Genomic DNA, 71,281 nt, shown 5'->3' with positions numbered 1-71,281 from the left:
CTCACTGAGGAGTCAACCTCCGCGGGAGGTCATCAGTTCGCCAAGAACTGCCAAGAACTACCAGAGTCGGTCCACCGAGAGACAGTCCCGAGAAATTCCCGGAGAATCCAGGGAGAGCTCCGGCTGCCCAAGGCTCTCCATGTGCGGTCCACCAAATGCTGGGGGTGGGGGAGGCCACTCATGTGGGATCTCCCAATTGGATGGGAGCCACCAAATGTGGGGTGACCCAACGGGGTGGAAGCCCGCGGGCAGGCGGTGCAAGAATGCACCCAAGGTAGAACAAAGGAGACAGAAATCTATTGATACACTGCAAGGAAGTGGCGGGTGAGACAGCAAAGCAGAGACGGCCATTAAGAGACTGCTCTCATTCCATGAGTCAGGCTTCCCTCCTTGGCTGTGAGGTTAGAGATGCTGGAAGAAGCATCTGAGAAACTCACCCCCAGGCGCTCTGGGAGTGGGAGGTTGAGTGCCAGCCACGGAGGAACAGAACTTCACATTATATTGGAATCTGATGTGCCACGGGCGATATTCTCTCTCTCTTTTTTTTAAGGGGGATGAAATTCACATAAAATTAACCATTGAAACGTGTACAATTCAGTGGCATTTAGTACCTTCACAATGTTATGCGACCACCACCCATTTCGAGTACCACCATTTTCGTCACCCCCCCCAAACCCCCACACATTAAGTAATCGCTCCTGTACTCCCCCATCCCGTCCCTGGAGACCACCTATCTACTTTCTGTCTCTATGCATTTACTTATTCTGGGTAGTTCACATGAATGGAATCACGTAATATGTGACCTCTTACGTCTGGCTTCCATCCACTCATCCACCAATGGACATTTGGGTAGCTGTAGGCAATGTTCTTTTGAACAGGCTTGCCAGATAAATCTAAGACTAGAATCCAGTGCTTTCTGACTAGCAAAAGGACCCTAAGCTAATAGTGGATCGAAAGACACACTGGTGCGGTCGTGGCACGGGCTGCCTAGATCCGGAAGCGGGAGAAATATCACAAGTGTGTTCATTTTACAATGCGCTGGGCAAGTTCAGCCTCCAAGAACAAGCATCCCTTATCGTGTATTTGTCATGAGATAAATTACATTTCTCCACCAAGTCCTGTTTTTCTCCTCCTCTTTCGCCTCCCCCCTCCCTCTCCCCCTCCTACCTCCTTCTTCTCCTTTTCCTTTCCCCCTCCTCCTCCTCCTCCTCCTCCTCCTCCTCCTTCCCCTTCCCCTTCTCCTTTTATGAGTGAACCTAAGCAAAAGATTTGTAACAGAGGCCACATGGACAATGGCCCATGTGACATAAGCTATAAGGAACGTGCCCCACCCATCTAACAATGTTTCATGTAAAATCGGCTCTAAACTTCTTTTTCGTACCTTGCTCTTCAACACAGCAACTGAATGCCACGATGTCTCTTCTTACATAAAACTGCAGGATATTGCATGATTAGGGTTAATGGCAGGCGACTTCTGCTTTGCCTCTTCCAACTCAGGCCGTGCTTTTTGCTTTCCCTCGCCCTTTGTCCCCCAGCCCCCTGCCTTCCAAGCTGCCTTGCTCCTGCTTTCCTTCTCCTCTCTGACCTGCCCAGAGCCTCGACCCTCCAGGTCCCCACCATGTGATTAGGCTTTTCGGGTGGCCCTCTTGACTATCGACTGCTGGCCACTCAGCTGACATGGTTCCCTTTTTCTCTCTCCGTCCTTGCCTGGCATCAGTGTCCCCAGAACTTCCCAGAAACTCCTCAGGGGACCTCCGTCTTTATTCTGGAAATACAACGCAAATGCATCAGGATTAAGGAAGAGATCAGAGCTTTGGCTTCAAAGCCTGTCACTTTACGTGTGTAAAAAGTGTCCTGAAAAGACTGGAAACCAATCCCCACTGTATGCACAAAATATTCGGATGTGCTAATTAAGTGTTACATCTGAAAAGAATGAGACTGCTCCTTGGTGTTTAAAATTAAAGGTTGTAAATTTAATTAAACAAAAATTAAATTAAATTAAATTAAATTAAATTAAATGAGGGGGCACCTTCTTGGCTCCGTTGGTGGAGCACACAACTCTTGATCTTGGGGGTTGTAGGTTTGAGCCCCACACTGGCTGTAGAGATTCCTTAAAAACAAAATCTTTTTAATTTTTTTTAAAAATTACGTTAAATGAAGTTAAATGACGTAGACCACCTTCCGCTGCCTCTACCTGCGGTGCGATGGCCAGATCCAAGCACGACAAGAAAGTTTCCTTCACCAAAACTGCCAAGAAAGGCTTAGAACTGAACTAGAACCTGACAGGAGAGCTTTGGAAGTGTGTGGACATGCACGAGTACCGTTTCAGCGTCTCCGTGGCTGGTCTCCAGGGATCCAGCCAGCGGAAGGACATCCAGAACGCCGGGCAACATAGCCAGACGTTCTTTGGCAAAAACACAAGTGATGATGGCTGCCTTGGTATGAAGGCCATCTGACCAGTACAAAGACACCCTGCGTCAGGTCAGCCAGAGGTTCAGGGGTGACGTCTGTCCCCTTTTCACCTACCGCAGGACGAGGTGAAAGTGGTTCAGGAGACACAGGGAAATGGACTTCGCCAGAGCTGGAAGCAAAGCAACTTTCACCGTGACCCTGGACCCGGGGGGGGGGGGGGGGGGGAAGCAACCCCCCCCCCCCCCATGGAGCCACAGAGGAGGCAACTGGGCCTGTCCAAGGTGTGCAAGGAGGGCAACGTGCTGACCCCAGAGCAGGCCCGCGTGCTGAAGCTTTTTGAGTGTGAGATGGCTGAATTCAAGGTAACCATCAAATACACGTAGGATGTGCAGTCCAGGAGGTTCCAGCGGCCGGGAGATGACTTGGCTGAGAGCGCGTCCCAGCTGGCAGGAGAATCAGAAGAATCAGAGGGGGTAAGACTATGGCTGACAGGGGCTTGAGGCCAGGACGCAGGGAACCACTGCCCCGCTGGGGGAGCAGCTGTCTCACTGTTTATTTTGCTGTGAATGCAGACAAAGGAGGGCAAGGGACAGATTGTTATTCTACAAGAAATAAAAGTGCAGGGTGGCTCCCTTTGGACAGCAAAGAGGACTTTTCTTAGAATAAAGGCCTTGGCTTTGGGCTTTTGTTTGGATTCCCAAGATTCCCCTCTGTGTACTTGGACCCAGCTTCCAGCACTGGGCTCCTGCGTGGTGGCCGGGGACGTGACAGATATCACTTCTCTACCTGGGCCCTCCACGCTGCCACCCTACTGGAAAAGAGGGTTTGCATTTGCCCAGAAATACAGGAACCCTGGCTGCCCCCTCTACCCCTTGCTTTCTCTCCCTCCTCCCCACACTCCTTACCATCCCCCCCTTCTTCCCTCCCAAGCCAGGGCCAAGAGTCTTTTTTTTTTTTTTAATGTTTACTTATGTATTTTGAGAGAGAGAGAAATGTGAGCAGAGGAGGGCCGGAGGGAGAGGGAGACAGAATCCCAAGCAGACACCATGCTCAGGGCAGAGTCTGACACCGGGCTGTATCCCACAGCCATGAGCTCATGACCTGAGCCGAAATCAAGAGTCGGATGCTGGGACACCTGGGTGGCTCAGTCGGTTAAGCATCCGACTTTGGCTCAGGTCAGGATCTCACGGTTCGTGAGTTCAAGCCTGGCGTCGGGCTCTGTGCTGACGGCTCAGAGCCTGGAGCCTGTTTCAGATTCTGTGTCTCCCTCTCTCTCTGCCCCTCCCTTGCTCACACTCTGTCTCTGTCTCTCTCTCTCAAAAATAAATAAATATTTAATAAATTAAAAAAAAAAAAAAAGAGTTGGATGCTTAACCCACCAAACCACCCAGGCATCCCCACGGCTAAGAGTCTTACAGAAGACAGGAAGCTTCCACAAAGACAAGAGTAAGCCACTGCTGCAACTCTGAGTGGATATAAAAACTGTTCCACAACAAAAAATGAACATGAAAACTCAAAACTAAATGAATTAGGTTAATATTTCACTAGGTTCAAAGAGCAGCCAATGTAGAATATGCTAGCCCAAAGATGACTATATAGGTAGAAAACTCTAAATATCCTATCATCACTAATAAATTACCTTGACAATCTACTAGCTTCAATATAATTATATGGAAAACTACATAGATCGTATTAGAAGATCCCTTGAAGAGAACAGACTGTAAAATATAATCGTCTAAGCTAGGGGAAGAAGAACATCAACGCCCTACAGCAATTGTTCCGGAAGCGTGTTCCCTGGACTAGAACAATCCCCCGGAAACTTACGAGAAGCACAGACTCTCTGGTCCCACCCAGATCTGCTGGATCAGGGACTCTTGGGGTGAGGCCCAGTAGTTTAATCTGTGTTTTAATAAGCCCTCAGGTAATCTTTCTGCATACCCAACTTTGAGAATCACTGCCTGAAAATATACCTACTTTGCTAATCGAGTATAAAATGTGCAGGTTTTTGTGTTACTGCGGCTTTCTGGCTTTTCAGGAGTAGAAAAGTACCTTGTTATAGTAGAGATAAACAGATATGAAACCCCATCATCAGCAGAAGAGGTTCTTTGTGACAGCGGGAGCCTACATTTCAACTAGTCTTGAAGATTTATGTTTGTGGTTTAACAGTCTAAGAGACAACTCTGCAGGTTCTGGGTGTCCGAATTCTTCCTGCCACAAGCCAGATCGAACACATTATAAGAAGCACAAGAGTGGGAATTTGTTCCTCTTGATCAATATCTCCTAATGAACTTTTAGAGAGAGGAGAGTAGGGCTTTTGGTGTTAAAGAGGTATGGGAAGGGTGTCAACCTTTGGCCCATATTCCCATTGACCTTAATTGGATGACCACCCCACCCCCTCACAACCAAGAAGATCCTGAGATGACAGCTGAGATCACGTAGTTTTTCTGGGGGGTGCCGGACAGCACCAGAATGGGAGGGGAAGTGATACCCGGAAGGGAAAACTGCCAATAAGGCAGCTCTCAAGGTGGGTGAGTAAATCTTCATCCCGTGGCGAAGCTTAGGGAACTGGCGTAGAGCACATTCCTCAGAAATGGACTGGCCAAGGGGTGAGGGAACTGGGGTATTTATACCCCCACACGTCATTCCTAAGAACTTCTGGCGCCCGTCCAACAGAGGTCCAGGTACTTGCCACCAGAAAATGCTGCCTGACGTACACAGACAAGTAAAGGGGATCCCAGGTGTCACGGATTGATCTCCCATAGCATTAGTACCTGCAAGGTTGAACGATAAAGTCGGGTCCAGGTCTAAAACTGGAAAATGAAGAGCCACTGCTTGAGACGGAGTTTTATTTTGTTTCTTTCCTGAAGCAGCAAATAAGCTTTTCGAATGATCGAAATCAGATAAGAAACAGATGGGTACACATGTCTCACCACTGCTTCCTTTGTGCCTCCAGCTCACAATTTTGTGGTCTCAGCAGTTGTACTGAGAAGAGCCTACTGTTGGGGTTGATGACCTTTTATTGCCTCGGACACACAATTTATCCTGCTAAATAAGACATCAGTTACGGTGCACAAGCATCAGGTTTGTGGGTCTTTTGAAAAGGAAAAAATAGCCTTTGGCTTTTAAAAAATTTTTTTTAATGTTTATTTATTTTTGAGAGAAAGAGACAGAACATGAGTGGGAAAGGGGCAGAGAAAGAGGGAGACACAGTATGTGAAGCAGGCTCCAGGCTCTGAGCTGTCAGTACAGGGCCCGATGCAGGACTCAAACTCCCAAGTGGTGAGATCATGACCTATGCTGAAGTCGGATGCTTAACCGTGGCTCCCCAGCCTTTGGTCTTTTTAAATATAAACAGACACCTAAAAACCACCAGACAATGAGAAAAACTAGCAGCATAAGGGAGAAAGGCAAAAAAAATAAGCAAACAGAACAAATTGACTCTTGAAGAATTAGAAAGTTAGAAAGAAGAGAATGTCACAAAAACACAAATTCTAAAAGACGTGACATGGTAGAGTATCCATAAAACAAAGACAGGATGTTGTTTTTTTAAAAAAAGAACAATAAGGAAATACTTTTGAAAATTAAACACATAATTGCAGAAATAAAATTTTCATTAGAGGTCAAGGAAATCAGAATCAAGGGCAAAAATACAAAGAGCTAAAAACTAGAGAGAACAGATTAAGAGACATAAAGGGCGAATCAGGGAAGTACAACGTTCTACTACGAAGGAAAAAAGCAGAAAAAATGGAAAGGAGAAAGTATCTAAAAAATAGTACCTCCTGGGACACCTGGGTGGCTCAGTCGGTTAAGCATCTGGCTCTGGCCATGATCTCATAGTTCGGGGGTTCGAGCCCCACTCAGGCTCTCTGCTGACAGTGTGAATGAAGCCTGCTTAGGATTCTCTCTCTCTCTGCCCCTCCCCCACTCCCACGCTCCGTCTCTCTCTCTCAAAATAAATAAACTTAAAAAAAAATAGTACAACAATGGGGCTTCTGTTTCTGGCTAGCGTGGAATAACGCAGGCCAGATTCACTCTCCTGACTTAAATTATCAATACGCAAAAAGACAAAATATATTTTAGATAGATAATTGTTAGATAATAATAGGCAGCTCAAGACAGCACTGCTGAGAAAGGAAAAACAAACAAGATAAGCTCTGTAATTGCCCAAGCTGACTTCCTGGAGATAATTTCCAGCCCTCGGCACAGGAGGGAGGAAGCCAGAGTCTTGTGAATTGAGAATACGGAGCCCAAGCAAGCTGAGACAGTCGGATCTGACAGGGCACGGTGCCAGAGAGGACAATGCCGCGCACAGAGAAAGCTCTGGAGGTCTGCAAAGGGTCCCCCGAGGTATCTGGTCACATGAAGTGATCAGAGCATGTATTGTGAGGCAACTGGAAGCGAGGGAAAGATCCACCCCCCAAAAAACAAAGATGACCAACCCAACAGGCTCTTACACGATGGGAATGGTTCACCGGCCAGAGTGGAAAGCCTCATAATTCATGGGGCATTGGGAAGAGTACTCAGGAGAATATGAGTGGGGCAAATTTAGCCCCCCATTAAACACTTCCTTGGGGGGCGCCTGGGTGGTTCAGTCGGTTAAGCCTCCAACTTCGGCTCAGGTCATGATCTCGCGGTCCGTGAGTTCAGGCCCCGCATCGGGCTCTGTGCTGACAGCTCGGAGCCTGGAGCCTGCTTCAAATTCCGTGTCTCCCTCTCTCTGCCTCTCTCTGACTCATGCGTGCACACACGCACACACTCTCTCTCTCTCTCAAAAATAAATAAACATTAAAAAAAATTGTTTTTAAATAACACTTCTCTGGTACCACCTAACAAAACAAGCCTCAAGAGGACAAAACTATTTCCAAGTAACTTAACTACATCCCAGAATGAAACTGAAGCATATTTATAGGATTACAGAAATTTCCAATACCCAATAATGTAATATTTACAGTGTCTGTCATCCAAACAAAAATTGCCAGGCATGCAAAGAGGCAGGAAAATACAACACAGAATGAGAAGGAAAAGAAGTCAATAGAAACAATAAATAGAATTAGCAACTCAGAATATTAAAACAGTTACTGAAATCATATTTCATATGTTCAAGAAGGTAGAGGAAAGCATTAGCATGTTAAAGAGAGACATGAAAATTTATTTTTAAACTTATTTATTAAATAACACGTTTATTTTTAACTTATTTGTTAAATAATAAGTTTATTTTTTAACTTATTTATTAAACATAATTTATTCTGGGGGTACCTGGGTGGCTCAGTTGGTTGAGTGTCCGACTTCAGCTCAGGTCATGATCTCGCAGTTCATGGGTTCGAGCCCCGCATCAGGCTCTGTGCTGACAGCTTGCTCAGAGCCTGGAGCCTGCTTCGGATTCTGTGTCTCCCCCTCTCTCTGCCCCTCCCATGCTTATGCTCACTTGCTCTCTTTCTCTCTCTCAATAATAAATAAATGCTAAAAAAAGAAATTAAAAAACAAAACATAATTTATTTTTAAAAACCCAAATCAAACTTCTAGAGATGAAAAACACGTCAGAGATGGGAAATATGCTGAATTAGGGTTAACAGAGATTAGACACTGCAGAAGAAAAGATCGGTGCACTGGATCACATCGCAACAGAAACTACCCAAAACTAAAGCCAGGGAGGAAGAAAAGAAAAGAAAAGGGGAGGGGAGGGGGAGGGGAGGGGAGGGGAGGGGGAGGGGAGGGGAGGGGAGGATCCCCGCGAGCTACACCAGAATTTCCAGCAACCTCATATATGTGTGTTTGGAAAGAGAAGAAAGAGAGGGAGGGAAAGAAAAAAACATGTTTGAAGAAGTCATGGTAGATAATTTTCTAAACTTGATGAAAACTAAAAACCCACAGATCCAAAAAGCCCGCAAGCTCCGTTTCCTTCAGCTGAGGAGGGACTCCAGGTTTTCAAATGGGAAGGGCCCGCTGAGTGATGTCAAGCAATCAAGTGTCCAGGGAGTCAGCTAGGACAAGAGCCCAAGCGCAATGAAAAGCAAGGCTGTATTCGTGTCCTGCCCCAGGCCAAACAGGAGAGGCGCACCGGCTTGCAGTGCTCCCTTTTCCCCCAGAAGTGCTCAGGGAAGTGGAGTAGGTGAAGCACCCGGGGTGGGAGAGCTCTCTCACCGACAGTGGCTTCCGAGCAAGAGAGAGTGGGGAGAGTGGAAAGGGAGTGAATCCACCTGGAGGTTTCTGGATTACAAATATGTATCTGAGCCTGGCTGTCCCGGGGCGGCCCGAGTTCTTGTCTGCAACGCCCTCTCTCAGACGGCAGTGCCCTGCTGTCATCAGGGAATGCCATCAGAAAGGCATGACCGCCCGCTGACCCGTGAGCCGGACCAGGCCTCTCAGAGGCTCCTTGGAATGTGGGTTTGGCTCGCCTTGCTCCAAGGACACGGTCTTGAGATCGTGACACACCATTGAAAGCCCCCCGCGTGGTGTATGGGACTGAACCCAGTTAGGGCCTCTATCAAGATTTGGTTTCAGGGCGGGAGTGTGGGGATCCATTCATCTTGCTGCCGTCCAAGACAAGCCTCGTTTGTAAATCCACCTTGCTTAAAATGAACTATTGGGACCTCATGGAGATAAAAAGCTTGCACTGCCAAGGAAACAATCAACAAAACTAAAAGGCAACCGACGGATGGGAGAAGATATTTGCAAATGACGTATCGGACAAAGGGCCAGTACCCAAAATCTATAAAGAGCTCACCAAACTCCACACCCGAAAAACAAATATTCCAGTGAAGAAATGGGCAGAAAACACGAATAGACACTTCTCTAAAGAAGACATCCGGATGGCCAACAGGCACATGAAAAGATGCTCAACGTCGCTCCTCATCAGGGATATACAAGTCGAAGCCACACTGAGATACCACCTCACGCCAGTCAGAGTGGCTAAAATGAACAAATCAGGAGACTATGGATGCTGGCGAGGATGTGGAGAAAAGGGAACCCTCTTGCACTGTTGGTGGGAATGCAAACTGGCGCAGCCGCTCTGGAAAACAGTGTGGAGGTTCCTCACAAAATTGAAAACAGATCTACCCTATGACCCAGCAATAGCACTGCTAGGAATGTACCCGAGGGATACAGGAGTGCTGACGCGTAGGGGCACTTGTACCCCGATGTTTATAGCAGCACTCTCAACAATAGCCAAATTCTGGAAAGAGCCTAAATGTCCATCAGCTGATGAATGGATAAAGAAATTGTGGTTTATATACAGCATGGAATTCTACTTGGCAATGAGAAAGAATGAAATCTGGCCCTTTGTAGCAACGTGGATGGAACTGGAGAGTGTGATGCTAAGTGAAATAAGTCATACAGAGAAAGACAGGTACCATATATTTTCACTCTACGTGGATCCTGAGAAACTTAAACAGAAGACCATGCGGGAGGGGAAGGAAAAAAAAAAGTTAGAGAGGGAGGGAGCCAACGCATAAGAGACTCTTAAAAACTGAGAATAAACTGAGGGCTGATGGGGGGTGGGAGGGCGGGGAGGGTGGGTATGGGCATTGAGGAGGGCACCTGTTGGGATGAGCACTGGCTGTTGTATGGAAACCAATTTGACAATAAATTTCATATTAAAAAAATAATAATAAATAAATAAATTCCCCTTGCTTATTAAAACTGCCTCTTTCTTCAGTCTCTCCCTGCCCTCCGGGTATTGGGGGCCAGTTTCAGATGATACCCAGGAAGCTCCAGGTAGGGTTGTGAACCAACAGCTGTGCCCCAAGTCTGGCGTGGGGAGGGCAGTTTCCCCCGTGACGCCCACCAGGCAAAGCTTTGTGACTGCTCGTGGTCAGGACTGAAAGATCACACAAAGGACCTTGGCCTGGAACTGGACTCCTCAGATGGGGAGCAAAATAACTGGGGAGTGAAGTGGGAAACAAAGACGACCTGAGGGCAAGGCAGGAACTAACAACCCGCCCCCCCCCCCCCCCCCCCCCAGTGGGATCTGTGTTACGTTCCTCAGGCCACCCAAGAACAAAGGAAAGGGAAAAAAAAGGTTAACTGATTGAGATCACAGGCACGCAGGACAGGAGTCTCTAGAAGTTTACATCTGACTTAATGGTTTACAAGGAAAAAAAGCAATTTTATCAATAGCCAAACTTCCAGAAACCTACAGACTCAATTTCCTGAAGCCCGAACGTCACCCTCCCCTCCCTAGGAAAGAAAATCTTTTATAATCAGTCACTCCTCACAACCCAAGTGCAGCTCTTTCTGCACACGGGTTCCTGTCCCCCTGCTTTAATAAAACCACCTTCTTTGCATCAAAGGCCTCTCGAGAATTTTTTCTTAGCCATCGGCCCCAAACCCCAACACTTCAAACTGCATCAGGGAGTACTTCCAATATGTTGGTGGATGTAAAATCTGGATATCAGAAGGGAGATCTAAGCCAAAGACAATTTGAGGCGCCATCAGCATAAATGACAGCTAATGAACTCGTACAGGGGAGGACACCTTGAGGGGATATCACTTAAATGGAGAAGAGAGGAGGCTAAGACAAAGCAGCGAGTGACACCAATATTGAAGTGACAGGCAGTGGAGTGGGTTTGCAAGGGAGAATACCATGAAGGGGCAGAGAGAGAGAAGAAAAGGCAAACAACTGTGAAAGTAGGAGACTCCAAGGGGAAGGGAACAGGAAACGAAATATACTAACTGCTATCAAGAAGTCAAGCATGACAGACAGCCAAAGACTTAATGGATTTTAACGCCAGAAATTAGCTGGTGACCTTGCTGAGAACAGGCTGAGCACAACGGCAGGGACAGAGAGCCAGACTCAGTGGGCTGAGGAATACATGGGAAGTGAGAAAATACAGATGGGTATGGATGAGTGTAGCTGTGAATGGTAGACAGCTTCTGGAGAGAGGAAAGGCTGTGCCTTGTTTAAGATGGGAAAGACTTGAGCATGTTTCACTGTTGATGAGAAGGAACCAAAGAGAGGATGAAGTCATGGGGGAAGGGAAAGATCATCAATGGAAGGCCATATGTAGAAAGGAGCTGCTTATAGAACCTATAAGAACCTATAGAACCTGTAAGAGCTATAGCTGCTTACAGATAGATTATTGTTTGACTGAAGGAAGAATGTGTTCCCAGCCACAGAAGGAAAGAAAGGCATGGCTGCAGGTCCAAATGAGTTTGAGGTTTCGGTGGTGGGAAGCTGAAGTCTGATCTGTCGAGAAAGAGAAGTGGTGAGGCAAAGACTTACAGCGAGTACAGAAGGCTTTAAATTTCAACCCAGGTGAGGTTGGGGGATGAAGTTTTGATCACTGGGGCTATGTGATCCTTCTAGTTTTCTCTGGCAGAACTAGAGTTTCCCCCTGAGCCTTTCTGACGTACAAAAAACAATAATCACAATGGTTTGGGGGTGCTGGGGGTGGGGAAGAGTAATATTTATTGAACACCATGTGCCAGATACTGAACGAAAGTCTACATGCATTAATTCACTGAATCCTCACGGCACCACTAGGACATGCAAACTCTTATGGTCCCCATAAGAAAACAAGGTGAAATAACTTGCACAAGGTTCCAGAGTGTTGGAGCCGGCATACCAACCCAGGTCAAGTGAGCTTCAGAACTCATACTCTTAACCAATCGTTCCAGTGTTCCTTGTTTGCTTAAAAAAAATTTTTTTTTATTATTTATTTTTTGAGAGACAGAGCACAAGAGGGGGAGGGGCAGAGAGAGAGGGAGACACGGAATCCGAAGCAGGCTCCAGGCTCTGAGCTGTCAGCACAGAGCCGGGTGCAGGGCTCGAACCCACAAAACCGTGAGATCATGATCTGAGCTGAAGTCTGTGCTCGACCAACTGAGCCACCCAGGCTCCCCAGTTCCAGTATTCTGTTTTAAGGATGCTTAGTTACCAGCTGGGAAAGGCAGGGCTGTCCTCCAGGGTATCACAAATAGGTATCTTTTTCTCCATGTGGGCAGTGAATATGCAGGCAGTACCCTTACCTCAAGCTACACTGAACACAAGGCTTCAAATATGGCGTTCCCTTTGCTTGGAACACTTCCCTCTTCTTTTCCTCACTGTCTGCTACTTATACACCCAGTCTCCACTTAAACACCTCTTACCCCAGGTCTCCTGCTAAAATCCATATCCTTCACCACCAAATCAGTTGGGTGTCCCTACCGTTTGTTTTAATGTTATTTTCTTATGTAACTGTCTGCCTGCTGGGATAAGGAAAGGAGTAGGGTGATAAAGCATTCACGAGAAAGGCAATTCTGAAGATTCCAGAGCAGGGCTGCTGAGATTCCTCCCTGCCCATCCTGGAGCTAGTATTTGGACGCTCTGAAAGTTCGCCCCACTGTTGCTCAGCTAGTCACTGCTCATCTAGGTTCCTGTACCATCCTCTCTGCCTAAACTCATTCTTCTGGAAGATTCTAGAGCAGCAGTTTCTAAGCTGGGGTTTGTGTTGGAATAGAGGGCCTACCGGGGTCCGATGAAATTCGATTTGCCTTGTTAAATAAGAAATAAATTAAGCTTCGCTACTATTTGGTATGTGGTCTAGCACAAGTACCATCACTTAGACCAAACGTCAGAAGATCATATGTCACATTCAGTGATGTGTGACAACCTGAAAGCAGACTGGGAGTATCACAGAGTGGAAATGTGCGGTGATGCTTTCCTCCATTCACTTTTTTTTTTTTTTTAAGTTTATTTATTTTGAGAGAGAGAGAGAGAGAGCAAATGGGGAAGGGGCAGAGATAGGGAGAGACAGAATCCCAAGCAGGCTCCGCACTGTCTGTGCAGAGCCTGACGCAGGGCTGGGACTCATGAACTGTGAGATCATGACCCAAGCTGACATCAAGAGTCAGAGCTTAACCGACTGAGCCACCCAGGTGCCTCGCCCCTGCTCACTTTTGAAGTTTGTGACTATGTCTAGCTGTTTACTTGGCCTCATTAAGGGTGTGGACAGATTACATTTGCTAGCTCTAACTAGTTTTAAGTAACTCAGGAATGGATTCTTGCAAATAAACTGGAATTAAAGATAATACTATTGGGGGCGCCTGGGTGGCTCAGTCGGTTAAGCATCCGACTTCGGCTCAGGTCATGATCTCGCGGTCCGTGAGTTCAAGCCCCGCGTCGGGCTCTGTGCTGACAGCTCAGAGCCCGGAGCCTGTTTCAGATTCTGTGTCTCCCTCTCTCTCTCTGACCCTCCCCCGTTCATGCTCTGTCTCTCTCTGTCTCAAAAATAAATAAACGTTAAAAAAAAAAATTAAAAAAAAAAGATAATACTATTAACACAGTGAATAAGATAACGTCAGAACTTCCTCTTCCATTGGTGGTACGAACTTTTTTTCTTTTTTAGCACCACATTATGTTGCAAAAACAATGACAATCTGATCAGACCCTTAAAGGAGTTAGGAAAAAAAAATCATCACAAAGACTAGTTGAAAAATGTCTTTTATGCCAATTTTATTAACCACTCACCTTGCCCTAAATCATATTAGCCAATTGACAGTGTGAACCATTACCGTAGGAAGGCCATAAAAGCAAACCTCTACAAGTGTTTCAAGAATTTGTTTAAGTCATGTGATACTTGGTCACTCCAGGTCTTTGCAAAGTTTCACAATTGATGACAATGTTTAGAAGCTGCCTTCGATGTTCTCATTTAACAGCCAAAAAACAAAAAGCTGCATGTCATAGGGAAATATTGGCTCTGCTTGCCACTGTATGATGATGCCTATTCCTTTGTCAGCAAATCTACTAGAAGGTGTCTAGAAAATGTGGCTGAAGGTTTGAAGAAGCAAAAATTAAACTTCCTCATGTGAAAGTTTGCCATATAACTCCCTGGTAGGGGTACCTGGGTGGCTCAGTCCGTTGAGCATCCGACTTCTGTTCAATCTAGCTTTAAATGTAAAACTGCTCCAAAAAATAAAATCTATTAGTTAAAAAAAAATTGTAATAAATAAGGATAGTGATGAACTATAACCTCTGAGAACACCGCACAATTTATGCAGTACTCCAGCCAGGACTGTGTAATCTAAATCTAATCTTTACGAGCATCGGACAAGCCCAAATTAGGTAGCGTTCTATAAAATAATTGGCCTGTATTAAAAAGGGGGGGGGGCAGTGTTGTGAAAAACCAAGAGCAGGTAACAGATCAAAGAAAGCATAAAGAAGTTCAGGGAAATATTCCATTTGAATTGGAGAGAGAGAGTACAAATGTGGCAAAATGTTAACAATTTGGTGAATCTGAGCAAAGGGGTAGGGAGGTATTTTCATTACTTTTGTGACTATTCTTGTAAATTTGAAATTATTTCAAAATAAAAAGTTAAAAAAAAATGTTTTATGGAAGAACTCCCAGTGTAACCTCTGACGAATCATTTTGACTTGAATAAAGGGGGTGGAGGGCAAGTTCTGGGCTAAGGTCACAGAACTAGCACCACAGGGGAAATTAATTCATGTTTTAAGTAAAAACTGCTTTTATTGGGAGCAAATGAAAATCAAAAGAAATTATATAGGCATATACTATATATAACTCTTACATTATTTTTTTTTGTGTACTTATTTTGAGAAAGAGACAGTGTGAGTGGCGGAGGGGCAGAGAGAGAGGGAGACAGAGAATCCCAAACCAGGGAGACTGATGGGGGGCGGGGGGGGGGGAGGGCTCGAACCCACAAAACTGAGTAACTCTTGCATTTTAAAATACATTTGGAAAAAATAAAAAATTAAAATAAAATAAAATAAAAGTACATCATGAGTGTTTCCATATGGATGTGATTTATGTTGCCAAAAATGCTGTGTGCATCTGTAAAAAAACTCTAGCTTCCCATTTTTAAAAGTGGAAGAGGGGCATCTGAGTGGTTTAGCCTGTTGAACCTCTGACTCTTGATTTCTGTTCAGGTCTTGGTCCCAGGGTCATGGGAACCTGCTTAAGATTCTCTCCTCTCTCCCTCTGCCCACCCCCTTTGAAACATTAAAAAAAAAAAAAAAGCTAGGGTGGGGGGATCTACCAACATATTTTAAAATATTTCAGATGGACTGTTTCAGTTCATGAAATGTTTTGGGCCCATAGTTTTAAATATAAAACTGCAACCTATTCCAACCAGTTTGCAAGAACAATTTGGACAACAGGAAATGGAAATTTTAATAAAAACCTTAAGTCAAAAAGTCATTGTAAAGTCTTTAAAAATAAGTATGATTTAGTAAGTGCAACCAGGAATTTCCCTTTTCCATTTGGCCCCACATATTCTCGTGGGTTATTTTTCCATCTACCACATCCTTAAAACAAAGAACTGACTGGGACGCCTGGTGGCTCAGTCCCTTAAGGGGCGACTTCAGCTCAGGTCATGATCTCCCAGTCTGTGAGTTCCACCTCTGTTAGGCTCTGTGTTGACAGCTCAGAGCCTGGAGCCTGCTTCAGATTCTGTCTTCCTCTCTCTATCCCCTCCCCCACCCTCAAAAATAATAAACATTTAAAACAAAACAAAACAAAGAACTGACAAACTCAGAATTAAACCTAAAAGTTTCCTGAATCACAAAGTAGTAAGTTTTTGGTGTAAAAACAAAAATGAGGCTTAACAACTGGTTAGACTGAACTAAAAATCATTTCTCACTTAAAATGGCTGAATCTCATGGTATGTAAATTATACTTCAACGTTGTTTACAAGGCAAATACCAAGTGCATTGTTCTCTACAAATATTCATTTTATCACATAATTGATAATATCCTTTAGTTGTAATTAACAGCTAGCTTTGCTTATTTCATCTCTCATCCTTTATATTTTTCGTTTTGCATATTTCAATAATGTACATAATCTGTTATTACAGCTTTTAAATAACCATTTGAATGGTGGACCCATAGTGTTTACAGCTAAGGGAAAGCGATCAAAAATGCTTAGAGACCGCTGTCTTGGAGACCACCCCAAGCCCGGAGGCCGTCAGGACTCTCTCCCAGGGTCTCGGGGGCCCCTCGGCCAGGTCGCCCCGAAAAGGAGTGCTCGAAACATCTTGGTTTACCTACGGACACTCTTGCCCTTCGTTCACAGCGCTCTGCACGGAAACGGCCTGGCCCGCTCAGCAGCTTCCTCATTCCTGCCTCCCTGAACCCCCAAGCCGCCCAACACGGCATTTCCAAGGCCTCCCGCCGCAATTAGAGGACCGAGGTTGGATAACTCCTGGGCCCTAAGGCCAGTGCAAGTGCGCGCCGCATTCTTGCGAGGGTCGAGGCCTCCAGTCGGGCGTGGTCTTTCCGGAATGAGAGGGTGAGCCGCCATGGGCGGTCACTGGCGGGAAAAAGGAGGAGTGAGGAGCACAACACACCGCCCACCGCCACTCGAGGAGCGAGCGTCCGGCCCACCTCCCTCCTCGCCGGAGTCCACCAGCGCCCCAGACTCGTAGGCGGGGGAGCCCGCGCAGGGGGCGGGGCGAGCGCGGGGGGGGCGGGGCGAGTGCGCGTCGGGGGTGGGCGCGGAGAGGCGGGGCGAGCGCGGGGTGAGGGGTGGGAGGCGGTCGCGGACAGGAGGTGACTGTGCAGTGGGCGGGGCGAGGGGCGGAGCGAGAAGCCGCTTTTGCGCCGAGGGTTGCCTTGCGTTGTCGGGTCCTGCCCGAGGTGACCGAGGATGTGACTGGCCCGGCCGGCGGCGGCCAGCGGAGGATGTTCTCCCTTCTGGGCGCGACGACCCTGATGCTGGTTGCTGGAGCGCCGTGGACTTTGCCCGCAGCCGCAGGTGAGAGACGAGGGGTCCGGGGCTGGGGGGGGCGGGCATCAGGCTGGGCGGTAGGGGCGTTGGAAGCCTCCGCCCTTGGAGGCCGGTGGAAGGGGCTGACGTCTGGGAGACCTCTGCTCGTCCGTGGTCACAGCGCTCAAATCGAAAATCAAGAGGAAATAGTGTTCGAGGATCCTTCCACGCCGCTTGCTTGGGAGCCAGCGCACCCGTCCCCCGGCAGGGGACTCCCTCCCCGCCATCCCTCCCCGGGCTCCCACCCCCGCGGTGCTGGGTGTTCAGAGCCTTCCTGTCGCCTTCGTGTCTCTTTGAAAAATCCGGCAGCTTGACTAGAGCTTTAAAAAATAACCAGGGCTTTAGCCGCGAGCTATGCTGCTGCTCCTGAAACCGTGTCTCAATTCAGTAAACAGTTATTGAGATCCTAATGTTGCTCTCTTTCAAAGTCATAAAAATATTCATACTTTTTAAACCTAGTAAATGCAATTCTGGACCCTAGCTTCAGAAAATTATCCAACATGTGGGAGGAAATTTAGTATGGGAGGATGTATGTGTTTGGATTTATGTCAGGCTTAAGAAGATAGTAAATCATTTCTGACCATCAGTAGGCATGTGAAAAGCTGGAAGCAACCAATTGTGTAAATTGTACACGGTACAAAGGTGAAATAGACTTGTTGTCAAAAGGATATTGCTGACAGTAATAGGACAAAATCTGAAATCGAAGATGCTACTTAATGACTATTTCCAAGTTCTTTTCCATTTTTCAGTCAATTATTTGGTGGTCTCCCAAATGCCAAGATGCCCCTAACTTCAGGGTCTCTCTGCTTCAGCAGTAGAAGGACTGCATCCCAGAGGAAATCCCTGGTTCTACCCCATCAATGTCCTCTTCTTGTCTCAAGGCTCAGAATTGTTGGAATTAGGCTGGTCTAAACTGGAGACCATAAATGCTTTCGGATCTTTTATTGATTCCCATAAACCCAATCACTGCCCTTTGGCTGCATAGAATCCAGAAAATTACAACAAACGGGATGGGAATAAAGTTTAGAGGAGTGCAATAAGGAAAAGTAGTTTCAGTGATGAAGTCACAGAGAAAATGAATGTAAAAAAGAAAATTGAGGGAGGGGAGACTCAATAAGGAGCTCCCCAAATTAAAAAAAAAAAACATTTTCAGATGTTTTCTAAGATGCCTCCCCTTTTGACTGCATACCGTAATATCTCCAGCTGGAAAATAGAGGAAGCAGTCCCAATAAAGAAAGTTCTACATGTGGACTCCTATGGTCGAAAGTCTGCAAGGAGATAATTGCTTGCCTTGAGGCAGAAGTAAAGGCTAGAAATACAGTAAGAATACCTTTTAAAGCCAGTCTTTAAAAAACTGTAGTTTGTCATAACGAAAGATCAGTCCTTTGTGATGTTGAAGAAATTCCTGTGAACTCAGCATTACGCTGAGTAGTCTGAGAAATGCAGGTTAAGTATGAAGCTATATAGACCCTGCCCTTAAGGAATTTGTAATCTGATGGCAGATATGTGCGTGACACAAAGAAGCAATTGAGTTTTGTTTTTTAGTTTGTTTGTTTGTAACATCTTCTTTCAATGAGTTTTGAGGTCCTGCTAGATGTCAGGTACTGTATTGAGTATCTACTTTAGTGTGCAATTAAGCAAATGGATTCCTGCTACAGCATATAAAGAGCAAGGTTAGTATGGGCCGCAGTATTTGAGCTTCAGTATTGGAGCTTCCGTGAGCTGGGTCTGGAGTGTGAGAGGAAGAAAAATTCAGGTTGGAGGGGCCAAAAGGGAAAAATAAGAAGACAGGAGATCCAACTGGGGGAAGATTTGTACTCAAAGCATAAGAAATAAAGCAGATCTCTAGATAGAAGTCCTTAAAAATAAACAGAAGAGGGGCGCCTGGGTGGCTCAGTCGGGTAAGCATCCGACTTCGGCTCAGGTCATGATCTCGCAGTTCACGAGTTCGAGCCCTGCATTGGGCTGTGCTGACAGCTCAGAGCCTGGCGCCTGCTTCAGGTTCTGTGTCTCCCTCTCTCTCTGCCCTTCCCCAGCGCATACTCTCTCAATAATAAATAAAACATTAAAAAAAAAAATTCTTAAAAAAAAAAACACAGAAGGGTTCAGGCTTGTTAATGAACACGTTTGCAAGTTCCTGTAGGGCTCGGCTGACATGATCAACATTCATACCTCTATGAGATCTAAGAGATTTCATATCTCTATCTAAGAGATACCTCTATCTCTTGATTTTGTCATGTGAATATTTGGTTTCTGTCAGTAGCTGTTCCCTTTGAATCACACCTGTCTCATTCTCTATCAGAATATATGAAGCGTGAACATAGAATGTGAAACCAAACTGAGGCTGTTACCCAGTGGGACCCTGTATCCTCTCATTGCTTCTAAGATCAAAGAAGATGTTTATACAGACTATTTTTTCTTTTTTTTTAACCTTAACTAAAGAATGCTTTTAGTGCTAAAAAATGCCAACTGTAATCTGAGACTTCAGCAAGTTGTAATCTTTTTGCTGGTAGGTCTTTTTTTTTTTTTTAATGTTTAATTTCTTTTCGAGAGAGCACAAGTAGGGGAGGGGCAGAGAGAGAGGGCCAGAGGGAAGGGACTTGAACTCACAAACCACGAGACCGTGATCTGAGCTGAAGTTGGACGCTCAACCGACTGAGCCACCCAGGCGCCCCAAGGTCTTTTTTTTTAAATTAATTAGTTTGTATTTATTTATTTATTTTTGTCATCATGATGAGGGCATTAATCCCCATCTCCTAGTTCACCCATCCCCCACCTACCCTCCCTCTGTTAACCACTAGTTTGTCCTCTACAGTTAATCTGTTTCGTGGTTTGTCTCTTTTTTCCTTTGCTCATTTTGTTTCTTAAATTGCACATATTAAAAGAAGGGGCGCCTGGGTGGCTCAGTCGGTTAAGCGTCCGACTTCAGCTCAGGTCATGATCTCACAGTCTGTGAGTTTGAACCCCACGTCGGGCTCTGTGCTCACAGCTCAGAGCCTGGAAGCCTGCTTGCGATTCTGTGTCTCCCTCTCTCTCTGCCCCTCCCCTGCTCATGCTCTGTCTCTCTCTGTCTCAAAAATAAATAAAAACATTTTTAAAAATTTTTAAACTTGCACATATTAATGAGATCATACGGTGTTTGTATTTCTCTGCCTGACTTACTTCGCTTAGCATTATATTCTCTGGCTCTCTCCATGTTGTTGCAAATGGTAAGATTTCATTCTGTTTTACAGCTGAATAATATTCCATTATACCTACACACCACATCTTCTTTTTCTGTTCAGCTACTGACAGACACTTGGGCTGCTCCCATAACTTGGCTTTTGTAGATAAAGCTGCAGTAAACATAGGGGTGCATGTATCCTTTTGAATTACATTTTCACATTTTTTGGGCAAAGAGATATTTTTTCAAATAAAAGACAATTTTCCTTTGTTTCTTTTCTCCAGCTTTACTGAGATGTATTTGCCATATAAGGCTAACTTTTTGCAGATTAAAAAAATCTCAGCCTTTTTCCAGCTTTCTCAAATGCAGAGATATAATTAGCAGCCTCCCTGGGCCGCGAGCAATCATTGGGTTTTTGTTTTAGATTTTTGTATATGCTTTATTATATTTGAATGCATTCACCCTTTAATCAGTGATGTGAAAGGAAGACTCACGTTTTTTTTTTTAATTTTTTTAATGTTTATTTATTTTTGAGACAGAGAGAGACAGAGCATGAACAGGGGAGGGTCAGAGAGAGGGAGACACAGAATCTGAAACAGGCTCCAGGCTCTGAGCCGTCAGCACAGAGCCCGACGCGGGACCCGAACTCACGGACCGTGAGATCATGACCCGAGCCGAAGTCGACCGCCCAACCGACTGAGCCACCCAGGCGCCCCAAGACTCACGTTTTAAAGAATATGCACGGTGTGTATGTAACTGTGTTCTTTTTTGTTGCCTTTATTTATAGGGGGAACAAATCTAAAATCTCCTGAAAATGTAGAGGTCCACATCATTGATGACACCTTCACCCTGAGGTGGAATGGGAGCGATCCAGCTGGCGGGAACGTGACGTTCTCAGCAGATTATCAAGTGTATGTGACTCTACTGGTTGGTTTGCAAGAACCATCTGAATCATTTCGAACCATTGTAACCCTGTCATTTGCTTCTCAGAGTTGGGAAACCATCGGCGTTTCCATCTTCTAGAGGAATTTTATGTCTGTGTGATATTTATGCCTTCGTTTCTACAAATTCATCTTTGGGTGTTTCAGCAAAAGAGGTTTGGGGGATAAGGGTGCAGACAGCTTCTGTAGACCACACTTTTCTCTTCTAGACGCTCCGCCTTCTTTGAGTATAAATTAGGGTCGGAACTTGAACGGGTCTTGAGGACATGGGAGAGGGCCCCAAAAGGTCTATCCATGGTCTTGGGATAGGCCACCCGCACCCTGCCGGTCAGGCTTTACTATCTCCATTAGGCACAATGTTTTCATTTTAGATACAGGACCTCGCATTTCCACAGACCCTGTTTCTGGAGTTTCTGTCTCCTCCCTGGTGCTAATTTCCTACGTAATAGCTGCCAAGATAATTGGGCAGGTGGGGAGTTGCAGAAGAAAGGATTACAGGAGGAACACAGCTCAGGAAGCACAGTACTTTGCTTTGGGTGTCCTGGGTGTTAAGTATTCCCTGTCCGGGGTGATCTGTGTCCAAGAAAGAGCGGCCGGAAATTGGGCGGTGAAGAAACGGGGTGCAGGACCTCCAGAACCAGGACGCTCCCACTTCAGCCACAGCCCCGGCACCCTCCTTCTCCCATTGATTGTTCTTTGGAGTTTTGTTTGTTTTTTTAGGTTTATTTATTTATTTTGAGAGAGAGAGAGAGAGAATGAGCAGGGGAGGGGCAGAGAGAGGGGGCAGAGGATCCGAAGGGGGCTTCTGTGCTGACAGTAGACAGCCCGACACAGGGCTCGAACTCACGAACCGTGAGATCATGACCTGAGCTGAAGTTGGACGCTTAACCGACTGAGCCACCCAGGCGCCCCCTCCAGTTGGTTGTTAATAGAACTGTGAGATTAATCCCACAGCTTTAGTAATTAGCATGTGTGTACTTGTGCATGTGTACATATATATATGTGTGTGTGCGTGTACACACACGAACTTGTATACATACATACGTGGTTTTTCTCGGAATTAATTATTTAAGAATTTATCTCTAGGGGCGCCTGGGTGGCTCAGTCGGTTAAACGTCCGACTTCAGCTCAGGTCACGATCTCGCGGTCCGTGAGTTCGAGCCCCGCGTCGGGCTCTGGGCTGATGGCTCGGAGCCTGGTGCCTGCTTCCGATTCTGTGTCTCCCTCTCTCTCTGCCCCTCCCCCGTTCATGCTCTGTCTCTCTCTGTCTCAAAAATAAATTAAAAAAAAAAAAAAGTTAAAAAAAAAAAAGAATTTATCTCTAGAAACTCTTTAAGTTGAACTTGGAGTTTTGTCACTTTTGTTCTTTGCTCTCGTTGAGAACTTTCTCATGAAACAACTGCTTTCTGTATAACAAAGGTCGTTTCAGATACTCTTTTTTTTTTTAATTTTTTTTAACGTTTATTCATTTCTGAGAGACAGAGACAGCATGAGCAGGGAAGGGGCGGAGAGAGAAGGAGACACAGAATCTGAAGCAGGCTCCAGGCTCCGAGCCATCAGCACAGAGCCCGACGCGGGGCTCGAACTCACGAGCCGTGAGATCATGACCTGAGCCGAAGTCGGACACTCACCCGACTGAGCCACCCAGGCGCCCCTAGATACTCTTAATTAAAGTTACCCTTTTAATAAAGAATAGTCATAGACAGCGCTCTTGTACTGTTGTTCCTCCGCATCCTGTTGCTTATCCTGAATTCTCCAGTCCATAATAGCCTTTTACCCTTTCTGACTTTAGCATCGAATGCATTATTTCACGGTGTTCTTCTTCTACCCTGTTCTACTAGCTTTATAAATAATCGCCTTGTAAAAATATGCCAGACCACCAGTTTAAGGAGACAGTGTGGCAATGGTGTAGTGTCGTGCGTACTTGGGCCAGGCTGCTTGGGTTTAGAGCTGTCCCATGCTACCTATTCTGTCCCAGTTTTCTTGCCTGTTACGTTGTGATAATAAAAACTAATATGACCCTATATGTTTATCATCCAAACCAAGACATTTTTCGGAGTTAGAAGGGGCAGTTAGTTTTAGATAAGCGAGAACAACAAACTACCACCAGCACCACCCCAGGCACGCTGAGATGGGGCACCCCTGTAATAAGGGGTCGAACTCTGAAGGCTGTTAGAAGTATATAGAACAGTTGTATGGAAGGTGCCCAGAGCACTGACATGGAGTAAATGATCAGTGGAAGTGTCGTTAATCGCAGCAGCAAACAAATATTTTTTAACGTAGTGTTTCTCAGAACATAGGACACGGGCACTGGTGATAAATGCCGCATAAAAAAGCTGTTAGGATTCCAGTGTCTGTAGAACACATGCCAAGACATCAGTGTTTGTGACCTATATCTACAGTTTATTATGATGTATGTAGTGTTTAGTATTGATTCTTTCATTCAGTAAACACTGAGTGCCTTCTGTGCCGAATCCTCCTGTGGGCGCTTAGAATATATCCGTGAATAGGAAAGACAAAGGTGGCAGGTGATTATGTTATGACACTGGTTTTATGAAATGAGTTTTGTGTTGGTTACGTAATCAGTTGCAAATTCTATTTTGTTCTGATCTAAATACTTTTATGATAAAGTTGAGTTCGGGGTTTGTTTTTTCTTTAAGTAACATAAAAGCAGCTACCGCCGCATTAGCTCCCTCGTCTACAGAAGCCTTGGAATCAAGGATGTAAGTGCATCTCCTGGAACAGGAAAGAGGTAAAGAGTGAGAGTGGGTTAGAACCATGTCAAGACTTGGTTTTAGAAGTTTTATAAGGTCGGGGCCCCTGGGTGGCTCAGTTGGTTAAGCGTCCGACTTTGGCTCAGGTCATGATCTCACTGCTCGTAAGTTCAAGCCCCGCATGGGGCTCTGTGCTGACAGCTCAGAGCCTGGCACCTGCTCTGGATTCTGTGTCTCCCTCTCTCTTTGCTCCTCCCCTGCTCACGCTCTGTCTCTCTCTCTCTATCTCTCTCTCTCTCAAATATTAAAACAAAACAAAACAAAAAAAACTCATAAAATTTTTATAAAGTTTTCTGTTTATATTAAGAGTTTCTGGATTTTTAAAAATAGATTCTGGGGATGCCCGGCTGGATCAGTCAGTTGAGCATCCAACTTGATTTCAGCTCAGATCATGATCCCAGGGTTGTGGGATCTAGCCCTGTGTCGGGCTCCATTCTGAGTGGGGAGCCTGCTTAGGATTCTCTGTCTCTGTCTCTGTCTCTGTCTCTCTGTCTCTCTCTCTCTCTCTGCCCCACCCCCACTCTTTCTCTCTCAAAATAAAAAATAGATTCTGGTGTGGAGAAGTGTCTCAGGAATGGTATCATTAAATGCCAGCTCTAACCTCACAGCTCAGATGAGTAAAATAAAAAAGGGAAACCGGCCAGGAATGAAGCTTTCCACATGCTAGTGTATGTTTTTGGCAGATTTTTCAAAGGTTTCTTTTTTGAAAAATGAGATAGACTTGTATTGGGGTCCTCAAAGAACTTATGTGGATAGATCACCCCTGGAGTCTGTTGTCTTAAAGCATTTTTATTTCCATGTATTTCCTTTATTTATTTATTTATTTATTTATTTATTTATTTATTTATTTGAAAGAGAGAGTGCACACACCCAAGTGAGCTGAGCATGGAGCCTGACACAGGGCTCAATCCCACAACCCTGGGATCATGATCTGAGCTGAAATCAAGAGTCAATTGCTCAACCACCTGAGCCACCCAGGTGCCCCTTAAAGCATTTTTTTAAATTTTTTTTTTTTTTAACGTTTATTTATTTTTGAGACAGGGAGAGACAGCATGAACGGGGGAGGGTCAGAGAGAGAGGGGAGACACAGAATCTGAAACAGGCTCCAGGCTCTGAGCTGTTAGCACAGAGCCTGATGCGGGGCTCGAACTCACGGACTGCGAGATCATGACCTGAGCCGAAGTCGGATGCTTAACTGACTGAGCCACCCAGGCACCCCCTTAAAGCATTTTTAAAATGAAATCTACAATATTCTCCTTCCCTCCTCGTCCCCCTCCCCTCTGAGGAGCAGCTTAGGCTGGAGCCATGAATCCATCTTGACAAAAATGCCTTCTCACCAGATAGTTCCTCTGCCTGGTTGAAGGTAGACAGGGCTTCACATAGGCAAAAAATTTCGAAACCTGGCAAGTTTCCTCTCACCTTCCCGTCAGCCTCCTCGGTAGGTCAGGCAAAGTGACATGTGGCAACATGACCCTTTCCCTTTTAGGCCCTCCTTGCCAATTTGATTTCTTCCTGTTTTTTGAAGAATCTAATATTGATCAGTTCTACTTTTGAATGGACTAAATCCACTTCAAAGAATTTGTTAATTTATGTTAACATTTTAAATTGTTTGTCTCTAGTGATGTAGCAGGATTACTGCAATCAGCGAGCCAAAGGGACAGTTTGGTCTTGATGAGGGCAGGGGAAGTTACCAAACCATGCTGATTCTGAGGTCTTTCTTTGGTCTGGTAAATCTATTCATAGGACAAGTTTAGAAGGGCGTCATCGGGGCGCCTGGGTGGCTCAGTCGGTTGAGCGTCCGACTTCGGCTCAGGTCATGATCTCACGGTTCATGGGTTCAAGCCCCACATCGGGCTCCGTGCTGACAGCTCGGAGCTTGGAGCCTGCTTTGGATTCTGTGTCTCCCTCTCTCTCTTCTCCTCCCCTCCTTGCAGTCTGTCTCTCAAAAATAAAAATAAACATTTAAAAAAAATTTTTTTTTTTAAAAAAGAAGGGAATCATCAAATCCAGCTACCAAATTTTCGATAAGATCCAGAAATACAAGGCAGTTGGCCAGAAGTCACACAGCTATTCTTGACAAAGTTCGCTGTTACCTTACATGTTATTTCTTTCTCTGCTTTTTTGAAATCCTTCCTAATACAAACCGTCACAAAATTATAGAACCGTAGTAAAAAATTAACTCTGTCACGGGGTTCCTGGGTGGCTCAGTCAGTTAAGTATCCAGCTCTTGATTTTGGGTCGGGTCTTAACCCCACAGTCGTGGGATTGAGCCCCACACTGGGCTCCGTGCTGGCAATGGAGCCTGCTTGGGACTCTCTCTTGCACTCGTGCACACTCGCTGTCTCTCTCTCTCTCTCTCTCAAAAAAATTAACTGTCAGAATTATTCCATTTTATAAATAACTTGGTATATATGTATTGAAAAAGTGCAGAGTTGCAGAGGAAAACGTTAACAGGACCTCAAATAGAAAAAAAATAACTACTTAGACCAGCTTTATAATGTCAGTAAACAGAGACTGTGTTTAACACTTGTATTTATGTGTTTTCTTATGCATTTATTTGCCTTTTTATTTTAAAGACCCAGAAATGATACTTGGCTAAAATTGCCTGGGTGTCAATCTGTTACTAGTACCAAATGCAACTTTTCTTCACTCAAGCTAAATGTTTACGAAAAAGTCAAATTGCGTGTAAGAGCAGAAAAAGGAAACGAGACTTCTCCATGGCATACCGTTGACGCATTCGCCCCATTTGAAAAAGGTAAGAAGTTGCCAGCTGAATTACAGTATATTCTTCATTAAATCTCACTGCAGCAGCTCACTTCGTAAGCCTGTTCATTTGCACGATGTGAAGTCTCCCATTAAAAAAAAAAGAAAAGAAAAAAAGCGGGCCACCTAGGTGACTCATCGGTTAAGCGTCCGATTCCGGCTCAGGTCATGATCTCGCAGTTCGTGGGTTCGTGCCCCGTGTCGGGCTCTGTGCTGACAGCTCGGAGCCTGGAGCCTGCTTCCAATTCTGTGCCTCCCTCTCTTTCTGCCCTTCCCCTGCTTGCTCACATTCTCTCTCTCTCTCTCTCTCTCTCAAAACTAAATAAATACTAAAACAAAAAAAACTCCCAAGAATGATCTGTATCCCTCTCTGCACTTCTCTGCCTGCCGCTCAGCCTGCAGCCTTCTACATCAATTCCGTCCCTCATCACTACACAAAACCACTCTCGTCCAGTACCCTGGTGACGTCAACGCCGAGTGAGTCCCCAGCCCTCTTCTAGATCTCCAGGGCCCTGCTCCCTCCCAGCACTCCTGCGCATCGGATCCCTCCTTTGCCACTTTGTTCCGGCCCCCCTGACCTTTCAGTGCCCCACTGCTCACAGGGCTCGGTCCTCGCCTCTTCTCTTTCTACGCTCATCCGCTGCTAATCTGGCTTTCGAGCCCATCTGTATGCTCTTGAGAAAGGCCCACGCTTACACCTCCAGCCCCACTCTTTTCCCCTTGCCTTTAGACTGGTATCAGCAGTTCTCGAATTCAGCATCCCTGCGTAGATGCCTGGGGGTCATCTGGCCAAAGCTCTTGATTTCCTCCCCTCAAAACCTGCTCCTCTAGCAGTTTTTTCCATCCCTTCTAAGGACAGCACCTATTCATTGGCTCGCTCCGGCCAAGAGTCTTGGAGTCCTCCTTGGCATCCTGCCTCCAGCCTGCCAAGGAATTCTGAAAGATCAACCTTCAGAGCATGTCCCGAATAGGATCCTTTGTCACTGCACCCCACCCCCCACCCCCACCTGGGCCAGCCTTCACTAAGCCACTCCCACTTGCCACTTGAACTTCTGCAGTAGCTTCTTCCCGGCCTCCCTGCTTCCTCGGACATTAACTAGGATGATCTTTCCACAATGTAAATCACGGCGGCATGGCTCTCCTCGGATCTCACCCCGACAATGATTAACTACATGAACTAGGAACTACTACGGGGTTCTTCCTTTGTCATCTGGCTCTCAGCTACTCCTCTGATCTCCTTTTCAACCATTCAGCCATTCAAGCCTCTTCATCATCTCTTGCAAAGGGGGAGCACATTCCCACCTCGGAGGCTCTGCACTTGGAGCACCCTCGGGCAGGAATACCTTTTCCCTACGTAATGTGCATGACTGCCGCCCTTAAGTGACTTATGCCTCTGAGCACCTGTCTCAGAGAGGCTTTTCCGGACTAATTTACCTAAAACAGCCCTTGCCACCGGCCTCTATCCCTTTATGTCACTTCATTTTTCCATATAGCACACCACATTGTATATATTCGTTTATTTGGGTGTTTGGGCGTTTTTTTGGTTTTTTTGATTGTCTTTTTCGTTTGTTTGTTTGTTTTGTTTTTTGCCATATGCCCCACTGAAATGTAGGCTCTGCGAGGGACTTTCTCTGTTTGACTATGCCAGGCACATACGAAGCACTTAGAATTATTGGCCAACTGAATGTTTTGACCTTGTGTTAATGAAATTGTTATAATAAATACGTTGGTCTTTTTACAGCTCAAATTGGTCCTCCAAAAGTACATTTAGAAGCCGAAGATAAGGCAATAAAAATAAACATCTCCCCACCTGGAGCAAAAGATGGTGTCATGTGGGCTCTGGATAGCTCGAGTTTTACATACAGCTTAGATATCTGGAAAAACTCTTCAAGTGCCGAAGTGAGCATGACTTTTACCTTTGTTCAGCAGAAGGGCAAAAGGACATAGATCTGTTCCAGATTTTGACTGTATACTTTTTAACAGCAGAATTCTATTTGTTTTATTATAGATAAAGACTAAAACTGTTTATCCCAGAGACAAAATTTATAAACTCTCACCAGAGACGACTTACTGTTTAAAAGTTAAAGCAAGACTTCTGCCGAGAAAAATTGGTGCCTATAGTCCAGTGTATTGTATAAAGACCACAGGTAAGGAGGAAGTTATGCTTTAGATTCAGTAACTGTATGTCCGGATGGGCAATCTATTAATTGTGGCATTTTTTCCCCTTTGGGTTGCTGGAGGTTATATGATGGTTTAATAGATGTTAAAACAAAATCATTATTACCGCCGTTACATAAGGGGAAAAATGTCACAGTGTTTGGGATTTTTTTTGTCTCAAGTCCAGAGGAATGAAAATTCTGCCTAAAAGTCTAAATAATTTCTAATGACAAAAGCTGATTTTTATTCGCTCAGAATCCACAAAGTAGCTGCCAGAGGAGCAGTTAGTTTTCCAAAAAGTATACCTTTATAAGTGAAATGTTCAAATGTGAAAGCATCCTGATATATTTCATCAATGACATCTTGCCAGTAATTAAGGTCCGGGGTTAGGAGCTTAGATTTGTTTGTTATTTTGATCGTCAGTTTAATATGCTTTGTTTAATATGCAACACAGAAGGATTTAAAGTTTTCCTCTCCTGCCTCCTTTCCCCTGGTTCCGTTTATTAGTGACAAGCGCTGCTCTCATTTTGTACATATTCTTTCCTGCCGTGGTCAGGGCTCGTGTAAGCATACGCACAGACCTACAGTTTCTTGGTTTTGGCTTTCAAAATAAAAAAATTGGATCCTGCTAGATCTGTCTTTCCACTTCCTCGTTTAACCTAATGCACTGAGGATCTCTTTGTGCGTGAGCACATACAGATCTATCACATTCTTTTAAGTGGCTGAACCATACTGCATTGTGTGAACATATACCAGAACTCACTTAGCCGTTAACCCCGTGATAAAATGTAAGCCTTTTATTTTCTTTGCCGTGCCGCTAAGAATTCTTACCATACGTTATCTCCCTAAAGTAAAAATGCATGCTTTTCTGTGTAATCTTTGTCTTCTAGTTGAAAATAAGCTGCCTCCACCAGAAAACGTTCGAATTGATGCTGTAAATGACATCTGTGTTCTTAAGTGGGATTACGCATCTGAAAACATGACTTTTCAAGCTCAGTGGCTCCAGTAAGTCCTAGTCCATTAGTTTCCTTTTGCACAGTTTATTTTGCACAGTTCGTTATGGTTCCTTTCGTTCCACTTCAGCCCCCCACTGTTCCAGGCACACATGCTGACTGATGGAGACGCGTTACCCTATATCGGAAACGGGATGTTTAATACCGGTTCCCGCTCTGCCGGTAACTGACTGGATGACACTGAGCTAATCCCTTACTCTTTTGGCCTCACTCTCCTCATTTGTTGTAAGATGGGCACACTCTCATAATATCTCGAGTGCCCACTGGCTCTTTTTCTTTTTCCTAAGTATGTGTCTCGTTGTGTGTGTCATTTCCCCATTCTGCCATACTTGACCCATGACCCTGACCTGTTCTTCAGAACTCGCTTTTTCCGGGAGTCCTTGAAATGATCTCGGTCCAGCCACTCTGCCTTGCTCAAGTCAGCCTTCCCATTTCCTTGACGACTTCATTAGTTCTGACAGGTGTTTTTAGTGATGACTTCAGTGGGAAACGGAGAGAGCCGGGGAGAACTGTGTTCTCGCCGACACTGGATGACGTCTAGGCGCCGCAGAAGTGGGCTGAGAGAGAACCGCACGTGGTTCACATTGACCGGGAGGTTGTAGGGGATAAAGAGGCAAATCAGGTGGAAGGAGAAGGGGGCCGTAGGGGAGGAAAGGGATGGGAAAGAAAGCTCTGTTTAGAGCAGAGGGATAGAGGGACCAGAGGCAAGGAAAGAAAGAGCCAGGAGAGAAGCGAGAAGCAAACAGGGCGAAGGGAAGTGGATACTGACTCTGCTGGACTTTCTCTGTCCTTCAGTGTTGGTCGTGGAATAGAAATGTGCCCCCGTGCCTCCATGCGTGCCCATGAACCCTCAGACGGACCAGGAAACCGTGCGGTGGCCTTTTGTGTTCACTTCCCTCCCAGCAGGATGCTGAATGATAGGGCCACAGACGAGAGAGGGATGGAGGTTTCCGGTGGCCCGTCTCGAATTGTCTTTTGGGTACTTGGCCCACTGTACAAAGCCCGCAAGGGACTGTAAAGGGGCAGCCGAATACGGCCCGTGGTTCCTGAAATCCAAAGCGGGTAGCTGAGGTTGCATAGCAAGGTGTGATTTGGGGCTGAGGAGTGGTGTACAAATTAAAAGGTGACAGAAATCGAAAATGCGAAGGTGCGAGTGGGGCTGGAGAGGCCAAAGGAGCCGCGTGGAGGGGGAGGAGATGTGAACAAGGCCTGGATTGGTGAACCACATGTTTTAAACTGGACGAGACGGGGCACATTAGGCAGAGCTACACCACACGGGAAGCTCAGGCTGCGAAGAGATCTAGAACTAGGTCAGCACGCCTGGGTGGCTCAGTCGGTTAAGCATCTGACTCTTGATTTTGGCTCAGGTCACGGCCTCACGGTTTGTGAGTTCGAGCCCTGCATCGGGCTCTGCGCTGACAGTGCACAGCCTGCTTGGGATTCTCTCTCCCCCTCTCTCTCTGCCCCTCCCTCCTCTCTAAATAAATAAACTTTAAAAATAGATGATAGATAGATAGATAGATAGATAGATGGATAAAATTAGGTCAAGGTAAGGGGGAGGTACAGTTTTCTATTGCTCTGTAACAAATTACCACAAATTTAGCAGTGTAAAGAGGGCTGTTACCTCCACTGACGTTGGGTCAGGGGACCAGGCCTGGCTTGCATGGTCCCTCTGCTCAAGGGGTCCCAAGGCAGCAGTCAAGGTGTCATCTGGGGCTGTGGTTTCATACAGCCCTCATAGAGGACCTTGGGGTCCTCTCCTACACTCATGTGGTTGTTGACAGAATTCATTTCTCAAAGCTATAGGACTTGTGGTGACCTACTTCTTGGAGGCCATCAGGAGAGAGAATCTCAGATCTCTAGACCTCTTTTCGGGGGCTTGTTTGATGAGGCAGGTCCCTCAAGCTTAGTGTCATTCAGTTAACAAAGAGTCTGCTGATTTGGGACCTTAATTTCATTTGCAAATCCCTGTATCTTTGCCATATAATGTAACCTACTCAAGAGTTCATGGCTTCTGCCCACACTCAAGGGGAGGGAATATATAGGACATGTGCACCAAGGGTGAGAATCTTGGGGGCCATCTTGGAATCTTGCCTACCACGTGGGAGAAGACCCGCGTTGAGAACAGTTGAACCTTTGGTCATGGGAGAGAAATGGGAGAGAAAGTTGAATAGGTAGGATGGAGTAAGATAAGCTTAGCCTCAGACTGCCCTCTAGGCATTTGGGTGCTGTTCAGAATTTTACATTGAGGGATAGGTAACATGAGGTCCATATTCAAGGAGGGTGAAGGTTGCTGCATTGTATGTGATGCAGTGAACCATTGAAACCCCAAAGACAGGAGAACCAGTTAGGAGGCTATTGTAGTTCCAAGCTTGAACTGGGATGCTTCGAGCCGTTGGTTTCTGAGCAATTGACTTGACCTCCCCAGGCTCAGTCAGGTGCCCACATTCTGTTTAGACTTGCTCTTATCACCCTGTGGTGTACATCTCCCATTATAACAGGCAGCCATTGGGGTGTGGGTGGATGTTTCACAGCTGGTTTTCCAGAAGAAAAAGCCTTATTTTTAATGTTTGCCAGTTTTCATGATGTAAATGCTCCCACTGTGGTCACTTTTTTTTTTTTTTTCTTTTTACTGTGTTCACTTTCAAGCTTCCAACATGATGTCCTCGAACATGGTGTTGGGAAGAAACACACAGCAAAACTCCATTACATAGTATGTCCACCACATAGATACAATAGGCGTGAATAGCTTTCAGCACAGATAATAAAATATAGTCAATAATTAGGACAAGAGGACTCTCGAGCCAGGTTGTCTGTCACCTGTGCTTCTGACCCACCAGCTACAAATTAAAAAAAAAGACGGAAAATGAAAAAAGAAGAGAAGAGTTTTGAGTATTTTTATTTTTAATGCAAACTCTTTGTAAGCTTATGCAATTTGATCTTTTTTTTTTTTAATATCTTATTTACTTTTTGGGAAAGTGCAAGTGGGGGAGGAGCAGAGAGAGGGGGACAGAAGACCCGAAGCAGGCTCTGCACTGACAGGGTGACAGCAGTGAGCCCGATTTGGGGCTCGAACGCTCAAACCGGGAGATCATGACCTGAGCTGAAGTGGGACGCTCAACCCACTGAGCCACCCAGGGGCCCTGCAGTTTGATTTTTAATAATGGCTTTCAATAATGGGTTCGCAGCATTGCTGACTATTCAGCAGCTGTTTTTGTGTGCTGGCACTGGTCAGCCCCGGCACACCCATGCTTTATCACATTCTGGAACAAGGTCTTCGGTTCTCTGCGTCGTATGGACGTCTCTGACACCGTATTGTGAGACACTGAGGGTGGGGACTGTTTACCTCTGTAACCTTAGTCCCTAACAGAGTGTCTAGCATATTATAGGTGTTTCATAAATACTTATTGAATGATCGTGTTTGTAATAAAAAAAAATTTTTTTTTTTTGTCTTAAAAGTGCCTATTTTAAAAAGATTCCTGGGAACAACTCAGGTAAATGGAAACAAATGCCAGGCTGTGAAAATGTCAAAACTACCCAGTGTGTCATTCCTCAAAATACTTTCCAGAAAGGAATTTACCTTATCCGTGTTCAAGCATCTGATGGAAATACCACATCTGTTTGGTCTAAAGAAAAAAGATTTGATGCTCAGTTACAAAGTAAGCCAGTAGTTTTTCCTCCGGAATGTGTTTCTCTGATTCGATGCAAATTCTTAACGCTGTTTTCCTGAGTCCCAAGTTGAGCATCGTGTCTGTACATTTTTTTCCTAGGTGTCCTCGTTCCTCCAACCATTAATGTGAAACCCACGAATGATGTTTCCCTGCGGGTCTTTATCGGCGCTCCAGAAGAGTCTGAAAACAAGTCTGTGAACCAGCATTACTCACTAATTTATGAAATCATATTTTGGGAAAACACTTCAAATGCTGAGGTAAAACACACACACACAACAACAACAACAAACTATGTGGTGCAAGTTTGTAATGTAGGGCTGTAAATGTGATTTGGGTAAACAAAGTTTGAAGTTAAAATTTTGGCAAAATTTGTAAACTCTAATAATGTTAGCATCTTTCCATGTTTTGTGTGCTAGTTATGGATCATCTGCGTCTGGGCCCGTTTGTTTTTAACACTCAGATCCCTGAGCCCTTTTACTACTCAAATCAGAATCTCCAGGGGTAGAACTCAGGAATTTGTGTTTTTAAAACGATTCCTGGGTATTTATCTAAACCAGGGTTGCTCAATGCTGTTGACCTTTGGATTGGATCATTCTTTGTGATCAGGGTTGTCTTACACATTATGGATGCCAGGATCATCCCTCCCAGTCAGGACAACCAAAAAAACCTTTAGATGTTGCCAGATATCCATTGGAGGCAGGGTACCTCTGAGGAGGTGAAGAATCTTAGATGGTACAACGGTTTGTGGCCCTCCAGAAGGAAACCATGCCCCCAGAGTTCAATTTCGCTCAACAAACTCAATTTCGTGGCAAGGGAAAGATTAGAAAACAGTCCTCTAAAAAGGCTCCTGAGCTGGGGGACTCATGAAAAAAAAAAAAGGCTAAGAAACATGGGTTTAAACACTAAAATTCAAAAACCATGGGCAAAGATAATATACAACATCAGATAATCCACATTATTCCTAGATCTCTTTTCCCTGTGGAATTACAGTCAAGGACTCAACCTTTAAAAATCTTAGTCGAGTGGGGTGAATTCTGTAACTTGACTTCATTTTCAGTTGGAAATCTAAGAAGATTCCAGTGACTTGGCTGCTTTCCTTTTAACTATCTGAACACACTGTAACCAAAGCATAATTTAGTACACTGAGAATTACAGTCAGTTCTCAGTTATCCCTACATCAGGAAAACCTAAACATGTGTCTTAAGCCACCAAATTGTGTAACCTTACACAAGGTGCTTTACCTCTGAGATTTTGTTTCCTCTTTTGTAAAGTGGTGGTAGTCATAGTAACTACATTTTTTTTGAAAGGATGTTTATGTTTATAAGGTTTAAAATGAAGCAACATCTGAGGGGTACCTGGCCAGCTCAGTCGGTGGAACTTGTGACTTTTGATCTTGGATTGTGGTTTGAGCCCCATGTTGGGTATAGAGATTACTTTAAAAAAATTAAAAAAAAATTTTTTTTTTAACGTTTATTCATTCTTGAGAGACAGAGACACAGAGCAGGAGTGGAGGAGGGGCAGAGAGAGAGACAGGGAGACAGAATCCGAAGCAGGCTCCAGGCTCTGAGCTGTCAGCACAGAGCCTGATGTGGGGCTCAAACCCACGAACTGTTGAGATCATGATGTGAGCCGAAGTCAGACGCCCAACCTACTGAGCCACCCAGGCACCCCTTATTTAAAAAATTGTTTAATCTTTTTTAAAAATTTTTTTTAATGTTCTTATTTATTTTTGAGACAGAGAGAGACAGAGCACGACTGGGGGAGGGGCAGAGAGAGAGGGAGACACAGAATCGGAAGCAGGCTCCAGGCTCTGAGCTGTCAGCACAGAGCCCGACACGGGACTCGAACTCACAGACTGTAAGATCATGACCTGAGCTGAAGCCGGACGCTTAACTGACTGAGCCACCCGGGCGCCCCTAAGAATCTTTTAAAACGAGGCAACATATGAAAATACCTAGCACATGACTTGACAGATAGTAGAGATTAAATAATTTCACTGGCCATCTTGTCCTGTCTGGCCAATACGGCAGTTATTACACTCATGATAGCAACTCCTATTTATTGAAAGCTTATTAAGCAGCAGGTACTGTGGTAAGTCATTTACGTCAACCGTCTCAGTCATTCTTCCACAGAACAACCCTGCCAGACGATCTGATTGATGAAATCATTCAGCAGACACTTGGGATGGAGTGTCTGTCCCTTATTCCTTCCCTGATTGATGCGGAGCTTTCGACAGTGGAACGTGGCTGGGTGTGATGTGAGCATAGTTTGGCTCGGCACTCAGACTTCTCTCGTTTGCCAGGAGGGAACAATGCTCCACCTAGTTTCTGGTCCAAGGAGGATGAGGGACTCGTGGAGGAGACTTAAACCTGACCCACCTCCTCCATGAGGGCTCCCCAGCCAGTCAGAACATGTTGGGGGGGGGCGGGGCGGGGGGGGGAGCAAATGTGTTTTCAGCCACGGGACATTTAGTGTTATTATGTAACACTGCACGTTACTTCGTTGTCCTTGTTTCATGATGTTGTTACACAATATTATGGTGGCCATACCTGACTACTACAGGGAGACGCAATAATTGTCTTCGTTTTACAGATCTGGAAATAGGGCAGGGAGAAATGAAATAACTTCGCCAAAGGCCACATAGCTATACGTGATACCTTAATACAGGCAGTTTAAGGCCAGAACCCCCCACTCCTGAGCAGAGGAAGTACAATGGCAATTAATCCAAATCCACGGGTACTTATAAATTAGAGTTGTCTTAGGACTCTATCTTACTCTTTTTTTTGGAAGCAGCATTTTTAACTTTGATTTGGTTCTGATGTGTCATCCAAAACAAATTTATATTTCTTAAATGCACTCCAACTAAGTGGTTAGGAGGCGCCAGTCCTAGACTGGATATTTAGAGAATTCAGGAAAGTGACATTCCCTATCTGATTTCCTAAGGTAACTAAATTTTATCAATGATCTCCTTATATTTTTTATAGAGAAAAACTCTAGAGAAAAGAACTGACTTTACTTTTCCTAACTTGAAACCACTGACTGTATATTGTGTCAAAGCCAGAGTACTCACTGAGAATGAAAGGTGGAATAAGAGCAGCGTTTTTAGTGATCCTGTGTGCGAGAAAACAAAACCAGGTCAGAATCTTTCATTGTATCTTAAAAAAAAATTGTTTTAATGTTTATTTATTTTTGAGAAAGAGAGAGAGAGAGAGAGAGAGAGAGGAAGACCGAGTGTGAGTGGGGGGAGGGGCAGAGAGCAGGGCAGACTCAGAATCTTAGGCTCCAGGCTGTGAGCTGTCAGCACAGAGCCCGACGCGGGGCTCGAACCCATGAACTGTGAGATCATGACCTGAGCCAAAGTCGGACACTTAACCAACTGAGCCACCCAGGTGCCCTTGTTGTATCTTTTTTAAAAATGTAACTAGACTTGGGGCGCCTGGGTGGCTCAGTCAGTTAAGCATCCAACTCTTGATTTCGGCTCAGGTCAATGATCTCACGGTTTGGGAGTTTGAGCCCTGCATCAGGCTCTGTGCTGATGGCATGGAGCCTGCCCGGGATTTTCTCTCTCTCCCTTTCCCTGTACCTCCCCTGCGTGCTCTCTCTCTTTCATCAAAATAAACAAACTTTTTTTCTTTTTTTTCTTTTTCAACTTTTTTTTTTTTTTTTTTTTTTTTATTAATTTTTGGGACAGAGAGAGACAGAGCATGAACAGGGGAGGGTCAGAGAGAGGGAGACACAGAATCGGAAACAGGCTCCAGGCTCCGAGCCATCAGCCCAGAGCCTGACACGGGACTCGAACTCACGGACCGCGAGATCGTGACCTGGCTGAAGTCGGACGCTTAACCGACTGCGCCACCCAGGCGCCCCTCTTTTTTTTTTTTTGTTAATGTAACTAGACTGGGGCGCCTAGGTGGTTCAGTCATTTGAACATCTCTTGATTTTGGCTCAGGTCATGATCTCACAGTTCATGAATCCAAGCCCCACATCGGGCTCTGTGCTGACAGTGTAGAGCCTGCTTGGGATTCTCTCTCTCTCGCTGTTTCTCTGCCTCTCCCCAGCTCGCTGTCTCTCAAAATAAATAAATAAACTTTAAAAATAACTCAATTCACTGAGATTGTAAAATATTTCCTTTTTCACTACTTTAAAAGTATAAAGAGAATATTTTCTTCATGAACTACATGAATCAAAAGTAGACCTTCAAGTTAAGTCTTTCAGTTTTAGAAAATATTTTTCTTTTCTTTTCTTTTTTCTTTTTAATGTTTTATTTTTGCGAGAGAGACAGAGCACAAGCAGGTGAGGGGCAGAGAGACAGGGAGACACAGAAACCAAAGCAGTCTCCAGGCTGTGAGCTGGCAGCACAGAGCCCGATGCAGGGCTTGAACCCACAAACCACGAGGTCACGACCTGAGCGGAAGCCAGACGCTCAATCGATTGAGCCACCCAGGCACCCCTAGAAAATATTTTTAATGCACAGTTCAGTGTTTTTGAATGTGTTAAATTTCTTCCAGTACCCACACAATTAATTGCTGTTACCAGTTACTCTTTAGCATTTAATAAAACTATTTTTGACTTTTTTTTTTTACATCATTCTTAATATGATTATCATGCAGAAATCGCTTCAGTAGCTCAATTGTGAATTTTGTTATGAGGGAATGGTTAAGTCCCATGTTGTATTTTCCAGTTCCTAGTGTTGACTTGTAGATACTTACTCGTCACAGAATGGTTTTAATCAGGCCAGCTGTGTGTTACAGAAATGCTAGAGAATACTTGGCACGTTGGGAGCCACATGTCAACGTGGCCTCCTTCACTAAGCCTCTCTTACTTCACTGGCCAGGCCACCATCTTTAAATGGACATGGGTTGCCTACAGCTGCTGTATGCTCAGTGTTACCAGAAGTATTTCTAAGGGTGTATGGTTGCATACATTTTATGTTTCCTTTCACGTGGCTACGTGTTATGCGCACACAGTGTCAGCACTATTAACGTGTTTGCGTGTCAAAACTTATGTTGAAGCTAAACATCACTTATTTCTGTTTTAGGAAGTACTTCCAAAACGTGGCTCATAGCCGGGATTTGTGCTGCCTTATTGTCCATCCCGGTCGTCACTTACGTTCTGAAACTGTTCCTGCGATGTGTCCGTTATGTGTTCTTCCCATCAAGTACACCTCCTTCCACGATAGATGAGGTATGTTACTCTTCTGTGTCGCCAGGTGGATTTTTCTTAAAATGAACGGGAAGTATATTTCGTTTCAACAGAATCCATACTTTTTTCTTGTTATGCAGAAACTAATACAGACTGGGCTGTTTTCTTCAGCTTTCAGTAAATTGGCTTTAGAAACAGCCATTTAACATCACATAACATGGACTGGTAACGTGTCCGTCATCTCCTATTATTCTGGCAGTTTGGCCCCTGTGGCATTTGTTTTACCATTGAAAGGCTTGGCAAAACATAAGAGACCCTTAAAAACTGAGAACCAACCGAGGGTTGATGGGGGGTGGGAGGGCGGGGAGGGTGGGTGATGGGCATGGAGGAGGGCACCTGTTGGGATGAGCACCGGGTGTTGTATGGAAACCAATTTGACAATAAATTTCATATTAAAAAAAAAAAAAGCAAGAAAGGCTTGGTAGTCACCAAAAGCCTACCACATTGTCGTGAGTTGCACAAAGTGTATTCTGTAGATGACCTCACAGACAGGGAAATAAGGAGAATGAGCCTCCTCTCGCGACACCTCGCGGGTTCCTGTTTGGCACACCTGTGCGGGGAGCCGATTTAATGAAAGCACTCGATGATCAAGGCCCAAGCGCAAGGACCCGGCCTGGGGATGGTGGGTTCGCCTAGGTGGGCTTCAGGCTGCCTGCCTCGAGAGGGTCGTTCGGGGCTCCGGCTTTGCAGCTCCAGAGACGTGGAGGCGAATTGTTGATCAGCCACAATCCGTCTGCACGTTCACTCTGTGAGCTCCAGCCGATCACTGAAGAGAACCTGAGCGAGCGCCCTTACGGGGTAAAATTTCCAGACACCCTCGCCACGATCCCAGAGCACCCCCCTCCCCCCCCGTTCCGTCCTCTCCCGCGCTCACCGGGCCCCTGACCCTAACAGTGCTCAGATGTACGTGACCTCACAAGTGGCCGTGTTCTAAACCTTAGACTGGGGTCGATAGGCTCTTAGCTGACTGTTTTTTCATATGCACGCCAAAGACAGCTTTTCTCGGTACTGGATGTAGGAGACGGAAGCTAGGTGATTAGTAGGAAACTGTTAACTCTTTTAAACAACCTGTTTCCATTCCTCCCCTTCTTTAAATCAGTATTTCTCTGAACCGCCACTCCGGAACCTCCTCCTTTTCACTTCTGAAGAGCAAACTGAAAGGTGTTTTATAATCGAAAATACAAACATTATCACCGCAGTAGAAGAAACTGAGCAAATCGGTGAAGATCACAAAAAATACAATTCCCAAACCAGTCAAGATTCGGGAAATTACTCGAACGAAGACGACAGCAACGACAGCAAAAGCGGCGAAGACTTCCCGCAACAGGAAGCCGAGTGACCGGAAGCGAGCGCTACACCCTCCGGAAGTTGCGTGGGAGGCACGCCGGAAGTGCGAGCTGCGGCGCTTGGTCCCTCTGCTCCGGCTCGCTGGGGAAGGGAAACATCCCCGGGTCGTAGGTCCTAAAATACAGGCAAGCACGTGACAGCGGTATTTGCAAACGGAAGAACACAGATCGGGACACACGTTCTCCGTATTCTTTCCCACGTGTGGAGCCGTGACCGAGGGTGGTTAATTGTGTTCCTGTCGGGTAACACGGTCACCGTGCTGCCTGTGGCCGCGCGTCACCCATTCGTTCGCCATCCTCCATTCCCAGTGTGATAGTTCAGGATTTTTCGGGGAGCAATTTGACACTCTTGTAGGCCCTTGGGAAATTTCCTTAGAAAAGCCGGGTTCCGTTACCACTGGTTTTCTGGAAAACAGCTTAGTCCAGAAAACATCTGCAGATGCCAGGAATGGGATCCGTAACATTTTCAGGGGACTTCTCTCCGGGTATCCCCGAAACACTGGCTCTACATCACAGTTACCTCTCCCTTCTGTGGTTGAGGCTTCAAAACAGGTAATCTTTTGCTAGACATTAACACTTCCCGATTCAGAACTTAATTCACAACTTAGTAGAACAGTAGCTTCTGAATTCGCAGCCACCGAAGTTACAGAGAAAGGGCAAACTGTCTAATTAGAGAAGTTAGGATTTTTTTTAGCAGAAGGAAGTATGTAGAGGTGAGCCAGGTGTATGCAGGAAGTCTTGAGACCAGAATTTGCTACCGATAGAGTACGAAGTAGAAGATAATGCAGTAGGAGGAAAGCAGGTGACTTTAATGTAAAATAAGAGTAATGTGTCTAATCAACTTTTAATTATTAACGTGCCGTGTGGTCGCTTGTTGCTAGGCTCATGTGCCATTTTTTTTTTCCTTAATTGACCTGTAACTTACCTGTGTCGTGTTTCAAACCCGCCCAGCTTCTCTGTGTCGTGTGGCTGTGTTCAGGTATCCCTTCTGTTTCGTTTTCGTGTGCTCAAGAAAAGGAAAATGTATTGCCGAGGTGAGGAAGAAAATGTAACTGGAAGGAAAACCTAATTTTAAGAATTACATGTTTTCCAAAGGCCACCTAGAGTTTATATTTAAACTATTCACGGAGATCCTTCCGTTAGGAAGGAAGTCTGGGAATTTTGGTGGCCTCTGGAGGGAGAAGAGATGGGAGTGACATGGTGCGCTGGGACATCCGTAACCTAAGGCCAGTATTGTGTACGCGGTGGTCCCCACGGAGGTGACAGGTTCATCCGTAGGGAAGAAAAGGTTGAAGGCGGCTGCCCTGGGGAAGGCCGTACACCTGCACGTCATGCGCTCTCCGGGACCTGCCATCCAGGCTGCGGGCAGAGTGCCGCGGGGGTCAGGAAGGCCCCGGAGCCCCTCTGAGACACAGGCCTGCGCTGGGGGGATCCCTGAGGTGACCCGCACACATTCGCCTTTTGATCTTTCTGACCGGAGACATTTCCTTGCAGGCAGACCTTCTGGGTTGGCCCTCTGTTTGTAGAGGTGATAGGAACGTGTTCGGACACCCTGTCCCCCACCCTGCGTTTTTCATGCCGAGCTGATGGCGACGGTCCCGGCCAGCACCCAGGCCCTAGATTGACCCCGGCAACAAAGCTGGGCCCTACGATGTGGCAGCGTGCGTCTTCACCTCTGTGGTGTTGAGTGAGCACACGTCTCAGCAGCAGCGGCAAACACAAAGCTGCTCAGTTTTGCCCTCGTTGTCTAGACCTGAAAATACAGTTCCTTTCCATTCCGCATCATGGTCTGCTTGTAACACAGCCAGGAGGTGCTTCCTTGCAAAGTGAGGAGTATTTTTTCTGAAGAATAGTTTGCTTGGAAGTATCGTGTCCTCGAGGGTGCCGAGAAAATGCCTCGTGATTACAATATGGATTGTTCTTGGAGAGGCTGAATGTAACCTGAGAGTTTGTGTAAAAGATCTGTATCATCGCAGCCAGAAATCTTTATTATAGATTAATAGCCATTGTAAGTAGTGCCATGGGTCCGTAAACACATACCTTCACGTTTGTATTTACCCTTGCCCTCACATATGATGTGGGCCATATCCCATTGTTAGGACAGCCATAAACCACTTACTAGTGTAGATTCTAATTCGAAAATTAGCAATGCTGCTCAGAACTATGCATCTCAGAGCATTTTAGAATCTGACCAGAAATTTACAACCGGTAAAGTTATTTTTTTAAATAGAATTTGCAGTTTGGGGGCGCCTGGGTGGCTCAGTCGGTTGAGCGTCTGACTTCGGCTCAGGTCACGATCTCGCGGTCCATGAGTTCGAGCCCCGCATCCGGCTCTGTGCTGACTGCTCAGAGCCTGGAGCCTGTTTCACATTCTGTGTCTCCCTCTCTCTCTGACCCTCCCCCGTTCATGCTCTGTCTCTCTCTGTGTCAAAAATAAATAAACGCTAAAAAAAAAAAAAAAAAAAGAATTTGCAGTTTGTTATCTTTTTCCCAGCCTGTGACCTTTAAAGCAGCCCCGGATTGTTCTTAAGAATTCTGAGTGTACAAAAACTTTCCTCCCTCCCCTCTCCTTCCTGTGACTCCCCTGACATGTTACATATTTGTTTTTCATGTGGTATCTGTCTGCCCCCATGAGACCAGAAGCTGTATGAGACCAGACTTTCTCTTACTCATTGCTGTATCCTCAGCAGAAAATAATTATCTAATGTGTGAAATCTACAGTTTGAACCACGTGGGTGCCTCTGACAATGTTTGTATGTTTGTTGAGTTTGTTGGAAGGTCATAGCCATGTTTTCAGTGTGTCTTTGCAGTAAACTTGCATCCTTTATTCATGTTTTTGTCTTTAAACCCTGTTACTGTGAACAATTCTATATAATAAACACTGGGGCCAGAAGTCTTCAAGTTTGTTGTTGTCATGTTTAGACTTAATAAACTTTCATGTACAAGGGCGCCTGGGTGGCTCATTTAGGCGCCCAACTTCGGCTCAGGTCATGATCTTGCAGTTTGTGGGTTCGAGCCCCACATCGGGCTCTGTGCTGACCGCTCAGAACCTGGAGCCTGTTTCGGATTCTGTCTCTCTCTCTCTCTCTCTCTGCCCCGACCCTACTCATGCTCTGTCTCTCTCTCTCTCAAAAATAAAACATTTAAAAAATAAATAAACTCTCATGTACCAAAGATACCACAACTGATGCCTTCACACTGCTCAGAGCAGAGGGGGCCGATGCCTGTGCCCAGAGTGCTGAGGCCCAGTGCCGAGGATCCTGAAGGAGCCACTGTGGCCATCCTGCGTCCCCCAGCCCCTGGACAAGTAGCTCGCTTGCTTGCTCTTTTCCTTTTCACAACCTCCACTTCGGACACGTGGGTGGAGCACAGCCTTGGATAAATCTGTGCGATGGTGTTGCGTGTGCTTCTTTCCTGGACCAAACTGCCTGCCTTTTACAAATATTCCTTCTCCGAGTAAATTCAGAAATTTCTGACGACGCTCCCCAATCCCGTACGTAAACTGATCTCTCCTGCCATTTGGACACATTTAATCTGAAGTTGAACACAACTGATACTCGGACCGGGGACCCTTCAATAATCTGTTTTTTATAAGCGCTCTCAAATTTTCTTTTCAAAATGGACAATACTTCTTCAAAATACTAATAAATTCATCTCCGATGCCCAAGAACTGCCCTGTTAACCTAACAAATGCCAGTAACATCCAATACTTTCTCACTGCATTTTTTCCTTGGGTTTAGGTGACCACAGAATTCTAGGTCTTGCAGGCCACATAAATATATGTGGAATATATGTCATAGGCTATTTATATTGATGGAAGAAAAAGAGGAATAGCTTTTCCCTCACCTGAGGGAAGAAAAAGGCAAGAAGAGAGAATTTGATGCTTTTTGTGCGAAGGATATACCAGTTTCCTACCCTTTAGGAGGCCGGTCCCAACTTGGGACTCACATTCTAGCAGAGGATATCTTGCAGATGAAGTAGTAATTGATGAGGGAGAAAGCAAAAATTGACAGGCCTAGAAAAATTTGAGGAAGAGAGAGGACATGGGGAGACTGTTCCTCTCAGTCGCTGGTTTAACGGAAACTGCCCTTCTCACGGTGAATCTCGCTGCCCTGAACCCGATCCCCAAGATTTCCTAGCTCCATCAGAGAGGAAGGAGCTGAGAGGAAAGCAAATGAATGAATGAATGAATGAATGAAAACGTTTTGCTATCTCTCAAGTAGAAAGATGGTCCCTTTTTCCAAAAGATTGGAGTTAGTCCTTAAATATACAACAAATAGCATGGTTGCATAGTCCCAAATATTGTAACGCTTTGCCACTCTGGAATTTTAGTCATAAAAAGAGATAATGACTTTTACAGAATAAAGGGGTGCATCATCCACTCTGAAATCTTCCTAAAAGACCCCTACTCATCCACCTGCGTCATCTTTGTGACCCTGGACACCTGCACATTTGTCTAGCTTGCTGCCTAGGAGAGATTTCATAGCGATATGCCTCCGTATATCCTTCTGCTAAATGGTGAGCTTCGCGGAAGCAAGTTTCTTTTTTTTTTTTTTTATAGCTCTGTAGTCGACACTCCGTGTTTCACCAGTGATGAAGTGGGGCATTGAAGGCACATAAACTGACCAAGTCCACCACTAGGGGAAGACAAGTCACCCTGTTCAGGTTCACAACCAGCTGGTATCTTAGAAAGAGATTCCTAAAGGGCCCAGTCATGAGGAAACACGAAGAGAGCAAATGTGCAGCTAAAGACTATATAGGGTTCGAGTGGCTAGATTTAGCAAATAAAAATACAGAACACTGAGTTAAATGTGAATCGAATTTGAATTTCAGGTAAACAGTGAATACTTTTCTTAGAAGAAGCGTGTCCCAAATGTTGTATGGGATATACTTATGCTCAAATAATTTGGTTTTGTTGCATAATGCTTTGAATACTTTGGCATTTACTTCTAGAGAGATTATTAGAAGTTTTTTAGTATAAAAGTGTATCCTTCCCTCTTTGAACTCTAAATGACTCCTACCACGTAGCCGTGTAGAGGTCATCTTTGGATTCCATCTATAATCTCAGCTGAACAACAAATACCTTTGTCCTAAAGTTTATGTCCCGTGCAATACTTGGGACATGTTTATGCTAAAACATTCATTTGTTTATCTGAAATTCGCATGTAACTGGATGCCCTGCATTTTTAATCTGGCAACCCTGTTAATGTTAGGTTTCTGAAGTACTATTAGGCCCTCTCCGACCCTTAAGCCAATATAAGTAATGCTTCCTAGAGAAATGTATAGTAAGTACCTGTTTTATTTACAATTTGAAACAGTGGTTATGAGAGTTAATACTGCAAACGTGATATAGCCAGAAAAATGAATTTCAATCTAATTCTCTCCCTAGGAGAAGGTGTTGGGGACGGCAGGGGAGGTCTGAATCCTGGGGGGGTGCAGGCCTTTCTGAGGAATTTGACCTGCAGCCCACTTTGCTGCCAGCATTTCTCACCCGGCTCTGACTGCGTGTTTCATACCCCGGTTATTTCTATGCTGCTTTTGTCTTTCCTAATGGACTGTGAGCAACTTGAAGTCAGGGGCCGCGTGCCTTTGTCTCGGATTTTCCTTAGGCCAAGTGGCGCCTGGCCTGTTGCGAGTGGTTGCTCGACAGAAGGGATATTGATTTTTAACTTCAGCTGTTTTCTTTAGAGTCGTTTCTTCCCACCACCGTCCAGGAGCAGGACAAGGTGGTCAAAAAGCAGGAATATTCTGGATTGCATTGACTTGGGGGACATGTCTCTTTTGTGCCCTTTTTCCAGGCAAAGACAGCCTTTTTTGCTCAACGCTTTACTCTCCTTAGCACCTCTTACTAAGAGATCAATAAATGTACATGAATAAACGGACTTTCACACCTCCCCCGACTCTCCCCCATTCAGGAAATGGGCCCGTGGGGCATCCTTTGGCTCAGACCAGAACTCGACGAGGTGTCTCGGGCCCTTCTTTCTGCCTCCTTATCCAACCCTTCGCCAAGTCTCCTTCATTCTGCCTCCTGAGTAGCTCTCGAATCCTCCCATTTCTGTCCCTGCCGCCCCACGCTAGTCTACACCGCATCTGAGCTCCCACACAGCAGCCTCCTATCTACACTTCCTCCTCCCCATCCTTCTCCAAGTCGTTGTCCCTCTGTCGCCAAAGAAAACATTCAAGACACATCAGATCCTCCTCTGTTGCCCTTAGGTTAAGCTCCAGCCCTTCCACACCTCATGGGCTTCCTTTCTCCAGCCCCACCTTCGGGCCTTACTTCTGTTCCTCGAATTGACTATTCTCTGAGGAGGCCAGAGCCTCCCGTGCTGGCACTCCGTACCTCCACGTCACCCGAGAGATTACTCACTTTTTTTTTTTTTTTTAATGTTTATGGATTTAAGAGAGAGAAAGAGAGACAGAGGGAGTGAGCCGGGGCGGGGCAGAGATAGAGAGAGAGAAAGAATTTCCACACTGTGAGCGCAGAGCCTGACGCAGGGTTGAACTCACGAAGCAGGAAATCATGACCTGAGCCCAAATCGGACGCTGATCACTTAGCCCACGGAACTACCCAGGCGCCCTGAGAAATTACTCACTTAAATACCTTCCCCCTACTCGACGGTCAGCCCCCAGAAGGCAGGGACAGCCGGTTATGCACACCACAGTGATCCCAGCATGCAACAGCAGGCCTGGCACAAGTGGGTACTTGATCAATACGTGTTTTTGAATGAATGAATGAATGAATGAATGCCTTTACTTGCACCCACGAACCCATCCTAGCAAATGGCTTCGGGCCTGGAATGGGAGACATAGGGGAAATCAAGGACAAAGAGGTCTCTGCGAGAGGCAGGTCTTTGTGTCTCCTGCCAGTGCCACCGGAAAGCGCCCACCACGGGGGAGGCACTGGACCAGCACGCGGACCGGTTCATTCACTCTTCTCATGGAGGTCAGCCAGCCTCCGCCTTGGCCGCCCCCGGTGTTTGTGGGGGGGGGGGGCGGGGGGAGTGGGGGGGAGGGGTCGTGACCAGCCTGAGAGAACCTAGCCAGGGGCCCAACAGAATGGGCGAGGCTGATCGTCCAGCCCACAGCAGCCTGCAGTGATGCTGAGCACCCCCCACAAAAACATCTTCCCCCCACCCCACCCCCCATGCTCTCACCACCCGCCCATTCCCGCCTGGAGGGGCAGCAATTCAGGTTTACTGGGATTCATGCCTGGCAGTGCCTCGATTATCCAGGGGTCAAAAGAGCGTGTGCCAGGGGTGCCTGGCTGGCTCAGTTGGCAGTGCGTATGACTCTCGACCTCAGGGTTGTGAGTTCGAGCCCCGTGTTGGGTGTCGAGCTTACTTAAAGAAAAAATAAAGTATTTTAAAGTATTTTTGTAAAAAAGAGTGTGTAGCTGGGGTGCCTGGGTGGCTCAGTCAGTTAAGCGTCTGACTCTCGAGTTGGGCTCAGGTCATGATCATGGTTCATAGGATCAAGACCCATATTGGGCTCTGTGCTGACAGCCTCTCCCTGACTCTCTAAACAAACAAACAAACAAACAAACATCGGGGCGCCTGGGTGGCTCAGTCAGTGGAGCGTCCAACTTCAGCTCAGGTCATGATCTCACGGCCTGTGAGTTCAAGCCCTGCATCAGGCTCTGTGCTGACAGCTCGGAGCCTGGAGCCCGCTTTGGATTCTGTGTCTCCCTCTCTCTCTGCCCCCTCCCCTGCTCAGACTCTGTCTCTCAAAAATTAAAACATTAAAATAACTAAACAAACGTTTAAAAAAGAGTCTGTAATAGCCTTTTGTTGTGTCAATGTGGCCATGCTGAAGTTATCTTTTCCTAATTTCCTTCCTTGCCTGCTTCCAAGCTAGCGTTTGCCACAAGAGCAATTTCCAGAGGTGTGGAGGGCAGAGGCAAGCGTCTGTCACGGCACAGGAACAGATGGCCTGCCTTGCTGCTCTGGTGTGGGACAGCAGCTGGTCTGTAGACGTCCACCTCTTCCTTCTGACAGCCAGGCCTGCTCTCCCCCAAAAGCACAGGCTATAAGTAGTTTTCCACAACATTCTCCGCCAACTTGCACAACTGCTGAGGGCCTAATCCCTATAATAAACACCAATATTAGTTTTCAAGTTCCTTTCTCGTGCCACCACGGTGACTTCCTCTTCTTCCTCCCTCTTCCACATGAAAGGACCCTGTGACTGCGTTGGGCTCCACCCAGATAATGGAGAACAATCTCCCTGTTTGAAGGTCAGCTGATAAGTAGCCTTAATGCCATTTGCTACCCTAATTCTCCCTTTGCCATCAAAACTAACACATCCACAGGTTCCGGGGACTGTGACTGTCATCTGCCCGCTACGATGTCGATGTCGTATCTCTCAAAGCGGTTCTGCTCCTCTGACTGAATCCTAACTGATAGATTGCCTTAGACCACCCACCCGTTTTATGTCAACGGAGGTACAATGGACAGAGGACAATGGGATCCACTCTCCTGCCTTAGGCCACATCACATAGAAGCTACCAGCCCGAGAGAACATTGGGACGGCCTGAAACACCATAGCTAAGGCGCCAGCCACCAGACTGCAGGTGAACCCTGAGGGGTTGAAGTGCTGGGTTTTCGACAGGTAGCACCGAGGGATGGCCGTCTAATGCCCCTCTCAAAACCACTCCCAGTTTTCCCCTGGGGAACCTGCACTTTAGATTGGGCTGGACTAGAGGTCCTGGTTTCCTGGTGGGGAGAGGGGAGAGGGACAAGAAGGTCTTTTCCAAAAGGACGGTAAGGGCTACACCAAATCTGCAGCTGTGGCTCAAACCTGGCTGTTTTGAGTTCCGCGTGCCAATAGACCGCAAGAGGTGAGATACAGACAAGGGTAATTCACCTCAATTCTTACAGGAGATTAAGTTACAACTACATAATGGGGCAAGGAAGGGAGGCTCTGGAATGCTGGGAATCCCCTGGGGCACATTTTGGTGCTTCCATGCCAGGTGATGACTGGGAACGAGCAATTACAGGAACAGAGCCTGACAAAGGCCAAGGAATGTGGGCACAACCTTCTCAGAGATAAAGGTCTGGGTTATCACACCACGCAAGCAACCCAGATCAGAAGAAACGGTGGCTGAGGGGCGCCTGGGTGGCTCAGTCTGTTAAGCACCTGACTCCTGATTTTGGCTCAGGTCATGATCTCACGGTCTTGAGCCCCGCTTCAGATTCTCTCTCTCTCCCTCTCTCTCTCTGCCCCTCTCCTGCTCACACTCTCTTTTAAGATTTTCTTTTTTAAAAATATTTTTTAATTGTGACCAGCCATCACCTGGAAGAATCAGTTACAGCATGAAATTGATTAACGTGGGACACAAGTGGTTCTGAATGGTATAGGGGTTCACTGTAGCAGATGCTGTTGGTGCCACCCTTATTTCCATGGCATTTTCATGCTTTTGAGCAGGAGGGAAATTCCAAATCTCTGTCTTCCAAGACCCATTTTACCCAAGGACTAATGAGAGTTGACATCTAGCAGGTAGAGGCCAGAGATGCTGCTAAATATCCTACAACGCACAGGACAACAAAGAATAAATTTTAGAATCAGCTTTCCAGTTTCTGCAAAAAACAAAGAAACAAACAAAAACAACAACAACAACAAGAAACAACCCAGGTGGGATTTGATAGGGATTGCGTTGAATCTCTACACCAGTGTGGGAAAATAGTGCCATATTCACAATATTGGCTGTTCCAATCCATGAATATGGGATATCTTTCCATTTATTTAGGTCTCTTTTAATTTCTTTCAATAATGGTGTTTTTTCTTTTTTTCATTTTTAATGTCTAATCCTTATACTTCTTTGGTTAAGTATATTTCGAAGTATTTTATTCTACTTGATGATATTGCAAAAGGAATTGTTTTCTTAATTTAATCATCAAATCGTCATTGCTGGTCTACAGAAGCAAAATAAATAAATAAATAAATAAATAAATACACCTTGGGGTCAAGGGAACCAAACCATTTTATTGAGGGGCTTTGGGGAAAAGTTGAAGGGCTAGGAGGACACTAAGATCTGACTTCCTCAGCCTGGCCAGGATCTTCCCAGCCTCCCAGCTGCCAAAAGCTAGAAGCCAAATTTTTTATATATTTATCTTGCGACCTTACTGAGTTTATTTATTGGTTCTTACAGTAGTTTTGGTAGATTCCTTAGGATTTTCCATACACGAGATTACATCATCTGTAAATAGAGATAGTTTTACTTCTTCTTTTCCAGTATGGATATCTGTTATTTGTTTTGCTTGTCTAATTGTCCCAGCTAGAACATCTAATGCAATGTTGAATAAAAGTAAATAGTGTCTTTTTCCTGATCTAGGGAGAAAGCTTATGGTCTTTCACCATTAGCTTTGATGTTAGATGTGGGGCTTTTTGTAGATGCTCTTCATCAGCCTGAAGAAGTTCCCTTCTTTTTTTAGTGTGTTTAGTGTTTTTAATCATTAAAGGGAGTCATATGTCATATTATGTTTGTCAAATACTTTTTCTGTGCCTACTGAGATGATCTTTTTTTTTTCTTTTGGTCCTTTATTCATTTTTTTATGTTAAATCAACCTGCATTCCTGGAATAAATCTCACTTGATTATGGTGTATAATCCTTTTTACACATTACTGGATTCAGTCCGCTCATATTTTGTTGAAGGTTTTTACATTCAACTTCATAAAGGATACTGGTCTCTGTTGGTTTTGGATGCCATCATTTGCTTTTGGTATTAGGGTAATCCTGGCCCTCATAAGATGAGTTGGGAAATATTTTCTTCTCCTCTGTGTTTGGAAATGTTTGTGAAGAATTGGTGTTAATTTTTCTTTAAATGTTTGGTAAGGGGCACCTGGGCAGCTCAGTCAGTTAAGGGTCCAACTTCAGCTCAGGTCATGATCTCATGGTCTGTGAGTTCGAGCCCCTCATCAGGCTCTGTGCTGACAGTTCAGAGCCTAGAGCCTGCTTCATATTCCATGTCTCCTTCTCTCTCTCTGCCCCTCCCCTGCTTACACTCTGTCTGTCTCTTTCTCTCTCAAAAATAAGTTAAACATCAAAAAAATTAAAGCTTAGTGATTAAAAAAAAAATGTTTGGTAAAATTCCCCAGTGATACCATGCTGATTTGAGCTTTTCTTTGTGGGAAGTTGGATTGTTATGGGATTGGCTTATTAACCCAATTTTTTAACTTTCTATAGGTCTATTCAGATTTTCTATTTTTTCTTGAGTTAGTGTTTATAGGTTTCGTCTTTGTAGGATTTACCCATTTCATCTAGGTTATCTGATTTTTTGGCATACGATTGTTTATAATATTCTTTTACAGTCCTTTTATGTCTGCAAGTTTGACCATTTTTCATCAGATCTGTTTATTTAGCAGGATGTTCCTCAAATTTGAGAAATGTCTCCTTTAAAGGAAAAAATGTCTCCTTTGGCATCTCCCAATGTTGACAATTTTTTTAATAATATTCCTTAAACATGTGTGAATTTAAAACTAATCATAACTTTCAGTTTGTAGCTCTCACACAATAAAACCAAATCTAATTTATAAATTAATTATAATCAAAACTGAAAAACAATACAATTAAAGCAAAAATCACTAATTTAACATTTAAGTTCAGCGTGGCTTGTCTACCATACACCCTGCAATGAACCAATTCAGCCATGACTTTTTTTTTTAATCAAACTATGATGAATGTCTAATCGTACAACAGATGGTTAATGTCATTTGGCCCTCATTTGGCTGAAGCAGTCATATTAAGTTCATCTTTTTTCATGGCCCATTACCTGAAAATAGTCAAAATAGTACTATCGTGCCCCAAGAATATCCTAAACACAAACATAACAACAGGTTCATTCTGATGATTCCAGAATACGCCCATATTATATTTTAAGCTTACTATCAAAGTGAAAGCAAAGCTTTTCGTTTCTGAAGGAAAGCTGACAGACCCCACAAATAAACCTACAATCTGGAAAACACTGGCTTGGAACTTTGCTTTAATGGAGTGCCTCAATGCTTTCCAAAGGGCTCCACATGAATCCTTAGCCATTATTACCTTCAAAGGATACTTATTCCAACTATGGTTACACAGGGAGTTTCTTGAAGTTCTATTTGTGAATATTTCCTCTTTTTAAATTTTTTTTTAATGTTTTTACTTATTTTTGAAGGAGAGGGAGACATAAAATTTGAAGCAGGTTCCAGGCTCTAAGCTGTCAGCACAGAGCTCGGTGCGGGGCTCGAACTCACAAACTGTGAGATCATGACCTGAGCCAAAGTCAGATGCTTAACTGACTGAGCCACCCAGGCGCCCCTTTGTGAATATTTCCTCTTGAGCAATAGGGAAAAGAAAGCAAAAGTGAGAATCTTGTGCTGGTCACCATGACATGACCCAGAAATGGTTTCGTTGCTGGGTTTACTAAGCAAGAGAAACCAAGATAAAGCAGTTGGGCAAATACTTAGCCACCACCTTCCCTACTACAAGCGTCTTTGCCTTGTAATGAGCAGAACTTTGTAGTGAATGAATCCTTGAGAAGGAAGCTTCACATCCATAGTAGCAGCTTTGGAGAGGATGGGAAGAAATAAGTCCTGTTTGGGAGCCGAGTTGGACCAGGAAAGAAAGAGCCCTAGCCCTGGGGTATGATCAGCACAATGCACATCCTGCTAGTTGAGATGACTCATTAAGCTCTGACTCAGCCCCTTACACTCACCTGTTGAACAAGCAATTGAAGATGAGGGGAAGTGACTAGTGGGCAGAAGCCAGACCACACAAGGTCACACCTTGAAGTTACAGAGTGCAGTGTGGGGACAGTGTTTGGTATCACCTCTTCCTTCTTTGTCCACTGAACCCAGTAAAGAGCCTATGAATGACCTATGAGTTCTCTTTGTACAGAACAGGTGCGAATATATTTAGTCCGATGGACTCGTGTGGGAAAGTTTTGGAAGAACTTGAGTGTAGTGGTTTCCTCTTGTCTTAATTCAACTAGTTGACTCGGGGGCCATATAGAACAGTGGTTAGCCCCTATTGGAAGACGAGAGAGAACAAAAATGACTTTCCCCAAAATAATAGGCAAATTACTTTGTTATATATACTCCAAAATTCTCTTCCGAATTTCTTCTCAACAAACCAAGAGACTGAGTATCTTTATACATTTTCCTTGGAGGGTTCACTTCAGGCCCAATGTTTATGTTATTGAAAATTATTCTTCTTGCATCTCATTGCCCATCTGTTCAGGCTTATGCTAAGACTTTTGCAATGTTTACAGAACTCTCTGACCACGTGGCATGATAAGGGGAACATGGGAGAACTTTCTAATAGAGGAGGAACAGGAGTTAGGTCCTTCATTTTCACCATCTGGCATCTTTTTCCTCCCAATCACATAGCACATGTATGGTTTAGGCATTCCCCAGAGAGCTCTGAAAATTGCTCTGTCTTGTCTAAACATCGTTAAGAGTGTGGCAAAGCATTGGAGAAGGCTCACTCATCTAGCCATCCCCTTAGCTGCATATAGAAAGCAACTGATGGACTTTGAAATACCCTATGAATGTTCCAGGAGCACCTGGGTGACTCAGTTAAGCATCTCACTCCTGATTCTGGCTCAGGTCATGATCTCGGGGTCATGAGATGGAGCCCCACGTCTGGCTCCTTGCTGAGTATGGAGCCTGCGTGATATTCTCTCTCTCTTTCTGTCTCTCCCTCTGCTCATTCTCTCTCTCAAAACAAGAAAGAAAGAAAAAAGAAAGAAAAGAAAAAGGAGAACCCTATGAATGTTCCTTTGCTAAACAATAATCCGACATTATTACTCAGGCTTTTCAAAAGGCATGACCCTTCTCATCTCCATCTCTCCCCTTTTTCTCCTCACCTACTACACTCAAGCTACATTTACCCCCTTTTTGTTTCTGGAAACTCCCTCAGCTTTCATGTCACTTCCCCAGAGAGACCTTTCTATAGTCCCTCTACATAGTCCCTCTCTGTAGACCCTGGCCTGACTCCTGGACCATTTTCTTCACAGTTCTTATCACACTTTGTCATTGTTTTTATTTGTTTGGTTACTAGAATCTGGGCTGAAAGAGGCAGAGACCAAGTAGGCTTTATGCATCAGTATGTATCCAGATCTAAGCACAATGCCTGGAATATGTAGGCACTCAATTCATACCTGTCAATGAAAGAATAAATAAAAGACATGATGACAAAAATTTTCTTTATTTTCTATAGAATAATGGCTAAGAATGTCATCTATCATATTACCAAATAATGTTCCAACAAAGTTTAACCGAAATAAAATTCCCCGTAAAAGTGTTTATATTTCCACCCAGAAACGAAGCCACAAATGTATGGCCAACTAATTTTTGACAAAGCAGGAAAGAATATCCAATGGAATAAAGACAGTCTCTTCAGCAAATGGTGCTGGGAAAACTGGACGGCGACATGCAGAAGAATGAACCTGGGCCACTTTCTTACACCAGACACAAAAATAAACTCAAGTGGATGAAAGACCTAAATGTAAGACAGGAAGCCATCAAAATCCTTGAGGAGAAAGCAGGCAAAAACCTCTTCAACCTCGGCTGCAGCAACTTCTTACTCAAGACGTCTCCAGAGGCAAGGGAAGCAAAAGCAAACATGAACTATTGGGACCTCATCAAAATAAAAAGCTTCTGCACAGAGAAGGAAACAATCAGCAAAACTAAAAGGCAGTCGACAGAATGGGAGAAGATATTTGCAAACGACATATCAGATAAATGGTTGGTATCCAAAATCTACAGAGAACTTATCAAACTCAACACCCAAAAAACAAATAATCCAGTGAAGAAATGGGCAAAAGACATGAATAGACACTTCTCCAAAGAAGACATCCAGATGGCCAACCGACCCATGAAAAAATGCTCAACATCACTCATCATCAGGGAAATACAAATCAAAACCACACTGAGATACCACCTCACGCCTGTCAGAATGGCTCACATGAACAACTCAGGCAACAACAGATGTTGGCGATGATGCGGAGAAAGAGGATCTCTTTTGCACTGCTGGTGGGAATGCAAACTGGTGCAGCCACTCTGGGAAACAGTATGGAGGTCCCTCAAAAAATTAAAAATAGAATGACCCTATGACCCAGCAATTGCACTACTAGGTATTTATCCAAGGGATACAGGTATGCTGTTCGAAGGGGCACATGCACCCCCATGTTTATAGCAGCACTATCAACAATAGCCAAAGTATGGAAAGAACCCAAATGTCCATCGATGGATGAACGGATAAAGAAGATGTGGTATATATATACAATGGAGTATTACTCTGCAATCAAAAAGAATGAAATCTTGCCATTTGCAACTATGTGGATGGAACTAGAGGGTATTATGCTAAGTGAAATTAGTCGGAGAAAGGCAATATCATATGACTTCACTCATATGAGGACTTTAAGAGACAAAACCGATGAACATAAGGGAAGGGAAGCAAAAATAATACAAAAACAGGGAGGGGGACAAAACATAAGAGACTCTTAAATATGGAGAACAGAGGGTTACTGGAGGGATTGTGGGAGGGGGAATGGGCTAAATGGGGAAGGGGCATTAAGGAATCTACTCCTGAAATCATTGTTGCACCATATGCTAACTAACTTGGATGTAAATTAAAAAATAAATAATTAATAAGAAAAGAAAAGAAAGTGTTTATATTTCCAGGGTGTTAAATTTGCGACAGACTAACACATTCACTAAAGTTGTAGGATACGAAATCAATACACAAACATTGGTTATATTTCGAGCAGCAAATGATCTGAAAAGGAATTTAAGCAAACAGTTCCATCTGGGGCGCCTGGGTGGCTCAGTCAGTTAAGCATCTGACTTCGACCCAGGTCATGACCTCACAGTTCCTGAGTTTGAGCCCCACATTGGGCTCTCTGCTGTCAGCACAGAGCCTGCTTCTGATCCTGTGTCCCCCTCCCTCTCTCTACCCCTCCCCCACTGACTCTGGTATGTGTGCGTGCTCTCTCTCTTTCTCTCTCTCTCAAAAATAAATAACCATTAAAAAAAAAACAATTCCATTTACAGTAGTATCAAAAAGAATAAAACACTTAGGAATAAACTTAACCAAGTAGGTAAAAGATTTTTTTTTCTATTCTCAAGTTAGTTAACATACAGAGTTGTCTTGGCTTCAGGAGTAGAACCCAGTGATTCATACATACAACACCCAGTGCTCATCCCAAGAAGTGCCCTCCTTAATGCCCATCACCATTTTCCCATCCCCCTCCCCCCTTCCCCCCTAACAACCCTGTTTGTTCTCCATATTTAAGAGTCTCTTATGGTTTGCCTCCCTCTCTATTTTTATCTTAGTTTTCTTTCCCTTCCCCTACGATCATCTGTTAAGTTTCTCAAATTACACATATGAGTGACATCATATGATATCTGTCTCTCTGACTGACTTCTTTCACTTAGCATAATACCCTCCAGTTCCATCCATGTTGTTGCAAGATTTCATTCTTTTTCATTGACAAGTAGTATTCCATTGTGTGTGTGTGTGTGTGTGTGTGTGTTTGTGTGTATATATATCACATCTTCTTAATCCATTCATCAGTTGATGGACATTTGGGCTCTTTCCATAATTTGGCTATTGTTGATAGTGCTTCCATAAACATTAGGGTGTAAATGCCCCTTCAAATCAGCACTCCTGTATCCTTCAGATAAATTCCTAGTAGTGCAATTGCTGGGTCATAGGGTAATTCTATTTTCAACTTTTTGAGAAACCTGCACACTGTTTTCCAGAGTGGCTGCACCAGTTTGCATTCCCGCCAACAGTGCAAGAGGGCGCCCCTTTCTCCACATCCTCGCCAACATCTGTTGTTACCTGTGTTGTTAATTTTAGCCACTCTGATCGGTGTGAGGTGGTATCTCAGTGTGGCTTTGATTTGTATTTCCCTGATGAGGAGCGACGTTGAGCATCTTTTCATGTGTCTGTTTGCTATCTGGATGTCTTCTTTGGAAAAGTGTCTATTTATGTCTTCTGCCCATTTCTTCGCTGAATTGTTTTTCACATGTTGAGTTTGGTAAGTTCTTTATAGATTTTTGATACTAACCTTTTATCCAATATGTTATTTGAAAATATCATTTCCTGTCCCATCAGATGCCTTTTAGTTTTGTTGATTGTTTCCTTCACTGTACAGAAGCTTTTTATCTTGATGAGGTCCCAATAGTTCATTGTTGCCTTCATTTCCTTTGCCTTCAGAGACATGTCAAGTACGAAGTTGCTGAGGCTGAGGTCCAAGAGGTTGCTGCTGTTTTCTCCTCTAAGATTTTGACGGTTTCCTGCCTCACATTTACATCTTTCATTCATTTTGAGTGTATTTTTGTGTATGATGTACGAAAGTAGCCCAGTTTCATTCTTCTGCATGTTGCTATCCAGTTCTCCCAGCACCATTTGCTAAAGACACTGTCTTCTTTCTGTTGGATACTCTTTCCTGCTTTGTCGAAGATGAGTTGGCCATATATTTGTGGGTCCATTTCTGGGCTCTCTATTCTATTCCATTGATCTATGTGTCTATTTTTGTGCCAGGATCGTACTGTCTTGATGATTACAGCTTTGTAATACAGGTTAAAGTCTGGGCTTGCGATCCCTCCAGTTTTGGTTTTCTTTTTCAACATTACTTTGGCTATTCAGGGTCTTTTGTGGTTCCATACAAATTTTAAGATTGTTTTTTCTAGCTCTATGAAGAATGCTGGTGCTATTTTGATTGGGATTGCATTGAATGTGTAGATTGCTTTGGGTAGTATCGACATTTTAACAATATTTATTCTTCCAATCCATGAGCATGGAATATTTTTCCATTTCTTTATGCCTTCTTCAATTTCTTTCATAAACTTTCTCTCTCTCTCTCTCTCTCTCTCTCTCTCTCTATATATATATATATTTTAGTGTTTATTTATTTTTGAGACAGAGAGACAGAGCACAAGTGGGGGAGGAGAAGAGAGAGAGGGAGACAGAATCCAAAGCATGCTCCAGGCTCTGAGCTGTCAGTACAGAACATGATGCAGGGATCGAACCCACAAACCACAAGATCATGATCTGAGCTGACATCAGACACTTACCAGACTGAGCCACCCAGGTACTCCAGCTTTCTATAGTTTTCAGTATACAGATCCTTTACCTCTTTGGTTAGGTTTTATTCCTAGGTATTTTACGGGTTTTGGTGCAATTGTAAATGGAATCGATTCCTTGCTATCTCTTTCTGTTGCTTCATTATTGGTGTATGGAAATGCAACCGATTTCTGTACATTGATTTTAGATTCTGCAATTTTGCTGAATTCATGGATCAGTTCTAGCAGTTTTTTGGTGGAGTCTTTCGGGCTTTCCACATAGAGTATCACGTCATCTGTGAAGAGTGGAAGTTTGACTTCTTCTTTGCCAATTTGGATGCCTTTTATTTCGTTTTGTTGTATGATTGCTGAGGCAAGGACTTCCAACACTATGTTAAACAACAGTGGTGAGAGTGGACATCCCTGTCGTGTTCCTGATCTCAGGGGAAAAGTTCTCAGTTTTTCCCCATTGAGGATGATATTAGCTGTGGGCCTTTCATATATGGCTTTTATGATGGTAAGGTATGTTCCTTCTATCCCGACTCTCTTGAGGGTTTTTATTAAGAAAGGATGCTGTATTTTGTCAAATGCTTTTTCTGCATCAATTGACAGGATCATATGGTTCTTACTTTTCTTCTATTAATGTGATGTATCACGTTAATTGATTTGCAAATATTGAACCAGTCCTGCAGTCCAGAAATGAATCCCACTTGACCACAGTGAATAATTATTTTTTTTAATGCTTTTTATTTTTGAGAGAGACAGACAGAGACCGGGGGAGGGACAGGAGAGAGAGAGACACAGAATCCAAAGCAGGCTCCAGGCTCCGAGCTGTCAGCACAGAGCCCGACATGGGGCTTGAACTCATGAACCGTGAGATCATGACCTGAGCTGAAGTCGGACACTCAACTGACAGAGCCACCCAGGTGCCCCGTGAATAATTTTTTAAATGTACTGTTGAATTCGATTTGCTAGTATCTTGTTGAGAATCTTTGCATCTGTGTTCCTTAGGGATATTGGCCTGTAATTCTCCTTTTTAGTGGGGTCTTCGGTTTTGGAATCAAGGTAATGCTGGCTTCATAAAATGAATCTGGAAGCTTTCCTTTCATTTCTATTTTTTGGAACAGTTTGAGAAGAATAGGTATTAACTCTGCTTTAAATGTCTGGTAGAATTCCCCTGGGAAGCCATCTGGCCCAGGACTCTTATATGTTGGGAAATTTTTGATAACCAATTCAATTTCTTCACTAGTTATAGGTCTGTTCAAATTTTCTATTTCTTCCCATTTGATTTTGGTAGCGTCTGAGTGTCTAGGAATGTGTCCATTTCTTCCATATTTTCCAGTTTGTTGGCATATCATTTTTCATAGTATTCTCTAATAATTGTTTCTATTTCTGTGGTGTTGGTTGTGATCTCTCCTCTTTCATTCATGATTTTATCTATTTGGGTTCTCTTTTCTTTTTGAGAAATCTGTCTAGGGGCTTATCAATTTTGTTTATTCTTTCAAAAAACCATCTCTTGGATTCATTGATCTGTTCTACTGTTTTTTTTTTTTCTCTTATGGATTCTATACTGTTTATTTCTGCTCTAATCTTTATTATTTCTCTTCTGCTGCTGGCTTTGGGCTTTCTTTGCCGCTGCCTTTCTAGCTCCTTTAGGTGTAAGGTTAGGTTGTGTATGTGGAACCTTTCTTGCTTCTTAAGATAGCCTGAATTGCAATGTATTTTCCTCTTAGGACTACCTTAGCTGCATCCCAAAGGGTTCGGACTATTGTGTTTTCATTTTTCACTTGCTTCCATATATTTTTTAAATTTCCTCTTTGATTTCTTGGTTGACCTATTCATTCTTTAGTGGGATGTTCTCTAACCTCCGTGTGTTTGGGGGCTTTCCACATTTTGTAGTCTTTGCTGCTTTCCACTCACAGAATTCCACCTTGGGACCTCCTGTAGGGCTTGTTTAATGGTCATGAACTCCTTTCGTTTTTGTTTGTCTGGGAAAGGTTCCATCTCTCCTTCTGTTCTGAATGACAGCCTTGCTGGGTGAAGGATTCTTGGCTGTATATTTTTCCTATTCAGCACATTGAATATTCCCTGCCACTCCCTTCTGGCCTGCCAAGTTTCAGTGGATAGGCCTGCTACTACTTTTATGTGTCTGCCCTTTTAGGTTAAGAACCGTTTGTCCCTAGCTGCTTTCAGAATTCTCTCTTTATCTTTGTATTTTGCCAGTTTCACTATGATATGTCGTGGTGTTGACGAGTTTTGTTGTTGTCGTTGATTTTGAAAGGAGTTCTCTGTGCCTCTTGGACTTTGATGCCTGTTTTCCTTCCCCAGATTAACGAAGTTCTCAGCTATAATTTGTTTAAATAAACCTTCTGCCCCTTTCTCTCACCATTCTTCTTCTGGAACTCCTATGATACAGATATTGTTTCATTACATGGAATCATTTAGCTCTCTAATTCTCCCCTTGTGATCTAGTAATTTTCTTTCCCTCTTTTTTTTTTCAGCTTCATTTTCCATAATTTTATCTTCTGTTTCGCCTATTCTCTCCTCTGCTTCTTCCATCATCGCTGTCACTATATCTAGTCTATTTTGCATCTCATTTATAGCATTCCTAATTCATCACGACTATTTCTTAGGTCTTTGATCTCTGCACTAATAGATTCTCTGCTGTCTTCTATGCTTTTTTCAAGCCCAGACATTAGTCGTATGACTGTTTTTCTAAATTATATCTCTTTTGAGCAATTCTCTGGCTGTCATTTCTTCCGGAATTTTCTTTTGAGGGGAATTCTTCCATTTCATTGTCTTGGCTACATTTCTGTCTTTTACATGTTTTATTTATTTATTTATTTATTTATTGAGAGACAGAATGACAGAGCGTGGGCACGCGCGTGAGCAGGGGAGGGGCAGAGAGAGGGAGACACAGAATCCGAAGCAGGCTCCAGGCTCCGAGCTGTCAACACAGAGCACGATGCAGGGCTCGAACCCACACGGACCGTGGGATCATGACCTAAGCCGAAGTCAGATGGTCAGCCAACTGAGCCACCTAGGCGCCCCTGTGTTTTAATAGCTTGTTATGTGTCCTACACCTGCAAATACTACTATATTAAAAAGGGGTCATACACTGTCCAGGGCCTGGCCCTTCAGGAAGTGCTTTTGGGATATGTTGCGGGCACTCTGTGGTGGCGTTTTGGCTGCTCTATCCCACTGGACAGTCTTCTACAAAGCTCCTCCTTACTCGTAGTGGTGGAGTGTTTGGAGCTTTGACCAGGTGTGCTTAGATTTGTTCGTTGAAGTAACCCTGGAACAAAAGGAAAGGGGAAAAGGAAAGGGAAAGCCTGATCCCATACCAAGAGAAAAATGAAAGGGAAGAAAAGAAGACCAGGCAGAGAGTCAAAAAAACTAGAAGGCTTAATCCAGAGAGAGATAAGGGAAAATAAAGAAGATATAGAAAAGGTGTCAAAAGAATTGAGTAAAAATGCCTGGTTAAACAAACAAAACAGAAAAAAAGAAATGTGTATATAAAATAAGAACTGACCCCAAACAAATCAGAAACTTTAAGTCTGATTCCAAAAGAAAAAAAGAAGAGGGGAGAAAGAAAAAGAAAAGAGAAGAACAAACAGGCAAACCAACAAACAGACAAGCAGACAGACAGACAGACAAAAACAGAAAGCAGTTGTCTGTTGGTGCCCGGACCGGTGGCTGTGCTGGTCTGGAGGAAGGGCCACCTGGTTTGGTCAGGGTCAGTCCCACTCTGAAAGAGAAGCAGTTACCAGGCAGGGAGGGGCGGGGTTTGGTGTGAGTGGCCCCGCCTCCCCTGGGGGCCGCCAGTGCTGCCCCCTGAAACCAGATCCTGTTGGTGATGGGGGGAAATGGCGACTCTCCCAATCTCTCCTCCCCGATGGGTGTCTCAAACCACACGGTTCAGACCGCCCTCCCAGAGCAGCGCTGGTGACAGGCTTGTCCGGCTCCACAGTCTCCCATGGTTCCCAGGTGCTCGGCTGGGATTCAACCCCCCCTGTCTTACAGGGCCCTGCACCAGGAGGGCCCTGTGTGGGGTAGCGCCACTCCGCCCTGCCGATTAAAGGCCTTTAGTGTCTGCAGAGTCTTTTGTCCTTGGTAGGGGGGCCATAAACCCTCTTCCACAGTACTGGAGGGAGGGGACTGCTCTGACCTTAATACAGCTGCGTTTGAGGGATGAGGGAAATCCCGGGCCCCCTACTTCTCTGCCATCTTAACTCCTCCTGACATTTCTCAGAAGATACACAAGCTGACGGACAAGCATGAGGAAAGATGCACAGCGTCACTAACCTTTCGAGAAACAGAAATCAAAACCACCATGACGCCTCGCCTCACACGCATTGAGAGAGCCACTATCCAAACAGAAAAGAGCCAGTGCTGACGGGGATGCGGAGAAAGGAGAGCACCCCGTGCACTGTTGGTGGGGATCGTGAAATAACAAAAATTCAATTGAGGGAGCTTTAAAGATCTCATTGGCTTTCTTACTCAATTCGTTGATCGGGCAACATCCCATCTAGCAAGTAGAGAGGGGAGCTCCAAAGGGCTACAGGAAAGGAGTGGAAAAAAGGAAATTATTAGCAAAGAATCCATTGTTTTAGGCAAGGTCATCCTCCCGAAGGGAATGGAATGGGCCTATCCATATACTTCTCAGTGCCGACCAGGAAATTCCCATGTTGACCGCTTAGAGGTAACATGTCTAAGGGGCTGGAACTGCAGTCAGGTTAAGTATTAAGTCTTGGTTTACTGACTTGGGGCCTTAACTGGAGTGGCGCCCTTTTAGGCCTGTGGTTTTCTTGTTAGCGGGATGTAAAATGGTGCAGCTGCTATGGAAAATCGTCTGGAGAGGCCTCGAAAAGTGCAAAACAGAACTGCCACGTGATCCAGTAATCCCGCTTCTATGTCTGTATCCGTAAGAACTGAAAATAGGATCTTGGAGAGAGAGAGGACAGCCACGTTCACTGCAGCATTATTCATAATAGTCAAGAGATGAGAGCAACCCGGATGTCCACTGATGGACGAATAGGTGAGGAAAATGTATGTCCATGCAATGGAATATGATTCAGCCTTTAAAAAGGAAATCCTTCACATGCGACAATATGGGTGCCCCTTGAGGACGTAACGTTAAGTGAAATAAGCCAGCGACAAAAAGACAAATACTCTCTGATTCCATTCATATGAGGTCTCTAAAGAAGTCAAACTAATAGAAACAAAGAATTGGGGGGGGGGGGGGGGGGTCCTGGTTGGCTCAGTGGGTAGGGCATCCGACTCTTGATCTTGGGGTTGTGATTCCCAGCCCCACCCTGGGTGTAGAAATTACTGAAAAGGAAAGAAAAACACAAAGAATGGCGGTTGCCAGAGGCGATGGGGAGGGGGAAATGGGGAGTTGCTGTTCAATAGGTGCAAAGTTTCAGTTTTGCAAGATGAAAAATTTCTAGAGATCTGTTGCACAATGATGGGAATGCAGCTAACACCACGGAGCCGTACATTTAAAAATAGTTAAGAGATTAATTTTATGCAACGTGTTTTTAACCACGGGTTTTTTTTTTTTTTTTTAAGTCTGTAATTAATTGTTTTGGAAAAGAAAATAAGAATTTAGAATTTTTATGTGTTTATTTTTTACTTAAAAGGTTTTAAACACAGCTTAGCAATTTTGCAAGTCTGGATATGCATACTTTGGCTTTGATTGATGAAGAGCAAACCTTCACATTATTACATCTCATGGGAGATTTCTTTGTATTTTATTTCCTTCCAACAATGGAATTAAAGAGTCAGGTTTGGGGGGTGCATGGGTGGCTCAATTAAGCGTCCAGCTCTTGATTTCGGCTCAGGTCATGATCTCACCGCGGTGGGATTGAGCCCTGAACCAGGGTCCAGACTGACAGCATGGGGCCTGCTTGGGATTCTCTCTCTCTCTCTCTCTCTCTCTCTCTCTCTCTCTCTGCCACTCCCCTACTCGTGCTCTCTCTCTCCAAATAAATAAACTTTAAAATAAATAAATAAAAATAAAGAGTCAGGTTTGGGAAAATCATCTGAGTCATACACAAAGTGAGTCTAAATAGACTGAGAGAAAACAAACCTAGATATTCTGAGAATAAAGGCTAATCAATGAAAAAAAATTGTCATGATTTTAATAAAAAAGAGATTGAGGGCAGACTTACATCACCTCTCATCTTTGGTTCCTGTACATTCTTTCCTCCTTCTCTAAAGGGAGTCTGTTCTCTTCTCTGCCATTATTTGAGCCGCCCAGAATACAGGTCTAGATGTGTTGCATTATAAGATTTATTATATGCAAATCTCTTTCCAAAGCAAGAATGCAGTTAGTCACACAGGCTTTTGTTCACGTTAATGCAAAGCAAGTACTTCCCCTTTCCTCTTAAATAGTGAAATAACAAGTATGCCCAGTGTTTCAGCTGAGAAGCGTGGGTAATTTGGATGTAGGAAGACAATAGTTTTTAAACATTTTGCCTGATGAGAAAGAATGAAATATGGCCTTTTGTAGCAACGTGGATGGAACTGGAGAGTGTGATGCTAAGTGAAATAAGCCATACAGAGAAAGACAGATACCATATGCTTTCACTCTTATGTGGATCCTGAGAAACTTAACAGAAACCCATGGGGGAGGGGAAGGAAAAAAAAAAAAAAAAGAGGTTAGAGTGGGAGAGAGCCAAAGCATAAGAGACGGTTAAAAACTGAGAACAAACTGAGGGTTGATGGGGGGTGGGAGGGAGGGGAGGGTGGGGGATGGGTATCGAGGAGGGCACCTTTTGGGATGAGCACTGGGTGTTGTATGGAAACCAATTTGACAATAAATTTCATATATTAAAAAAATAAATAAATAAATAAACATTTTGCCTGTGTATCCCCTAAAAGGAATTTGTCCTACCTCACACATTTTAAGGGACATCTAAAATAGTAAGTTGAAATAGTTGCAAAGGACGCACTTTCCAGTAAGATGGAAAAATTAACATTAAAAGCAAACTTGCTTTCTCACTCTTATAAATATATCCAGTGGAATCTAATGCAGAAGCAATTGACGCCCGCCATCACCTACTCTGAAATTACAAAAAAGGCTTCTTTTTAAAAAAAAATTTTAAGTGTATTTATTTATTTTTGAGAGACAGAAAATGCAGGGGAGGAACAGGGAGAGGGAAACAGAGAATCCCAAACAGGCTCTACACTGTAATCATAGAGCCCAAAACTTGGGCTTGAACTCATGAGCCATGAGATCATAACCTGAGCCAAAACGAAGAGTTGACCACTTAATCAACTGAGCTACTGGGTGCCCCAGAGGCGTTTATCTTAATGTAACAGATTTCTTGATTCCCTATCCATCTTTGCAACAAAAAAGTATACAGATTGACACATTTCTTTCCAAAGTTTCTATGACCATAGTGTCTAACTGTTAAAAAAAAAGACCTCATAACTGAGAAACCAGCTGATAATATGCTCAACTGACTGAGCCACCCACGCGCCCCCAAAATAAAATACTTTTTAAAAAAAGACTCTGACTCTTGATTTCACTCACAGTTCATGGGATTGAGCCCCACACTGGGCTCTGTGCTGACAGCGTGGAGCCTTCTTGGGATTCTCTCTCTCTCTCTCTCTCTCTCTGCCCCCACCCCTCAAAATAAAATAAACATTAAAAAAAAAAAAAAGAAATGCATCTCTTGAGGAAATGGACAGAGCCTCTTCCTTCCATTAGTGCAGGTATGTGTGAACATATGTTACTTCTTGCCTGATGGAGACATCGCCGATCTTGTTTTCAGTATTAGGAGGTGAAGTTTTGCAATGAGAAGAAACTCCTCATAGGAGTTTTGCTGAGTCACTGCCGCTTGAGTCTTTGAATTCCTTCTGAGTTATAGGTCAGAAGCCACTTAGTGAATTTTCATCAAAAATTATTTCACTTCAGGGTCTGGCTCTGTTGGAAGAGTGTGCGACTCCTGATCTCAGGGTTGCGAGTTCGAGCCTCATGCTTGGTGTAGAGATTACTTAAAAACAAACAAACAAAAAAAAACACCTTTCCATTCAGATGTTAAGCATCAACAGCTGCTAACACCCCAAAAGAAAAGACACTACCCAACATCATGCACCTCACAATAGAGGAATGCGTCACCGTCTTTGGAGCACACTTGCCAAAACATCAATCCTCATCTGATCGAACCTTCGATCCGATCTCCGATCACCAACGTACAAGAAACGAAACATGCCAGAGGACGGCATACGGATGCAAAACCCAGACCGTGAGCAATCGATCTGGTTTCATTAACAACTCAGGTGCAAGGAAAAAGAGACTTGATCCGTTTTCCATTTTGATTTAAACAAGCAAACTTCAGAGAAGGAGAAACACAGAAAAACGGAGATGGTGACATATATGAGACACAAAAAGGTTTTAGCGCTAGCTGTGTTTTTATAATATGGGACACTAACTCATTTTGGGTGAGGTCATGACATCATGGTTCCTTGTATTTTGAAGACATAACCGGGAGTTCACTCCTTGGTGAGTTCCAGGTAAAGACTACACTAGGCGGAATTGCCATACAAAGGACACTTTGCAGGAAATAAGGAGATCACTGGGAAAAATTTACAAAGCCTCCACTCCCTGAACAGGGCGAGTGGGTTCCTTTTCTTTAGGGTTAGGATGCATACTCCACAAAGTATTGTCACTGTAGAGGTGGGCATAAAGTCATTCATGCGCCTTAGGAAATATACATCCTGTGCCGCTAATGAGGTTTGTGCTCCTCCTTGGGTTTTAACATCATGATGATTTTAACATCATAATGAAGCCCAGGTAACTGTCAGACTAGGGGAAGGGGCTATGAGCCTGCTCGGAGAGAGGCAGATAAACTGGACTGGGTCTCGGGCTCGTGATCTTGGGTAAGGAATGCAGGGCCCTGCTTACTTTTGAAACGGCATTGGTCTCTTATCTGGTTAGGCTGTTTTCCAGGCTTGGAAGAGACTGTTAGGTTTTACATTCCTTTCATTCCCTTAAAATCCTTAACTACTGGGGTGTTTGCATTTCTTGGTCACTCTCACACCTCCTAGGAAGTTCTGCAGGAAGTAGAACTTGGTTGGACAAGTAGGGCACAGATCACGTAGAGAGGAGAGGGAAAGAGGTGGGGGTCTAAAATGACTTCTCTGGTGCCACTAAAGCTATGTCTCGTCTTCCTTTCTTTTCTGGGGGCTCCTAACTTGTTGCTTACAAGGACACACACTGAAATGCTTACAGGTGAAGCAACACTGCAATGTTTATAGATGACAGAATATGACATCTTCAATCGACTTCGGGGTGATGCACCCATCAGAAGTGCAAAGTTTATTTCCTCACCTACCCAACTGTTGCCAAGAGATACCCTGCCAACAGCTGTGACTTCAGGGAGAGCCCTCAGTGAACCCCTGCCTGGGGCAGCCCACATCCAGGGTCTTGGCCATGTAGGGGTCTTGGAACGCCTCTGAAGGGCCATTTCCGCTTCAGCACCCCTTTTCCTTCCCCTCCCGTGCAGAGTAGATCCTGCCAGCACTCCCGCTAAGCTTCCTGCAACTAACCTTCATCTCAGAGCCTGCTTCTGGGGGAACCGTTCTGCAACAAGATGAACAAGATGGGCCACGGTTGATAATTCTTGGAGCTGGGTGCGGTGGGCAGAATTCAGAGGAGGTGTCCAATACCCCCACGCCTGGCGTGCACGGTTTGTATAATCCCCAGGATAGTGAAGATAATAGATTTTACTCTCATGATTAGGTTATATTTTATATAGCACAGTTGACTTGAGAGAAGGACGTTACCCTGGTGGGCCTGATCTGATCACATGAGCCCTTGAAAAGCAAAGAGTTTTCTCTGGCTCATCTCAGAAGAGGAAGTCAGAAATCTGAAGCATGAGGATCCCACACGCTGTTTGCTGGGGTGGCTTGAAGATGGAGGGAGCCACGGGCAAGGAGTTCAGGTGAGTAGCCACTGGCTGATAGTGGGTAGTCAGCGTGTAAATGCAGGTCCTCGGTCCTATAACGTCAGGGAACTGAATTCTGCCAAGAACAAGCGTCAGGGAGGATTTGTCCCCCCACAGAGCCTACAGATGAGAACTCTGTCCAGCAACCTTATCGCATGCTGAGCAGACAAGCTGGCCAGGCCTACGTGGTGTGGTCGACAAATCCGTAGGCTTAGAAGTTGGGAGAATCTATGTTAAATGATCAATTACTTATGTGGTTCTAGTACATGCTTATCTTGACCAGGAAGGATTCATGTGATTGCATTAAAATCACAACTGGTTGGAAAGTCATAAATGAAGTTGTTGTTGCTTTTTTAAAGAGAAGATTGGAGGGGTGCCTGAGTGGCTCAGTCGGTTGAGCGTCCGACTTCGGCTCAGGTCATGATCTCGCAGTGTGTGAGTTCGAGCCCTGCTTGGGGCTCTGTGCTGATAGCTCAGAGCCTGGAGCCTGCTTCAGATTCTGTGTCTCCCTCTCTCTCTGCCTCTTCTCTGCTCATGCTCTGTCTCTCTCTGTCTCAAAAATAAAAAACATTAAAAAAAAAAATAAGAGAAGATTGGAGGGACGCCTGGGTGGCTCGGTCGGTTGAGCATCCAACTTCAGCTCAGGTCGTGATCTGACGGTTCGCGAGTTCGAGCCCCGAATCAGCACGGAACCCATTTTGGATCCTCTGTTCCCCCCCTCTCTCTGCCCTTCCCCCACTCACATGCTCCCTCTCTCTCAAATAAATATTTTCTTAAAAAAAAATTAAAGAGAAGAATTGGAAATGAAGCATTTGTCTTGCGTATTCATTTTCCTCTATACTGGGATTATGCCCTAAACCTTCCTTCTGTAACTGGCCCTGTACCAGCTGAGACTGGTATGCACGTCCTGTAATGCACATCTTTAGGATGATAATCATCAAGAATAAGTATGTGAACTGAAGCCTGGGCCTTCCCAGTTCTGTTGCTGTTTGTCATTTCAGGGAAAGGAAGTTGCAAAAAAAAAAAAAAAAGGTGCATGCGTTCGTCCTAGGAACCCCTGTCTTGTGCATTTGCCTCCTACACCATGCCGATCTCTTCACTACCACGTTCAAGCATCACTGACTTAGACTGATTACAAATGTAGGGTGTGCAATGCTGTTGGGCTGTTCCTTTGGTTTTAAACAATTATTATGGAGAAGTGCAAATTTCTCTGATTCTTCATTGGTCTCCTGTTGGCCCTGAAAGCCCGTTACCCACTTCCTCAAATGTATCGTGTCTGTTTTTTCGAAAATTCCCCCTTGACTAAGCATGCAGTGTCTAGTTATACTTCCTCTAACGTAGGGTCACTTGTTTTGCCAAGTGTAGAACTTAAAAAGCAAGAACTTAACTGCCATAAGAAAAATTCAATAGTTTATTGGGTTTCCCATCCTGGAGCGTGGGAGTAAGTAATTTAGAATTATCGTCAAGCACTTCTTTCTGATGTAGTACGATGTTCAGTTTTGCAGTTAGGTGCTAACCCGTGTTTCAAAGGGCTAGAGACTTCAGACTCCAGCTCCAACCCCTGCTGGCTGTGTGCACTTGGGCAGACAGCTTAACCTCTCTGCGCCTAAAATCCAAGAAGTGCTCAGCTAGTATTAGCTCTCATTAATTTCGCCTCGTTATCGTACATCATATCTTAATAAATGTGAAATTGGCAGGCTCTTACCAGTGTCACAGAGATGTTACTAAAATAAGCACTGATGGATCTATAATTTCTAGAACGATTCTTAGGAGCAGGGTTATCTAGAAGATTCTAGAATTATGTGCTTTAGCTACATTATCTTTTTTTTTTTTAATGTTTATTTATTTTTGAGGGGGTGGTGGTGAGGGGCAGAGAGAGAGACGGAGACACAGAACTCAAAGCAGGCTCCGGGCTCCAAGTCGTCAGCCCAGAGCCCGGCACTGGGCTCGAACTCACGGAGTCACAGACATGAGATCATGACCTGAGCCGAAGTCTGCCGCCCAACTGGCTGAACCACCCAGGTGCCCCAGGACACATTATCTTTAGAAAACAAGAAGCCTTCTGCTACGAAATGAGAGCTGCTGATGCTGATGGGGCCACATCGACCTTGCCCACCTTTAGCCTTCCCCACCACAACCAATGGCAACTCCTTTCTTCCAGGTGCTGAGGCCAAAACCCTCGTGCCACCATGGATTCCTCGCTCTCTCTCGTCTCACATTCTACCCGTTGGGCAGTTCTGTCCGTCCTATCTTCAAAATACCTTGAATTGGACCCCTTTTACCACCTCCACCGTGACCACCCTGGCCCAGACCACCATCAGCTCCTCATGGCTGATTACGATCACTTCCCAGAAGGTCGTCCTTCTTCCTTCAGTGCTTGTGTCTTCTCAGTCACTTTAGGTGACCCTTCAGCAATGTAAGCCAGATCACACTGCTCTTTGATCCCAAACTCTTCCATGGCTCTCCTCTCAAAGTAAAACCTCAAATCGTTCCAGTGATCTGTGAGGCACTTCATCGCCTCTCTGACTCCATCTCCCGCTTGCTCCCTCCTCTCCAATCACACTGGCTTCCTTGCTCTTCCTCAAGGACCTTAGGCATATTCCTGCCTCAGGGCCTTTGCACTTGCTAATTGCTCTGCCTGGAATGCATTTCTCCCATGCTTATCCCTGTGACTCACATATTCACTTCCTTCAGGTTTTTACTCAAATGTTATTTTCTCAGGGATGCCTGTCCTGCTCGTTCTGTCTCGCCCATCCCCTTCCCCCCCAACACACATTTCCTAACCCCTTCCCTTTTATTTTTCTCCTTAGAAAAAAAAATATTTTAGGGGCACCTGGGGGGCTCAGTCGGTTAAGCATCCAACTTCGGCTCAGGTCGTGATCTCGAGGTTCGTGAGTTCAAGCTCTGTGTCGGGCTCTGTGCTGACAGCTCGGAGCCTGGAGCCTGCTTCGGATTCTGGGTCTCCCTGCCACTCCCCCATTCATGCTCTGTCTCTGTCTCTGTCTCTGTCTCTCTCAAAAATAAACATTAAAAATTTTTTAAATAAATGTTTTATATATTATATATTTTCTTTTTTCTTTTCCTTTCTCCCCTCCTTCCTTTGTCTCTCTCTCTCTCTATTTCTTTCTTTTCTTGTCT

The 71,281-nt window shown here is 44.6% G+C and overlaps 1 protein-coding gene, 1 long non-coding RNA gene and 1 pseudogene across 3 annotated transcripts; 2 read left to right on the top strand and 1 right to left on the bottom strand.

Annotated features, from left to right (window-relative positions):
* Positions 1-2,082: 2,082 nt before the first annotated feature.
* On the top strand, positions 2,083-3,050 carry LOC125921712 (mRNA turnover protein 4 homolog; annotated as a pseudogene).
* Positions 3,051-16,630: 13,580 nt separating this feature from the next.
* On the top strand, positions 16,631-43,046 carry IFNAR1 (interferon alpha and beta receptor subunit 1). 2 transcript variants are annotated; one of them, XM_049629294.1, is made up of 12 exons: positions 16,631-16,767; positions 16,952-17,100; positions 21,063-21,186; positions 26,567-26,745; positions 28,495-28,652; positions 28,762-28,900; positions 29,801-29,915; positions 33,383-33,582; positions 33,694-33,851; positions 36,579-36,729; positions 38,633-38,778; positions 39,896-43,046. In XM_049629294.1, exons 1-12 carry the CDS (start codon positions 16,646-16,648, stop codon positions 40,133-40,135), a joined length of 1,881 nt encoding a protein of 626 aa, XP_049485251.1. In that variant the 5' UTR covers positions 16,631-16,645; the 3' UTR covers positions 40,136-43,046. The 2 variants fall into 2 exon arrangements, with proteins under 2 accessions (XP_049485251.1, XP_049485250.1); XM_049629293.1 differs by lacking the exons at positions 16,631-16,767; positions 16,952-17,100; positions 21,063-21,186 and adding an exon at positions 23,885-23,968.
* On the bottom strand, positions 37,822-39,600 carry LOC125921719 (uncharacterized). The gene is made up of 2 exons (XR_007457467.1): positions 39,237-39,600; positions 37,822-38,813 (listed from the first exon to the last, which is right to left on the bottom strand). It is a non-coding gene; the product is annotated as an uncharacterized LOC125921719 (long non-coding RNA).
* Positions 43,047-71,281: the final 28,235 nt, after the last annotated feature.

The sequence above is a fragment of the Panthera uncia genome, chromosome C2, assembly GCF_023721935.1.
Source record: "Panthera uncia isolate 11264 chromosome C2, Puncia_PCG_1.0, whole genome shotgun sequence".
Taxonomy (NCBI): domain Eukaryota; kingdom Metazoa; phylum Chordata; class Mammalia; order Carnivora; family Felidae; genus Panthera; species Panthera uncia.
This window is presented reverse-complemented; position numbering and strand designations above follow the sequence as displayed.

What these genes read in the sequence shown, in the direction of transcription:
- IFNAR1 (XM_049629294.1), top strand. Translation starts at nt 16,646, where the DNA reads ATGGGCGGTCACTGGCGGGAAAAAGGAGGAGTGAGGAGCACAACACAC. An exon ending in TCCACCAGCGCCCCAGACTC is followed by an intron (nt 16,768 to 16,951) that starts GTAGGCGGGGGA and finishes TTTTGCGCCGAG; the next exon opens with GGTTGCCTTGCGTTGTCGGG. An exon ending in GTATTGTATAAAGACCACAG is followed by an intron (nt 28,901 to 29,800) that starts GTAAGGAGGAAG and finishes TTTGTCTTCTAG; the next exon opens with TTGAAAATAAGCTGCCTCCA.